The sequence below is a fragment of the Coffea arabica genome, chromosome 6e (assembly GCF_036785885.1).
Source record: "Coffea arabica cultivar ET-39 chromosome 6e, Coffea Arabica ET-39 HiFi, whole genome shotgun sequence".
NCBI classification, from domain to species: domain Eukaryota; kingdom Viridiplantae; phylum Streptophyta; class Magnoliopsida; order Gentianales; family Rubiaceae; genus Coffea; species Coffea arabica.
The window spans coordinates 59,836,625-59,908,713 of NC_092321.1; the positions used below are offsets into that span (position 1 = coordinate 59,836,625).

The window sequence follows — 72,089 nt, forward strand, 5'->3', positions numbered from 1 at the left end:
TTTGCAGCACAAGTGTAATACTCACGACCATGTTAACTTTATTTCATGGGTTAATTAGTGAAGGTTATATAATCTTGGGGTTTTTGTGATTAAGTTTAGAAGTTGGGGGACTAATTAATAATTTGGGCAAGTTTTTATATTGGAAGAATTTTGAGTTGGACCTCACTTTACTCATTCTAACCCTTTCCAATATGTCTCTCTAAAATCAAAGACTTGGAACAAATGAGGTGCTTGGGTATTGATTCATTTTCACTAATGCAAGTAGTTTTAGTACTCTCTAGTGAATAAAATAGTTCTAAATGCCTATGTTAATATGAAATTCAGCATGAGTTGAGATACTCATAAATCCTTTGTAATCAAATCATATGAACACTGAGACAATGATAGTAGCAATCAATAACAGTTACACTGAGAAGTGCCTTAATTATAGTAGCAATCATACTTAATGTCGTAACGCTTCTGAAGAACTTGAATTCTTCAACACAAGAGACAAAAAGAAGGAGGTACAAGCAGAAACACGTTGATTATATCAGCTAGACTGTGAAGTATCGCCTCCAATTACTCAAGCAGGCAGTATATATCCAGCAAATGTCTTATTCTGCACGTTGATGAAAAGGAACATGTTTCGAAGGATAAGGAAAGTGGCTACAAGGCTATGTCAAACTAACAATTTGACTAGTAACAGCAACACTATTAGAAAGGATCGATCTTACGAATTTGAAGGAAATATTTAGATATGCTGCTCGCTGTTTTAGATAACATAATAGTTTAAGAAAAAAATATTGGAGCTCAATTGTAGAAATTATTATGCTGCTGGCATTACTATTATATATGAAGCATATATCAAGGTGCTACCCTTCAGTTTATTGATACCAAACTGGTATTTCAGTTTGCCATGTTATCTGGTACTAGGTGGCATATTTGAGAGTTTGAAAGACAAATCCACTAGACAAAGATTTCATTGAAAGCACGAGTTCTACTTAGTCATCCATCTGCTCTATTTCTAAAGCAACAGAGCTACAGAGGGGTGCCGTTGACTCGTCAGAAGAGCTACTATCACTGCTTCTTTGCATGGATATGGGTGAATTTGGAGGGTAAAATGACGGTTTAGGAGGCAACTTTAGGCCACTAGTATCACCTTCAAGCATTTCTAAGACTTCTCTCATCGAAGGACGATCCCCAGGTGTCATCTGTATGCACCACAATGCAATTAAAATCAATTTTCTTGTAATTGTCTTTTCTTCTTCAGTTGCATGATCTCCGATTTCCATTTCCTCCACCCGATCGAATTTGTCATATATCCATGAAGGGAAGTATATTTGACTTGAATGCTCAGCATGTGCATCCACATTTCTCCTCCTTCCTGCCATCTCCATTAGTAACATTCCATAGCTGTAAACGTCTGTCTTGTGTGAGACTCTTCCAATCCTTTTATAAAACAACTCCGGGGCCATGTAACCTAAAGTTCCTCTCGCAGCAGTAAGAGTTGCAATACTCTTTTGCATCGGGTAAAGTTTTGCAAGTCCAAAGTCCGAAACTTTTGGAACAAAGTTCTCATCAAGTAAGACGTTATGCGGTTTAATATCAAAATGCAGAATTTGCATATCACACCCCTGATGCAAGTATTCAATCCCACGAGCAACCCCCTTTGCAATCTCGCAAACTTGCTTCCAACTTAATGGAGAACCATTCTGACAATTTGAGAAAATTAACTTGTCTAGAGAGCCATTTGGCATGTAATCATACACTAGAGCATGTTTTGAGGCAGTAACACAAAATCCCACTAACCGAACCACGTTCACATGGTGTATTCTTCCAATGGTCGCAACTTCATTGATGAACTCCTGCCCATTAGCTTTTGATTTGCTCAGCATCTTGACAGCAACTGCACCTCCACTGCGCAACTTGCCTTTGTAAACCAAGCCGTAGCCTCCTTCACCTAGTTTCTCCTCAAAATTTTTTGTCATTATCTTTATTTCTTTGTACGAGTACCTAATGGGCATGAGGCTGTTGTTTGCTTGCAGGAAATCTTCTATTGTATCATACCTCGATAAATGCCTCCGACGACACCGATAAAGGAGGAAAGCAAACAAGAGGATAATGCCAATGACATGTTTTGCTGCAATAAGCACAACTGAAATAGAAAGAACAGACCAAGTAGTGTTAGCAATGATTGACTTCTAGTGAATGTATATGTCTGTTTGGATGGGTAACTTTTTGAAAAACAAGTTTTTTTATATATAATATTACAGTAATAAATAAACAAAAATAACCTCAAAATTATCAAAAAAACAGAGTTTTCAACTGAAATGGAAGAACAAAACAATGATCGACTGACTTCTAGCATGTTCCAATAGATAGAGTTTTCAACTATAAATCAGATGCCTTACCCGAAACTATGCCACCAAAATCAAGGGAACCTGCTTATAAAAGAAAAGTTAAAGGATTATAATGGAAATATTGAAGTAGAAAGAATCTGATTGATTAACGAATGGTTTTTCTGTAAATCAAATAAATCAGATTACTCACGTAAATGTTGCCCTTCATCTGCAGATGGGCCGATGACATGTCGGTAGACGAAACTCTGGATTTTTGCCGATTTGCGAACTACATCGCCTAAGTACAAAAGTCAACGTCAACGTCCAATTGGATGCTTGAAAATCAACTTTTATTAATTGCAGTTATTTCACACTCATGTGCGTACAAGTTTCAAATTACCACGACAATAAAAAAAAAAATAGTTTCAATAAATTCAATAATTCATATATTTGTTGAGATCAGAACACAAATCCCACTATTCTAATTTGACTATGTTCCTATATATTTTTGTTTGCTAAAAAAGATTTGCGGCAACAAATAAAGACAAAATAGCAGTAGGTTTCTGGTATTCTGATTCCACAAAAAAGAAAAAGAAAAAGCCACATCATCATTATTATTGTACACATGAATTCTGTATTTTATTAGTTGCTATTGAATTTTCTCTAAGAAAGCATAACCAAACGTAATAAAATCTTTTCAGTTAATGCCAATGTAAAGAAATCAAGTATAAGCATTTATTAAATAACAAGGTATCTTACTCAAAGTACTGATATTTGGTGATGCAAATAAAAATTAAGAAATCTACCAAATTTCACATATACTCTCCTTTCATTTTTGGGGAAGATGAGTGCTACCGAAGAGTGGAGTAAGAATTGCATTATTAAAAGGAGAATTTGAGATAGGTTAAATCTACAATGGATGTACGGATGTACTCATCAATAAACGGATGTACTCATCAATAATATTTTAGCAGTACGGTTCTATAATTTAAAAAGAAAAGAAAGATGAAAAGCAGTACTACCATATTAAGCCCCAAATGTACCACTTCACATCTTAACTTAAAATCTTCCAATATAATTTCAAGCAGTAGTGTTGAATACTTTTTAAGAGATCGTCATAATCAATCATCAATCACGATGTTAATAAATCTTCAAATCAGTGTACTTACAAAGAAACGATTTCTTCCTGCTCCACCTGGACTCCAAGAATACGTCCCAACGGATCTCAAAGCCATTAGACAGAAGATTGTGGATGTCTTGAAACGAAATATCTCCTGCTGATACTTTAGGGAGACGCCGCAGGTCTACAGGAGCTGTCTTATAAATGGTGCACGACTCTTCAATATCAGATGCCACCACATTTTTACCCACCACAACATAGCTGTAATAATTGGACGGAGCTTTCATTTTTGAAAACTGATTTGCAGTGATATTACAGGAAGCAGTGTCTACAGAAAGAGGGGCATATTTCGATTTCACCGGATTTTTACAGCTCACAAAGACCAACCAACCAGTATCGGGAGCAATATCCAAAAAAAGGTTGTAGTCGTTGTTGTATGGATTTTGATAGCCTAATGGGTAGACTGGCAGAGTAGAACAGTTGTTCTTTTGCACCCCAGGATCAAATATACGAAGTGTCTGTTGCTCATAATCAATACTGCTTAGCTCCACAGAAAAGTTATACTGTTGTATCTCCGGATAGTAACCACTAATCATGGATAGAACAGTGCGATTATTTTCACAAGAGAATTCAATAACATCATGTTCAGGGCACTAAATTGAAACGGGCACTTTAAATTGATGTCGGTGCCCCCGCAAGTGTTTTTGGAATTGAAGGTAGGGTCACCATATCTCCGACAATATTCATCGAAAAAATCAACATATCTGATATCCAGCAGCCAGCAGTATATCAAGATTAGAGACAACAAAACTACCAAAATTTGAAGTTGAAGCATACTTCTTAAACACCGACCGAGTGAATTAAAAAAAAAAGAAGCCGGATATATATAGGAAACGGAGAAGGGGCTCTTTACTTGGCAAAGAGAATAGGACCTGAGGTCTCAAATAGGCATGTTACCAATGAGTTACATGATGTGACATAACTCCTCATTTTGAGTTGGATATAAATTTAAACAATAAATATATGATAAAATCATTTTTCCTTACAAAATAATATGTAGTGCACGATTATGGGATCAATAGCTATTGATAGTTGATCGATTATTTTTCTTTGATTATATATTCTAAAATTAGGATTATTAACTTTTTTTTATATTCTTCTTCTGCATCTAACTTCAGATTTTATCAATAGTCAAAAAAATTAAAATATGAATCTATTAAAGACTATATTTACCTAATTCTCATTATCCTTACCAATCGCTTTAACCAAATTTTGCAAAATTTCACAGCAAATGAAAACAAGCCTAAATTCTAATCAGTTCTAGTAATGTTGTACTTTCTTCCATTAGTTTTGGGAGTTGGGACGTTTTGTTTAATAAACCAGTAGAATTCCATGAACCGTACCTTTTTAATTCAACACTAGGCTCCAATGGAGGAAACTGCTAACCAAATGCGTTAGAAGCTAAATTCTGAACTTCTCTCACAGTGCAAGTCTAATTTGACCTCCATTTTTTTTTTTCTGTTTTGTTTGTTTGTTCTGAGGGAGTTCACTCTTGACTTGGCTCTAAGTCTTTGTTCATTTTTATTTTCCTGCCTATTACAAGTTTAATTTGAACTCCTTTCTCTTGTTGTTGTTTTGTATGAAAAAGATATTTTTCTTATTAGCCTGTATTGATATGATGGTAACATGAAAATGAAGAGACATTAATACATTTTCTTTCATTATTTGTTCATGAAAATACAAGAAAATATGTAGCAAATTAAATTCAAGAAAATAAATTGATCCGCCAACCTAGATGTGGCCATTCACTGTCCATCTCAAAGTTCCAAACTAGATTTTTTTTTTTTTCGTTTTTTCTTCCCTAGGGGAGTCTAGTCTAGACTTTTGATTATTTCTTTTAAGCAGTCCAACATAGATTTACAATTGAAGACTTTAACCCCGAAAAAAGAAAAAAAAACAAAAGAAAAATTAGTCAGTTAGTGAGTCTATTAATACATAACTTATATTGTAAATTTAGAGCCACATCATTATGGCGATGCATGATGAACTAAAAATAGTTATAAGAAATGATCTTTATTTTAATGAAAAACACAAACACTATTATGATATCTAGTGTATTCGATAAAAGAATAAAAAGATATCTGATGAGAAGCTAATTAATTAGTTCACTTGAAAATATGAAGATCAGGTTTAGAAAAGTGGTTCACTCGTTCTTTTCCTCTTTATAATTTTTGGGGCCCTGGAATTGAATAATTTGAGTATATTCCACATTTGAACGTTTTAACTTTCCAACGTTAATGTTTTGCAGAATAGTCGTTTTTTTCTTGTGAGAAAAAGAGAAAAAACCTCTAGACCTCTAGACCCGTTAATTACCCTTGTTTTTTAAATCTAAAAAATTTAAAAGAGAAAAAACCTCTAGACCTAGATGCCGTCTTTCACAATTCACGCGCTAAATGTCTAATTGGAAAATGGTTTCACCTTATACGAAGTGCAAAACCAAAAAGACTCTTGTTTAGGATTTTGCAAATTAGATAACAAGGGTAATTATTGTTGTGAATAATTGTGCATTTAAAAGAACTTGTTCCACTTTAAAAAATAAAAAAGACTTCCAATCATTTTATAATGCTTAGCTTCTTAATTAAAAACCCCCCAAACAATTATCAACCAATACGTATGATGGGTTCCTAAACCCAAGTTTTCTTGTTTCGTATCATAAAAGATTTCATTGTCGCGTTTTGATGCAGGTTATATATACTTTTTCCAACTTTATTCTTGTTACACACTACCTAAGTGGAAAACTTTCTAATGGTGTATTTGTAATAGTACCACTGTAAATTCTCATGTTGTATTTTTAGCATAACAAATGATGCACTTCAATTCTCCACATCTTATACCTGCAAAAAAATACGATATTCAGAGTCACCCTAAATCGCATCCCTAGTTAACAAAGAATATGTCTGCTAAATCGAGATCAAAAAAGAAAGTTATCAATTTTGGTCAGAAAACGTTAAAAGCAGAAAGCTTACACACCGCGCCGTGAACATCACTCCTTAATGGTCAGTCCACACGAAAAGCCAGTTCAAACGTATGGTTGGCAATTCTGCTCCACAAAAACATAGTATTAGTAGAAAAGAACTTGATATCTTATCTTGTTTTTATTCTTAATTCCTACAATTCTATTCTTCTCCTTTTTTTTCTTACTTTTTCCACACGGAGATGGCCAACCAAGTTGAATGTTGACATGGAATATTTTTTGATTTATTGATGGAAGGAAATTCTTATCAGACAATTTCTGTCAGATTTTGTAGTATTTGCATTTCCAAGCAATTTCATACTGGGCACTGGGCTCCATATCCATTGATATTTAGGATGAAGATGCATTTATTTTATTGTACAGGAAAATTCTACTAAGTGATGGAAAATTTAGCTGGGGTAATTCACTAAAATGTACTTGTAGCTAATACTCTTACCATTCTTTACCAGTAAAACCAACAAAAGGATTGATCACATGACTTTAGAAGAAGTCTTTAGATATATTAAACAAGTGCTAATAGAGTTACTAAGTTACAGATAACTTAGAGTAGTTAGCAATTACCACTTTGTAACTCGTTGTGGCTTCTAATTTATTAAAAAAAATAACAACTGCATAATTATGAAGAGCTTGACACGATAAAATTAACTAATTGGGTTATTGATTTAAAATGTAATTTAGTTCCACACTAGCCTACTGTATTTCTTGGCTACAGAGTTGCACAGTTGTTCTGTTGACTTCAGAGCATTTCGAAAATTTCTGTCCTTGAAGGACGGTCATTTGGGGTCATTTGGACGCACCACATTGCTTTCAAAACTAGTTTCCTCGCAATTCCGTTTTCTTGGTTGAACTTTCCTCTTTGTGTTGTTGATAACATTTATGATTGGTAATTTCACAGGAAGATTTTAAGTGAAGGAGGGAGGTTCCCTCATAAAGTGATCCTTTTATGATTATTGATGCCTGGGTCCATGATTGATGATTAGTTGACTTGGAAAAAAATTTTTTTTTTTTGATTGTTGACTTGGAAATCCATTTGTTGCCTGCATACTTTTCTTGTTGGGCTTCGTATAGGCTTTGTGTTGTTATTGCTGCGTAAGAAAATTAAAATAACATTTGCACAGTAAAATGAAACTTCCAACAGAAATTATTGCTCATATTTAGAAAATATTAGAAATAATTTTACAGAATATTGGAAGCTTCTGCCCACGATATATCACAATTTCCATTCTTAGTTTTCTCATCAGCATATCGCAAGCAACTCCTAGCTTGGTACTTCAACAATCATATGATGCTACAAGAAGCGAAGATGTTGGACTAGAACTTCTAATGATTCACCGTAAATATTAATAACACCATTCCAAAATTAACCCAAAAAAAAAAAAAAAAAAAAAGATAGATGGGTTTGCATGAACACCATTCCAAAATTAGACTGCCAAGTCAAACAGAAAAAGAAAAAGGAAAAGAATATGATCACAGGTTCATTTTTTTGAAGTCCAGTGATGATCACCCGGTATGTAGCAAATGTTACCGACAAAATTATCCGAGCTGAACAAAAAGTAAATTAAGGCAAGGGAGACTTTTTGAGTACAACATTTTACAAATGGTCCCAAACTAAGCCATTGAGAATTCAGAGGGAGCTAAACTACCTTCAAAAATGTCTCAGGAAATCCTGAGACAGGAAATGCAGGCAAAGGAAGACTAAAACTGCCAAAATCTGTATATCAATGACCACTGAGTAATTCATTAAGTGTGAAGATACTAAAATCCGCATGTCTGGTTTTGACTGCAGTCTTGTGACTTTGTACTTGGATGGTTTAGTTCATGAACAGCAGCATGTGGTCCTGAAGAGACGAAGACTTCACCAATTGGCATTTTATAGTCAATTACATACTTTAATTAGCTGCTGATCATGAACTAAAGAGAATTGGCCACGGAGGAGTGAATTTGTTTTAACACGGTTCATCAAAGCTGTGCCTATCTTGAAACCAACGGTGCAATTTCTTGTCCTCCTCTTTGTATTATTATAACATTTATGATTGATAATCAACTTCTAGAATACCAACAAGCATAATGCATTCTTTTTTCAAGTGAAATGATCCCTAGATAGGAAAGAGGTATCTCATGCTAAGGAAACTCCGTCAATTGAGTCATCAATCTAGTTTCATATGCTTGATAGCAAATGAAGCATATTAGTTTGGAGAGTCTAATTTCATGTTTTACTATATATGATGTCATTTGTTGTTAAAAACATTTAGTTTTTAGTTATCATCTATTAAACTTTCATTTTAAGTTTACGTGCTTTATTTGTTAAGATTTTTTTTATTATTATTATTTCTTGATTGTTTGTTCGCCCCTCCCCTCCCCCAAAAAGTCAAAATCCTGCATCCGTCATTGGGCTTTTTTTTCCCCCTATTAACTTATCAATGTGGCCTCTTGATCGAGAAAATTGTAGATTCCAAGTATTGGGTAGTAGAAAATTTTTGCTTTCGGCTAGATTAGTGGTAGATTTTCAATATAATATGTGCATATGAGTTACTTGATAACAATTTTTAATGGAAAGATCAAGTAACAAACACAATTCATTAATTGAATGATGATATAAGTATAAAATCAAAACTTTAAGAAGTTTAATTTACTGGTTAGTATGTTCTATAAATTAAAAAGAAATCATACTTTAATGAGTTTTAGAGAATTAGGTCCATATCATTATTGTCCTATATCACCATTGAATTTGGAAAATCTTGTCGTAAATTTTGAGGCCCTAGGTTGATGTTTTTAACTGAACCAAGAAGCAAGAATTCCTCGATATGTTGAAGTACAAATCCCTTACTTCACCCATGAGGGAGAAATGGTGGTTTGGGTTTGGTCGAATGAAATGTATTTCTATCTTTGCCCTTAAAAATATGGGCACGTAACAGGGGTGTACAGTTTTTGACTGGAGAAGTGAGAGGAAATGAGTTCTAGAACCAATTGGGTAGACATTTTTATATGTTAGGATCTAATGTGGCTGATTTTAAATATAATGGACCAAAAAATTTTTGTTGAAAATGTGAGGGACCAATTTGGTAATTTTTCCTAAATATTAAATTAACTGGTTTTGGCACATCATGATCAGTTGTCAAATAGTCAAATGGTTTCATTTTCTTCTATCAATTTTGGGGTTCACGAATTGAAGTCGTCTGTGGAATTTTTGACTAATAAATCCGTAGAATTCTACGAACCATACTTTTTTGAGATGGACTAGGTCTAATGCTAGAAACTGGTTAGCAAATGTATTAAAAACTAGATGCTGAACTCCAGAGTCTCAAATCCTGATTGGTTTCCTGGTATCAAGACCTTTGCAATTTGCATGACAAAATTTGTGGAATTATGAATTTACTTGCATACAGTCAGTCAACGGTCGTTTCACATGACTATTACAATTGGCTTAGCTGATTCCCAATTTCCCTTTAACCAACTAAATGTGGCTTTATCAAAAGCAATTTCGCGACAGATTCAGAACACATCTCACCAGCTGGAAGTAGACTTGACTGTTAACATTTACTTATGCAGACCATGATCCTACCTTTGAAGTTTACAGTGAAGAGTTCAGCCGTGGAAACAGGGGGATCACAGTGGCTATTTGTTTTTCTGCTTATATCCACTGAGCAACTAAGTATTGGCTTGGTGTTTTCCACTAACTTTCAGTTGCTTTTTAAACTATTGTCACGGTTAATTTGCATAATGATATCTTCTAAGTGATCCAAACTCGGTCCATTCACATGTGGGCTGGTGGCCACCACCTAAGTGGGTGGGGTGGGAGGCAAGGGTTCAGAGCTAGTCTCCCACCAAAAATGCCACATTTAAATGGTTTGTTTTTAAAAATATCCAGACGGGTGTGCTGTGCACCCGTCTGGTCTGGTGGTAGTTTAGTCCCCTCCGAATTACTCCTGGACCTCCTTAGCTCCGCCCCCTCCCCCTTAGTGTAGGATAAATTAGACTTATCGTTTTCGAAAAAAAAAATCCATTTACCTAAATTTACCCATATCCGCCCATGAATAGATGGGTATGAGTATCATAAATTTTTGCATATGAGTATAAATAGGTTACCCAATAATACCCATGTAATAAATGGATATTATTGGGTAACCCATCAAACTCAATTAACCCATTTAGAATTGTCTTCTCCCAAACCTTCTCTCTTCCCCCACCCTTTTTCTTTTTCAAATTTTTCATTTTATCAAGATGTTAACTACTTTTGTTTCATTATTATTATTATTATTATTATTTATTGGTTTTATCTTATCATTTTATTTTCTCTTAGTATGTTAACTTGCTCATTTTTCAACATTAGTAATTTATGACAAGTTTTAGCCTCTTTTCTTACTTTTTCAAAATGAAATTTTAAGTTTACACATGAAAAAATACTAGAGGTTCAAAATTTTTGAATTAAGTTTTTATATTAACTTTTATACTACTTAGTTCAAATTTTTATATTCTTATTGTTTAATTATTAAATAGTATGTAATTTTGCGACATAGAGTACGGATGGGAAAAAAATTTATAATTAGGCTTATTGAGCATTATAAATAAATATTTAAAACTAATGATGGGTGTAAAGGATGGTATAAATTGAGAACTTAGTTTGTAAAAATGAATTTAAATGAATTTACAAAAAGTTAAAATAAATGGATTATAAATGGGTAATTGGGTTACTCAATTCATTTTTTAACTTACCCATTTATACCCATCTAATTGCCCATCTGATTCACTTCTACCCATTACCCATTTTATCCAACCCAAACCCGTCCAAATCATCCATTTTGATACCTCTATGTATATCACACAATACCTGCATTACTGGGACATGCTGAGCAAATGTATATGCAGTGTTAACCCATAAAATAAAGAAGCTTACTTGCTACTATATATTGTAGTTGTATTGAAGAAATTAGATATTGCAGGCAAATTTCTTTTGGTCTTCGTGTTATTTATTTTAGAGATGAAAAGCAAACTTAAAACTGAGCACTTGACAACAGCTCCAATTATAGCATTTCTTTTTCTTGCAGTAGCAATTAGTGCAGTTTGCCACATTCATTCCAGAAAGGAAATAGACAAAGCAAACCAAATGAGAATCAGTATATTTTTAGCAGACTACTGATGGATTCAAACGAGCTATTCTTTATGAGTTCCTACCAAATGGTTCTTTATGAGGTTATACTAAATTACTAATTACACTTTTATTAATTATCCACTTTTTTTTTTTTATACTAATTATACACTTCTTTTCCCTGCGGATGTGGGTGGGACGGGGCAGGGGGAGGGAGTGACAGGGGATGGAGCGGGGAAATGTTTGGGCAATGGGTTATGCTGCAGCTCCTTCAAGAGCATTTCTTACTACATTTTTTTAAATTTCTTTTGAATAATCTCCTCTACATTACATCAATTTCTTTCTTTTCACTCCTTAAAGTGATGTTGAAAGTGGGACGGATGTTGATTTCAAATCCTATTAGTATAAAACTCTTTTGGTTGGAGACAAAGATGATGATTGATATGCAATATTTATAAGTTTGATGGTTTTTTTTTTAAATTTGTAGTATTACACTGTAGTGCATTTATATTGGGAAATTGGATTATATTTTCTTAATTTCTAGAAACTCTGATGGAAGTGTTTTTTTTTTTAAAAAAAAATCAAATAGATTGAGTAATTCCCACTTTTATTCGGAAGTCTCTAAACTTTTTTTTTTTAATCTATTTCTAGAATACTTGTATTTTTAATTTTCCATACCTGGCCGGTTGAACCAATTGGACTGAAGCCGAACACTTAGCCAGGTCACCCGCCGGTCCGAGTTTAAACAACAAATACCCCGCTGACTTAAATTTGCAAGTCTACTGGTGATTGGGTATTAGGTTTTGGGTCCCCAAATGCAAACCTATGGAAGCTTGTACAAAGGAAAATAGTTATACATAATCTAGTCTAAGCTACAATAACAGCCCTACCCCTTCCAGCACTTGTAGGGATCCTTTTTACGTGGAGAAAAAGATGACTGCTAGTAGCTCGATGCATTCTTAAGGACTCATTTCGCTTCCTTCTGTGTTTTTAGAGAGAGAGAGAGAGAGAGAGTTCTCAATTAAGAAACCTGAACAATTATCAATGAATACGTATGATGGGTTCCTAAACCCGGGTTTTCTGGTTCCGCATTCTTTCATCTATCTATTCCGGGGTTCAACTATAGGGGGTTATATGTAATTTTTCCAACTTTATTCTTGTTGCACGCCACCTAAGTGGAAAACTTTCTAATAGTGTATTGTAATAGTACCACTGTAAATTCTCATATTATATTTTTAGCATAACAAATGATGCACTTCAATTCTCCACATCTTATACTTGCAAAAAATTTGTTCAAAGTCACCCTAAATCGCATTCCCATTTACCATAGAGTATGTCTGCTAAATCGACATAGAAAATGAAAGCTTACACATCGCGTCATGAACATCACTCCTTAATGGTCAGTCCACACCAAAAGCCAGTTCAAATGTATGATTGTGCAATTTTCTGCAGTGTGACAGAAACATGCAGCTATGGCCTACTTAGCAATTCTCCTCCACAAAAACACACATGCAGAAGACAACTCAATATCTTATCTTGTTTTTATTCTTAGTTCCCACAATTCTGTTCTTTCACTTTTCTTCTTCGTTCTTTTCCACACGGAGATGGCAAACCAAGTTGAATGTAGACATGGAATCTTTTTTTATTTATTGATGGAACGAAATTCTTATCAGACAATTTCTATTAGATTTTGTTGTATTTGCATTTCCAAGCAATTTCATACTGGGCTCCATATCCATTGCATTTATTTTATTGTACAGGAAAATTCTATTGAGTGATCGAAAATGTAGCTAATACTTTAACCATTCTTCACCGGTAAAACCAACAGGCGGAATGATCAGATGACTTTAGATTTATTAAACAAGTGCTGATATAGTGAGTATTGGTGTACAAAGTTACAAGTTACAGATAACTTAGAGTAGTTAGCAATTACCACTTGTAACTCGTTGTGGCTTCTAACTTTCAAAGAAAAAATATATCAACTGCATAATTATGCAGAGGTTGACATGATAAAATTAACTAATTGTATCATTGATTTAAAATGTATTTTAGTTCCACAGTTGTATTATTTCAATTTTAATAAATTGTTGTTCAGTTTCTATTTGCTTATTTATTTCCGTTCTCATTTTAGCTATTTAGTTATCCCCATTTTTATAAAAATTCCCCCCAAAATTTGAACTTAAGAGGAAACGAATTTTTTCAGCCCCTATATATTCGACCCTACTTGTCATTGTATACAAAATCTATATATTTTTCGAGCAAATATTTATTATTTCACAGATTCGACACCTGTCAAATTGTGTCATTGATTTAAAATGTATTTTAGTTCCACACTAGTTTTGTGTATTTCTTGGCTACAGAGTTGCACAGATGTTCTGTTGACTCTTCAGAGCATTTCGAGAATTACTATCATTTGGGGTCATTTGGATGCACACTTTCATAACTAATTTCCTCGCATTTGCATTTTCTTCTTCAGTCATACGATCTCCAATTTCCTTGTCCTCTCCTTGGTTGAACTTTCCTCTCTGTGCTGTTGATAACATTTATGATTCATAATTATCACAGGAAGATTTTAAGTGAAGGAGAGAGGTTCCTTCATAAAGTGACCCTTTTATGATTATTGATGTCTGGGCCCGTGATTGATGATCAGTTGACTTGGAAAATTTTTTTCTTGAGTGTTGACTTGAAAATCCATTTTTAATCAACTTTTAGAATACCAACAAGCATACTTTTCTTGTTGGGCTCCACAGGTAGTTTCGATCGGTAAATGCATTTAAAAATGAAGCCCTTTCGGTGCTTAGTCTTTTTGTTGTTATTGCTGTGTAAGAAAATTAAAATAATATTATTAGTTTACGAAAATGCAATCCATATAGCTTCTAAATGTTTTACATTTTATCTTTTTGAAGCATCAATAGCTAACATTGACACAAGAAGTGAAGACATTGGACTAGAACTTCTAACGATTTGCCGTAAATATTAATAATAACGGTAACAACAATAAAAATAAAAGTAATACACTGCAAGTCAAAATTAAAAAAAAAAAAAGAGATACATGGGTTTGCATGAACTCCATTCCAAAATTAGACTGCCAAGTCAAAAAGAAAAAAAAAAGGAAAAGAATATGATCACAGGCCCATTTTTTTAAAGTTCAGTGATGATCACCAGGTGTGTGGCAAATGTTACCGACAAAATTATCCGAGCTGAACCCGGAGAATAAAAATTAAATTAAGCCAACTAAGGGAGACTTTTTGAGTACAACATTTTACAATTGGTCCCAAACTTGGGGGAGGGGGATGAGAATGAACCCAACTGTGCTACTGAGAATTCGGAGGGAGCTAAATAATCTTTGGAAACGTTTCCTGAGACAGGAACTGCAGGCAGGGGAGACTAACACTACCAAAATCTGCACTTGTAACACATTAACGACCACTGAGTAACGGATTAAGTATGCAGAAACTAAAATGTGCAGGTCTGTTTTTGAGTGAAGTCTTGTGACTTTGTACTTGGATGGTTTAGTTCATGATCAGCAGCATGTGGTCCTGAAGAGACGAAGACTCGTCGGGTGGACTTCACCAATTGGCATGTTATAGTCAATTACATTTATTGAATCTCTGCTGTTGCAGGAGGAGCCACATACTTTAATTAGCTGCTGATTTGGCACCAGAGCAAGAACTCACATTAACACGGTTCATCAAAGTTGTGCTTATCTTGAAGCCAACGGTGCAATTTCTTGAATCTATGACATGACCATGACTGTGATGTTAATGAGGGAATTGTTCTGGTAGTAAAATAAGTTGAAGAAATTATAGTAAGATGTGTCAAGGTTCGAAAGTCTCATGGTTGTGTGCTTAGTTAATCAACATATATTAATGTGCATCCATCATTTGATGATTAATTATAATTTTCTTCTTTAATCTGATACTTTAACCTAGGAACCTCGGTATCCAAACATTGAGCAAGCAGGAAAACTTGCCACTGAACTCATTAATGAGTTCATTAAACATAAACAGCAGACTTCTGAAACTAATTGATTCCGACAAGGGCAAATAAAACATTTTTGCACAAGTTGAATTGCCTGTCTTACGAATGGCCAATGTGCTAAGTTCAGGGCAAGTATACCTAGATTACAATTTACAAGTGGCTGAAATTAACATATTTACAGTGAATTTAGTCAATTTAGTCCATATTTATAGTGGCTTCGTAGAGTCCTCAGATCAACTTAATTAGTTAATTCACCGTTCGTGAATCATAAACACAAACTCCAAACTCTTGCATGTACAAATTGGGCATAATTTATCGGTGAGTTCTACCAACTTTCGTGGTGTCTTCCAAGATGGTACAATGTAATTCTGTATTGTGTCCATGTCCACTGTCTGTAAATGGTTTGAGAAATCAAGCATAATCTGTTACTATAGTCCCATGGTCCCTAAAAGACAAGTCCCAGCTCTGGGGCCAAATCTTCTTAATTTGCCCTTGGACTTTTGCTTCGAAGAAGCTGGTTAATAAAAATTGACTGTCATCAACTTTTATAAATCAATTCCAATTACCAAGACAAATCCTCCCCTAACCAGTCGTAGTTATAAATTAAAAGAAAAAAGGTCTAATCAATAGAAACTGTTGTGAATGTTTACTTCCAAATGCTAACTCGATAATAACTAGAAACTAATGTTGCACTAGTTACTTTGTGATGTATTATATTATTCTAGAGGAAATGAAGGAAGTGCAGAAAAATAAAACTCGTCAAAGTAGAATATGAGCTCAGGTCAGTCAATGATTGACTGTTGCAACTACCTCTCTCTTTTTTTCTCCTTACCCCACCATTACAAGTCATTCTCAAAGGGATTTGGGGTATGACCGTCCCTGCACGGTTAAGGGCCAAGATTGGCCCTCAAAATTTTGTGAGGCTGAGATTACACCATGTAACTTGATTTTCGCGCCAAGTGTGGGGCCTACCACTATCTGTTGTGAAAATACATCCTGTGAAAAAAAAGTTACACGATGTACAAAGAAAGTTACGCGCAGTTGATAATGACTAAAATTGGCAGGGACGGTTGCACCTGCAACCGTCTGTGCCCCGAGTCCTTCTCAAAGGGATTAGCGGCAAGAGCAGTCATCAGGCCGACCGCTCCTGAACTGTCCTCTCACAGGCAAAAACATGAGGAGAAAAATGATCCACATCAGGAAGGCTTAAGAAGGGGTAAAAACGACGCCGTTCGAAATAAAAAAATTTTGACTTCCAAACGGAATCAGACGGAGCAAACGGTAGAGTTGAAATTTTGAATTAGCCGCAGAAAACAAAATTGAGGGAAGAGTCTTGGCGTGCTCTGTCTGAAGGTAGGGAGCTGACAGAAAACTCTTATCTTAGTTTTCTTTTCTCAGAAAACTTTTTCTCAGTTTCCTTCCGAGAGTGTTACCGAGAAATTGAGAAGAGACTTTGGTGACTGGGTCAGCAAATGTTGTATCCATTTTAAATGCTTACAAGGCAGGTGGCAAGATAGAAGCAAACAAAGGAAATTCAGCATCTCATAAAACACCAGATTTTGTCATTCAACTTAATAGCAGAAACAGCTGCGCTCTTGGAGTTTGGTGAAACGTAGAGCGTATTAGCAGACCAAGGTAACGTGACTGAACCATGTAACTAAATGTGGTCAATCATTTGTCACCCAAATGCACATCTGTTAAATGAAGGATGAAATTAGATTCACTAAAGACATCATATAAAGATGATAGAAGAATAGTAAAGTTGTACCGTATCTGTGTATGTGTGTGTGTGAGCATTCACCTTTTCAGTGATGGACTATAATGGAATAATAGTTATCGGAAGACCCAGGAGTATGTATTCAAGTAAAACGGAATTAGGGAAAGATGAGAAATAAAGTCACATTTAACAAGTGAATGAATGTACATCCTGTCGTTGTAGTATAGTGGTAAGTATCCCCGCCTGTCACGCGGGAGACCCGGGTTCGATCCCCGGCAACGGCGCCAAAAATTGACAGGGTGTCGAGCCTGTGCAATAATAAATACATGCTCAAGTAAAATACAAATTCTGTATATAGCGGTAAGCAGGGTCGAATCCACAGGGACTGGGGATAATTTAATTTCTTCTCAAGTTCCAGATATGGGGGGTTTTTGAAAATGAGAGTAACTAAATTACTTGGAATAAATTAAAATGAAATAAAATAACTACAACTCAAATAACTAATTATCACAATAAAAATAATAATGGACGAACTCTAGCCAAGAGACAACTTCGGAGATGATTCACTTAATTCGATCACAGATGCAAGGATTATTCCAGTGACTATCTGATAAATTAGTTATAGTTGTCATACACGCGATAAACAACCAACTCTTCCTCAATTTGTCGATAGCTAAGGTACGACCGTTGACTATTTCTCTAATCAGGAAATAATCCTAGGTACGACCATAGAAGTTCAATTCCCTAATTGCATGAATAATTAGACGAGCCTAATTCTAACCAATCAACACGCTACGAGGGTCTCTTTAAGTTAGCCTGCCTATTTCCCTGACACAAACACAATCATGCCAGTTGCCACCAATTTAGAATAATTAAACAATTACGGATTTAACTACCCTAATTAGCTTCAGGTTATTGAATTAATCTAGAACCCGAGCCCTGGATAATCGAATAATAAAACAACCATATGAACATAAAGCAGAAGATAGACGAATACCAGTGAATAATGGAAATAAATAAAAACTAATTCGATCTCACAAATTTAGTAGAACCAAATCCTCCGTTGTTCCTCGACTAGAAAAACTTAGCCACGCCTCATGAGAAAATCTCCAAGTAATTTAACTGAGGTCCAGGCCATCAAAAGAGCCAAGAAAGAAAAGAAAACTAAAACTATGCTAAAGGCTCCGATAAGAACTAATGATAAAAACTATTCATCCCCGATCTCTGTACGTCTGCTCCTTTTTAAAGCCAAAGAGGACTAATGCCTCTCCTAGTGCGTGGATCCCGCCGAATTAAGAGTCAAAGTCCAAGAAGGGAACTCTGCCGAATTGCTTCTTGTTTTCCATCTCTGTACGTTACTTTCTTCTTAAGAGCCAACTGACTAATGCCCTTTTCCTTTCCTCCGTGGTCCCTGCCGAAGTCAAAGGTCCAAGCCTTGAAGTTCTCTCTGCCGAAGTCTCTGGTTGTAGTCTTCTTAGTCAACAAAAATAAAGGAATAGGAGTCCAGTTCTTTTCAGCACTGTGGCCTGGCCTGTGGCTCGTTTGAAGTCTCAATTATTTCCAAAAAAACCCTCAGGTTTGGTAGTTTTCTGTTCCCTCTCTGAAATTAAGTCCACAAACCAAATATAAGTAGATATCCGCAATTAACACAATATTTGACAGGGATAAAAGGGAAAATTACTAATAAAATTACTAACAATTAGCACCCTATCAATTCCCCCCACACCTGAATCATGCTTGCCCTCAAGCATGAGAACAACAATTGAGCACCGAAATTTAATAATGGCTATTGCTCCAACTACCGTATTGCCCAGGTACCCAGAAAAACATATATCAAGCATCACAGGTTAAAATCAAAGAAAAATCACCTCGGTTAGCCTCTTAACCTCCAACTCCTCCAATTTAAAGTAAACTAATCTAACAAAAAGGAATGGTTGCTCACATTTATCAGCAAATGGTCCAACTATTAACCAAAATCTCGACATTAAGATCACAAATCGGCAAGCTGACTTTTACCACTTATTAACACAACCTTCACTTTTTTTTTTTTTTGAATATTTTTTTTTCACACTTTTCTATTTTCTCTTTTCCCCTTTTTTTTTTAGAATAGCAAAAGACTTAATCTCTAGCCATTAGAGCCTTTTGACGCGAACTCCAACATTTGACAGATGGAGGAGCCCGGTTACTCAACTCCAATCGCTGCAGGACCACGCACTCGTAGTAGCTACTACCTTTTGACGCGAGAATCGACACTTTAGGTGAAAATCTCCGGTTACTCAGTAGTAACAACTAGTGGAGTACAGTCAACTCTTATTTACAATAACATAACACAATAACTAAAAATAACACAAAAATAACAGCAGCCAGCCTCAAATTTCCAAACATGAAGAACTAAAATTAATAATTGGACCAATTCACATGAAAAATGCCAGCAATCATTTCCTATGCCTAGAAAAGTTAACCAAAAATTAGAAAAGTCAAGCAAGTACTGATATTCACCAAAGAGATGTTCCTAAACTCAACCACATCAACTTGATACCCTTTTATTAATAAAACTTGGCAATAGCAGAATTAGAGACAACAATCCAGCATCAAAACTTGGTATTCATGGAAGTAAAAAGAAAATAAAAGAAAAACAGAACAAATGACAAGAAACAAGGGAAAAACATCTAAAAAGAAAAATTTTAAAAAATACTAGCTATACCGCAGCTCATCCCCCCACACCTAAATCCGACATTGTCCTCAATGGAGGTCATAAAGCCAAAAAAGCAAACAGGACAACGAATCTTCCCTGAATACATGGTGGAAGATCTCGGGCGGCTATGGAATAGGTGGGAATGGTGGAGTGAAAATGGTGCTATGATAGTGTGCAGCAGTGAAGGATTGCAGAGGGAAGGAGAGCTCTGGCGTATGTCTTGGTCCAAGCGACAGCGGCGGCGATGAGCGGGGTGGAGGTTGGGAGGTCCTAGACCTCGAAGAGGATCTGGGGCTCACCATGGTCACCACTGAACAACTAACCCAACAAAGGAAACAGAAATTCCAAAATCCAACAGAGTGCGACAAAGAACTAGAATTGCACTGAATAAATGAGTCAATAAAGCCAATAAAGCCAGTAATCACTTGACAATAATAATGTCGCCCAAGTTAACAATGAAACGTGCACTTTATCTAACCATCAAACCAGCAAATCCCCAGACAATGCAGCAGTTTCAATCAATGGCAGAGGGTGTCCAACAGTGTGCTTGAACGCAATCAATTCTAATGAATGTGCCGATCAAACAAACTAGGAACAGTAATAGTGTCTAAACAAATCAACGAATCTCAACAAATGAACTCAATTCTACCCAAAATCGCAACAAATGTCCCCTAAAATTCAGCAAGTTCAGTAATAGCAGGTTAGAATTTAAGCAATAACAACTTAGTCACAAGCTCTGAGCTTTCAATCAAGCAGCCAACCAAGGAGAATGAACAAATGCAGTCAAAATACCCCAACCCGTACCACTGGTGCCTCGTACAGATAATGAAGCAACAAAAAGGACCACCCCAATCAAGAAAATGGAAACTTCAGGCACCGAAGGACTAGGCGAAAGTCTCAACAAAGCAGCTATTACAAACAATAAGCAATGGTGGTCCGAATATTAGTCAACGCAGAAATAATGCAACTCAAAATCGCTGCAAGTGCTCCAATGAGCTTAGCAATTGAAATCACAAAACCGAATACTCCCTAAACAAGGTACTTAGAGTCAACCAATGGCAATACTAATTCAACAAACCAACCCAGAAAATTACTCAACTAAGGGTGCAATAAGGGTCTCAAGCAGCCAAAACCCCAAATAATGCCCAACAATTCGATCAATACCAGAAAATCACCCCAAACAATGTAACAGTTAAACTCCACGGGCAAGGGACGTCCAACCAATTTCACTCGAACAAACTAGGAGCAGTGTGAGTGACTAAACAAAGCAACAAATTTCAGCAATTGGACACAAATCCACCCAAAATCTCAACAACTGCCTCCAATTGGACAGTCAAGTATCCAACTCAAACGATCAAAACTTAGCAATTGGGCCAAGCAACAGGCAATGGCAACAACCAATGGTTAGAATTCGAGAACAGTTCAGGCACCAAAACTCAAGAATCAAATAGGCAGGCCAGTACAGAGGATTAAGAAATGGAAAGCAACACTGCAACCAGTACCACTGGTGCACAGATAGGAAAGAATTAAATTCAATGGCAGCAACTCAACCGCAAGAACTTAAACTGGAAAATTAATCAACCAGTACCACTGGTGAGTCACAGGGAAAAATTAATCAACCTGCCAAAAATTCAAATAATAGCAGAAAATATCCCCACTATGTCAGCAATTCAACGTAATATCACCCTTAAAATGAAACCCAGAAAAATGCCCAAATCATCCCCTGCTTTATCCGGCAAAACGCCCAAGACAGAGACGCATACTCCAGCAAATTCCGATCTAGAAAAATGCTAATCAGGGGAAGAAGTCAAAACCTCCACCTGTCAAAGAAATGTGACAGGTGGCCTGCGCTATGTAGACTGGCAGTGGAGCTTGGAGGTGCTGAGTGGAGCGGCGGTGGTGGTGCGGCGTGGGCTGGTCGAGCTGTGCGGAGGAAGGAGGCGGCGTGCTGGGCTGGTGTCGCACGATGCTGCCGCGCGGCTGGAAGAGGAGTGCGGCGGCGATGGCGACTGGGTAGTGGCGCTGTGGCGGCGGCGGACTGCTGCGGCGTGCTCGCAGGGTGGAGCTGCTGTGGTGGAGAGGTTGGTGGTGGTGGTCTTGCGAGGAAAAGAGAGCAAGTGGGCAGGCGGCGGAGGTCGCGGCAGCTGGGGCGAACTGGTGGTTGCGGGCGCGCGCAGGTGGAGCAGATCGGCAGGCCCGCGCTCGAGGGCGACGCAGCGTGAAGCTCTGGGCGGCGCGCAGCTGGTCAGCGAAGAGAGGCACGCGAGCTGGTGGAGGTGGAGCTGCTGGCTGCGCGCGAGGAGGTTGCGGCGTGCTGGTCAGCGGCGGGTGAAGAAGAAAAGAAACGAGGAAAGAGGGAAAGCAGCGGGAAAGAAGAGGAAGAAAAGAGAAAGAAAGAAAAGAAAGAAAGAAAGAAAGAAAAAAGAAAAAGAGAAAAAGAAAATAAAATGGTTTTGGGGGTTTTTTTTTTCAATGTTTTTTTCAAAAAAAAATTTTTCGAATTTAAATTTTGGAAATCTGAATTTTTGAAGAAAAAAAAAAGAAGAAGAGAAAAAAAAAATGTTTTTTTTTTCTTTTTTTGAAATGTTTTTTTTTTTTCAATGTGAATTTTTAAATTTTTTTTTTTGAATTCATTTTTGGGTCGTCAAACTCCGCGTGGGCACGCCAAGATTGTAAAACATCCACTGACCATGAGACTTTAATTTAGACGCTTAACGCGTGCCCTCCTCGCGTGGGCACGCCAAGATTACCTATTCTGGTCATAGTGAGAAAACATCAAGAGTGATTAGTACCCAAGTGAGAAACGACATATTTAAGAAATTGAACACAAAAATAACAAAATCAACAATTGGGTTGCCTCCCAAAAAGCGCCTTTCTTTATTGTCTTTGGCTAGACATGCTATGCTTGTTCACGGAGGATAAAATCTTGTAACTCGCTTCAATACTTCAGCTTCAATGTGATCCTGGTAACCCTCATAAATGGAGTAATCTTTGAGCACACGAGCTACGGTCTTTCATGGACTAGTTAATGGCGCCAAATAATCAAGCATTGATCGCAATTCTTCATCCACTTCTCCATCAAGAGCATTCGACGGTTCAAGATATTTGACCATAGCTACTCTTAACTCATTCCTGCCATGAGACTCAAGAACTTCCGGTATAACAAAATCAATCTCATCAACAGAAATTATAGAGTAAGAGTTAAGAAAATGCGGGTTAGGGAATGGAGGTGGTGTCACCACATTTGATGATTCTTCACTGGATTCTTTCACTTGAATGGGTTGCGGTTGGGGTTCCATTTCTTCCTTTTCGGCTTCTTTTTCAACTGCATCTGTAGATTTCTCATTTTGACACTCTTGCATCTCCTCATCACTAGTCAAGCAAATTGCACTCTCATTTTCTTCAAAATCAACAATGGTTTTCGAGGGCAATTCTTCAATTTGAGAAGCCACCAATCGATTTATTCTGGATGTCAATAGACATAGTTGATCTGCCAGATAACTCATTGCATCCTTCATCATCTCATTCCTCATTTGTGTCTCCTGTTGGAATTGGTATGTATTAGTAGCTATTGATTCAACTATTCCTTCAAAAGACATACCTGACATAGATGACGATTCTTGAGACTCATACTGCTGAAAATTCATTGGCCCCGTTGTATAATTATAATTGGAGTTATCCCACCATCCTTGATCATACCCGTTTGGATTAGGGTTATACCACGTTTGAGACCAGGGTGAAAAATCTCCATAATTATTGAGTGGGACACTCAGATTATCTTGATATTCGGGGCACATACCGGTTGAATGATCCTTGGCATAACAAATTTTACAGGTTGCAGCAGCCATTCTTTCTCTAATAGAGTTTACTGCCTCTGAATATGCAAACTTAGCAAAAAAACAAGCCTCATTGTCTTCCCTGGAAACAAAATCCAGTCTATCACCAAAATACGGAGTGTTAGAAGCCATAAACTGTATAAAAAAATAAGAGAAAAATAAAAAATAAAAAATAAAAACAAGATGAACTCAAAAAGAAACAAATTAATCTGGCACCAGTCCCCGGCAACGGCGCCAAAAATTGACAGGGTGTCGAGCCTGTGCAATAATAAATACCTGCTCAAGTAAAATACAAATTCTGTATATAGCGGTAAGCAGGGTCGAATCCACAGGGACTGGGGATAATTTAATTTCTTCTCAAGTTCCAGATATGGGGGGTTTTTGAAAATGAGAGTAACTAAATTACTTGGAATAAATTAAAATGAAATAAAATAATTACAACTCAAATAACTAATTATCACAATAAAAATAATAATGGACGAACTCTAGCCAAGAGACAACTTCGGAGATGGTTCACTTAATTCGATCACAGATGCAAGGATTATTCCAGTTACTATCTGATAAATTAGTTATAGTTGTCATACACGCGATAAACAACCAACTCTTCTTCAATTTGTCGATAGCCAAGGTACGACCGTTGACTATTTCTCTAATCAGGAAATAATCCTAGGTACGACCATAGAAGTTCAATTCCCTAATTGCATGAATAATTAGACGAGCCTAATTCTAACCAATCAACACGCTACGAGGGTCTCTTTAAGTTAGCCTGCCTATCTCCCTGACACAAATCCAATCATGCCAGTTGCCACCAGTTTAGAATAATTAAACAATTACGGATTTAACTGCCCTAATTAGCTTCAGGTTATTGAATTAATCTAGAACCCGGGCCCTGGATAATCGAATAATAAAACAACCATATGAACATAAAGTAGAAGATAGACGAATACCAGTGAATAATGGAAATAAATAAAAACTAGTTCGATCTCACAAATTTAGTAGAACCAAGTCCTCCGTTGTTCCTCGACTAGAAAAACTTAGCCACGCCTCATGAGAAAATCTCCAAGTAATTTAACTGAGGTCCAGGCCATCAAAAGAGCCAAAAAAGAAAAGAAAACTAAAACTATGCTAAAGGCTCCGATAAGAACTAATGATAAAAACTATTCATCCCCGATCTCTGTACGTCTGCTCCTTTTTAAAGCCAAAGAGGACTAATGCCTCTCCTAGTGCGTGGATCCCGCCGAATTAAGAGTCAAAGTCCAAGAAGGGAACTCTGCCGAATTGCTTCTTGTTTTCCATCTCTGTACGTTACTTTCTTCTTAAGAGCCAACTGACTAATGCCCTTTTCCTTTCCTCCGTGGTCCCTGCCGAAGTCAAAGGTCCAAGCCTTGAAGTTCTCTCTGCCGAAGTCTCTGGTTGTAGTCTTCTTAGTCAACAAAAATAAAGGAATAGGAGTCCAGTTCTTTTCAGCACTGTGGCCTGGCTTGTGGCTCGTTTGAAGTCTCAATTATTTCCAAAAAGACCCTCAGGTTTGGTAGTTTTCTGTTCCCTCTCTGAAATTAAGTCCACAAACCAAATATAAGTCGATATCCGCAATTAACACAATATTTGGCAGGGATAAAAGGGGAAATTACTAATAAAATTACTAACAATTAGCACCCTATCAATAGGCATTGTGTTATAATTGATATGAATCATTGTGCATCCAGTAGTTGGTCCATACTCATGACACAATCTTAGTTTGCCCCTCTCTCTTGACCATGCAATGTGTATAAAATGGAGGTGCAGAGTTGAATGAGGTGAAGCAGAGGAAAAGACTGATCTATGTGAATAATAAATGGGTGTACCCGGTGTTGTAAATAAATTACATGATGTAATAAATATATTACAATGAGTAGAAAATGCTTGCTTGGCCCTCAAAATATAGAAATAGTAGAAAATGCGAAGTTGGCTTAGGCAGTTGTCATTGACGAATGACATAAGGTCCAGTGAAACAAAGTACCTAGAACCTAAATATAATCATCTGAGTGGATGTACATACAGTTAAAATATACTTACATCATGTGACCAACACATTATAGTACGTATAACTTATTGTACACGGAGTTATATTTGTACATACATAATGTCGTTGTCTTAGAGTATAATAGGATTTGGTATACGAGTATTTGTACAACATTAATCATATCGATGAGCATAATAATAGGATTTGGTATACGAGTAATGTGTGTAACATAACACATTATCAATGGTAATATACATTTATGTTGTCATTTATGTACATACTATTCATGAACTGTTGCAAATTATCAAAAATTTTTAAATGTATTTACCCCTTTTTTTGTATATAATTAAAAATAAAAAAAGTTGGAATGTTTATTCTTCCTTTTTTTCACTCTAAGAGTTTAAAAAACACAAAAATTAAAGAGTTTTCTTAAATTTCTTTTTTCACACTTATTCATACTAGGAAAAAAAAAGAGATAGGAGAGAAAGAAACAAAAAAAGTTGGATTTTGCCAGGAAAGAAAATAAGGAAGAATCTAATATTATCATATTACTTTAACATCATCGGGATTAGGATTGGAATTGGGTGGTAGACTAAAAGGCAAAGTAATTTTAAAATAATAAAAACATTGAATTCTTTCTTATTTGTATTTTTAAAAAAAAAAAAAAGAATTGAGTTCTCTCCTTTTCTCTGCCCCCTATCTTTCTAATTTTTTTTCAATATTAACAAGATTGCCAAGACGAAAGAAATTAATGTTTTAACTTTTTTTTTCTTGAAACTAAAAAGAAGAAGAGGCACTCTAAATTTTTTATTATTTTTATTATACAAAGAGGAGGCAACTTTCTTCTAAAAATTTTAACTTCCTAAATTGGTTTAATAGCGGAATAAATTATCTGAAAAATAACTTTAGCGGGTAGATTGATATTGAGGCTATAGTTTTATGGGGGATAAAGTGATAATAATTTTAAGGGCTAAACATGTCTTTTCACTTCAATTAACAGACTCCATTAAGTTTGACCATTAGTTTTGAGGATAAAGTGACTAAAAAGTAACGTTAAGAGAAAAATTCATAGTAGCACCAAATATTAATGGGTAAAGTGATAATAACCCTCAACTACTAGATTTATTAAGCAGTTATTCAAGTAGTTAGTCTAGACTATAATAAAATTTTTCATAAGTAATAGAGTCTATTACTGCCTACCGCAGTTAAGGTTCTTTGCCAATTAAATTTGCAAAAAAAAGTTCATTATGGAGGGAGATTTACAATCAACAATAAATGGCTGAGAGCTATGAGCTGGTATTACGATGATATTATATTTCACTTGCCATAGCACTAGGAGTGTCAATAGTGCCGAATCAAACCACTGAGCTTAGCTCGGTGGTCAACAGGGAGGGACTCCTTGGGCTATAGGTGGGAAGTTCAAACCTCACCTGCAGCAAAAAAAAAAAAAAAAAATCCAAGGGAGTGCCATAGCACTCTCTTGGTCTAGTCAGATCTGCATACCTACTAGCCTCTGACACACAAGCCTCCTTAGGCTCCCCCTCCCTGTAGTGAGTTGATCTTAGGCAATCCAAGCCCAGCCATATCAAGCTTGGCGGGTTAAGAAATCTAAAAGTTTTCAAAGTGAGCCAGGTTTAGGCTATGAAAGGTTCAGCCATGTCTAGTCTCGGCCCACTTTGATATGTTCAACATTTTGTTGATGTATGCATTTCTTTAGCTAAATCCTATAGTAATTTGTGCATCTATAGGCTGTAAGGTAGCACATAAAGGACATATATCAATGTAAGATAGTCATATAAAATTCAACTTAATATAGCCGGAGGAGTGAGTGTAAGTGAGAGATTTCGAATTCGATACATTCCACTTACACTTAAAAAAAAAAATTTAATCAAGCCAATTGTAATAAAAAAATTTATTTAAAACTTTTCATTTAGTGATGTATTTTAATCTATTAGTAGATCAATTAGAGTAAATACTATATTTTCTCATTGCGTCATTGAAATTATGAGAGATTGCTTGTTAAATCCATAAAATTAATGAAATTTCAAATTTAACGATTGTAAAGCATAAGTGAACTTGGACCAGCTCAAATTCACCATGTTGATGAAAAGGAAAGACACGTTTCGAAGGAAAAATCCAAGGACAAAGACAAACGGCTACAAGGCTATGTTAAACTAACAATTTGACTAGTAATAGCAGCACCACTGCAAAAGATCGATCTCATGAATTTGCCAGAAATACTTAGATATACTGCTCGCTGTGTTAGATAACATAATAGTTTAAGAAAAAAAAATATGTACTGGAGCTGAATTGTAGAAATTATTAAGTTAAACTGAAGGACAAATCCACCACACAGCTTTCACTGAAAGTACTACTTAGTCATCCATCTGCTCTATTTCTAAAGCAACAGAGCTACAGAGGGGTGCCGTTGACTCATCAGAAGAACTACTATCGCTGCTTCTTTGCATGGATATGGGTGAATCTGGAGGGTAAAACGACGGTTTAGGAGGCAACCTTAGACCACTAGCATCACCTTCAAGCATTTCTAAGACTTCTCTCATTGAAGGACGATCCTCAGGTGTCATCTGTATGCACCACAAGGCAATCAAAATTAATTTTCGTGTAATTGTCTTTTCTTCTTCAGTTGCATGATCTCCAATTTCCATTTCCTCCACCTGATCGAATTTGTCATATATCCATGATGGGAAGTATATTTGACTTGAATGCTCAGCATGTGCATCCACATTTCTCCTCCTCCCAGCCATCTCCATTAGTAACATTCCATAGCTGTAAACGTCTGCCTTGTGTGAGACTCTTCCAATCCTTTTGTAGAACAACTCCGGGGCCATGTAACCTAATGTTCCTCTCACAGCAGTAAGAGTTGCAATACTCTTTTGCATTGGGTAAAGTTTTGCAAGTCCAAAGTCTGAAACTTTTGGAACAAAGTTCTCATCAAGTAAGACGTTATGCGGTTTAATATCAAAATGCAGAATTTGCATATCACACCCCTGATGCAAGTATTCAATGCCACGAGCAACCCCCTTTGCAATCTCACAAACTTGTTTCCAACTCAATAGAGAACTATTTTGAGAGTCTGAGAAAATTAACTTATCCAGAGAGCCATTTGGCATGTAATCATACACTAGAGCATGTTTTGAGGCAGTAACACAAAATCCCACTAACCGAACCACGTTCACATGGTGTATTCTTCCAATAGTTGCAACTTCATTGATGAACTCTTGACCATTAGCTTTTGACTTGTTCAACATTTTGACAGCAACAGCATCTCCACTGCGCAATTTGCCTTTGTAAACCATACCGTAGCCTCCTTCGCCTAGTTTTTCTTTAAAATTTTTCGTCATTGTCCTGATTTCTCTATATGAGTACCTAATGGGCATGAGTCTGCTGTTTGTTTGTAGGAAATCTTCTATTGTATCATACCTTGATAAATGCCTCCGATGCCACCTATAAAGCAGGAACGCAGACAAGATGGCAATGCCAAGGACACTTTTTGCCGCAATGAGTAGAACTGAAATCGAATAAGAGAACAAGAAAACTTAGCTATGATTGACTTCTAGTATATATATATATATATATATATATATATATGCCCAATGGATAGAGTTATCGACTATGAATCAGATGCCTTACCGAAAAATTTGACAGCAAAATCCACGCCAACTGCTTATGAAAGAAAAAAGGTTATAATGGAAATACGGAATTAGAAAGAATCCGACCGATTAAGAATGGTTTTTTTGCACACGAAAGAAACAAGTTTACTCACTTCCGAATGTGCCAACGCGGTCGAGGATTGCTACTACTAGGGGACCTACATCGCCCAAGGAGAAAAGTCAAAGTCAATGTCCAATTGGATACTTGAAAATGAACTTTTATTAATTACTATTAATTCACCCTCATCTGTGTACCAGTTTCAAATCACTACGAGAATAAATTCAAATGAGAATTCAATAATTCATGTGTTTGTTAGGATCATAAAACAAATAACATTTATAAAATCCAAGTATTCTAATTTGACTTGATTTCATATTTAAAAAATCAAATGAAAAATTATGTGAGAATATACACAGCGATAAAGACAACTAGTAAAGACGAAATATCAAGGTTTCTGGTACTCTCATTCCCCAAAAAAGAAAAATAAAAAAATTCACGTAATTAGTTTCCAAATTAAACAAATGATTTAGGTTTCTGGTACGGTTATGTACCGTTATTGTATTTCTTGCATATTTTGGTGTACATTTACATGAATTTTTCATTTTATTAGTTGCTATTGATTGTAAACACCAAATGTCATAAGATTTATAACAGCTTATCTAAACGCAATAACTGAACGCAATCATACCAAAAAAAAAAACCTGTCTTTAGTTAATGTCATGTGCAAACTAATCAAAGTAGTGATATTTGGTAATGCAATTCGTTACATGAATGATACATTGAATTTTGGCTCAGTCAAATTCAAGAAATTTACTTGAAGCTGGAAAACGAAAGGGACTTTTCCCAGAATTGACTCAGTCAAATTTCATATTCTACTCTCCTTTCTTTTTTTTTTCTCGAGAAAAATGAGTTACTAGCAAAAACTGGGGCAAGAATTTCGCAATTAAAAGGAGAATTTGAGATAATCTAAATCCACATTTTGAAAGTCTAGACCCACACCTCCAATGCATTAATCAATTCTACTTTAAACATTTACACTTATATGATGTATGAATTTGAAATAAATGGCTGTTAACAATATTTTGATTGTTAAATAAAAAAAAAGTACTTATATGATGTACTATATTTAGCCTCCAAAGATTGGAGTAAGAATTGCACTTCACATCTTAACTTAAAATCTTCCAATTAATATACATTAATTTCCCAAAAACATAGTTTCAAGCGGTAGTACTGAATACTTTTAAAGGATCACCATAATCAATCATCAATTACGATGTTAATAAATCTTCAAATCAGTGTACTTACAATAAATCTTCGTGCTGGTCTCCGAGCCTGATTCCAAACGGATCTCATAGCCATTGGACAGAAGATTGTGGATGTCTTGAAACGGAATATCTCCTGCTGTTACATTAGGGAGACACCGCAGGTCTACAGGAACCATCTTATAGACAGTGCACGACTCTTCAATATCAGATGCCACCACATTTTTGCCCACCACAACATAGCTGTAATAATTGGACGGAGCTTTCATTTTTGCAAAATGACTTGCAGTGATATTACAAGAAGCAGTGTCTACATAAAGAGGAGGATATTGCGATTTCACCAGATTTTTACAGCTCACAAAGACCAACCAACCAGTATCAGGTTCAATCTCCACAGACAAGTTGTATGGAATTTGATAGTAGTAGTCGCCTGGACTAAATGGGTTGGCTGGCAGAGTAGAACAGTCGTTCTTTTGCACCCCAGGATCAAATATACGAAGTATCTGTTGCTCATAATCAATACTGTTCGACTCCACGGAAAAGTTATACTGCTGTATCCCCGCATCGGAACCAACAGTCAGGGATAGAACAGTGCTATTATTTTCACAAGAGAATTCAACAACACGACGTTCAGGGCACACATCGGGATCATCACCTCTAAATTGAAACGGGCACTTTAAATTGATGTCGGTGCCCCGGCAAGTGGATGGGCTATGGTCACAGCTGGTGTCTGTCGAATTGAATAAATAAGGAACATGTACTTGACAATGGTCATATATAAAATAATAAAATGAGAACCCGGACACCAAGAAGTAAATCAAGAATAGGGACAACAAAACTACCAAAATCTGAAGTTGGAGCATACTTGTTAAACATTGGCTGACTGAATTTTTTTTATAAAAAAATAATAATAAGAAGAAGAAGAAGCCGGATATATGTAGCGAACGGAGAAGGGGCTCGGATATATGTAGGAAACGGAGAAGGGGCTCTTTAGGTTGGTAAAGACTAAAGAGAGTAGGATCTAGGGTCTCCAATCCAATAGGAATGTAAGCCAAAATTACTTTATTAATTTTCTCCTTTGGATACAGCCATTATTACGACAGAGTTATATTGCTATGGCTTAACTCCTACTCATTTTGGGTTCGGCGTGACTTTAAACAAAAAAAAAAAGGTAAAATCAATTTTCTTCTTTATAAGATAATATATAATTCCAATGCAATAAATAAGCATTATAGCTAATATACACTTGGCGAGATAAACACTAAAGTGAAGGCATTTGAAGACAATCAAGGGTTTGTTCTTGAGGGGGGAGGGATGGGCTGGGTAATACGAGAGGAGAGAGTGTAAGTAAGAGATCTAGAATTCGAGACCTCTCACTCATATTTAAAAAAAAAAGTTTGTTCTTTGATTAATTATTTCAATGGATTGTAATTCCTAATTTTTGTATAATATTCAATATTTTTGATATTTTGATTTCCTTGTGCATCTAGATTTTAAATTTTTTTTAGTAGTCAAAAAATGCAAAATATATAATCTACCAAAGAGTAGTTTTAACTAATTATGATTATTCCATATAAGCACTTTCTATATTCAGATTTTGCAAAATTTTATAACAAATGAGAATAAGTTCTAAGTTATTTTTTTTCTAGTAGAGAAAGAGTGTGATTTAAGGAGCGGAGAGAGGTAGAAGGATTTAAACTCAAAATCTCTAGTTAACTGATATTAATATCTCAAGATCACTCTACTCTATAAGTTTAATAAGGTTGAGAAGTTTTGTTTAATAATCCCATAAAGCATAATTTTGGAGCATTTGGGTCCAATGGAGGAAACTGCCAACCCATGCTAATTAGTTCGTTTGGAATATCAAGATCAGATTTACAGAAGGCGTCATTTTCTTCTTTAATTTTGGGGCCTCTAAATTGGAGCGGTCTGTGGAGATAGTTTCATTTTTCAATAATAGACTAGTAAAAAAATTCCACATACATCATTTTTTGAGTATCGGGGAAATTAATAGCTGAATGACTTAAATTTAAATCTCGACTTGAATATTGAGAGAATCAAATGTTCTTTATCATTTTGCGGTCTACTCTTCATCTTTATGTTGATATTGTTTTGTAGAGATTTTTTTCGTGGATAAAACAAGAACCCTAATAATGAGAAGGTTGGATATCATTTAGCACGATTTGCTTGACAAAACTTAAAGGAAAATTTCACAGAATTTTAGAAAAAAATTGACAGTTTTTGTACAAATGAATTAAACAATGCGCAATTGTCTCTTTGAAACCCCAAGTGCATTGAAAATATGCTGATCTAATAAAGCCAAATGAATATCCTTAATTATCATGTCTAAACTAGATAGAAGGTTCATTCTTCTTTGTCAGCTGCAATTGATAGTAACACGAAAATCAAGTCTAATAAATGAAAAAAAAAAAAAAAAAACTCTAGACCTAGATGTGGTCTTTCACGATTCACATTAACCATCCATTCTAGAAATTTTTTCCCTCATTCCTTGAGGGAGTCCAATCTAAGCTTTTGTTTTTTCTTTTTCGTTTTTAGACTTCAGTACCTACCAAAGTCGTTTTTGACGAATTTTTTCTTATTTTTTATAGGGATGAAATGGTTTTTTAGTTTTTCTTGAGCAATGAATTCTTTTTTAATTCTGTATTATTTATCCGTCTACTACTTTTGTTATTATTATTATTATTATTAGTCTGTGAGTATGTGTCTAAATATATAATGTTTTCCTAGGAACTGTCAACTACATAAAAACTCTTTTTCCTTTTGCCTCGTTCCCACCTAAATTTCTAAGATTAAAAGATTAAGAAACTTTAAAATTCATAAAATTATTTCACTTGGATGGACACACCCTGGGCTTTTGTTTAACATTTTGAAAATTACATTACCAGGGTAATTATGTTTTAGACTTGTAGTGATAACTTGATAACAATTTTTAATAAAAAGATGAAGTCATAACATAATTCATTAATTTAATGAAGATATAAGTACAAAATCAATACCTTAAGAAGTTTGGTTTACTGGTTAGCGTTTTCCATACATAGAAAAATCGTACTTTAATGAGTTATAAAGAGTTAGTCGTTTCCTTTGTATTGTTTATTGATTTCTTGCAATTCAAAATTATGTAAATATTATTATTGTCCCATGTTGGGCTTGAACCTGAAAAAAAAATCAAATCAAATCAATCTCGCTGAGTAAGATGAATCTCCAATAAAGACTAAGATAATTGTTTTGAATTAAGAACATCAAAATTTTTGAGGTAGGAGTAATAGCACATAACTTCCCCGAATCTACTTTTTAGTCAATATTAGAGCAGGCATAACGACACAGTTATCCGAAAGAAAAGCTTGAAGAAAAGCAGGCACAAAATTTCTGTAATCTGCTGCTTAACAATCTCAAGTTTTTGAATCAATTTTAAGCCAAGATCAGAGTAACCACAACAATGTAACTATAAGGAAGACTGAACCAATCCTTATTCTTGTTTTGAATGCACTAGAAGAACCTTAATATATTTGTGTCCGATTGAAAAGTTTTCTGGTGCCTTCACTACAAATCATTAGGGTGATGCCTGAGGAGAGGAAAACAATGTGAACATTAATGTATAATTTTTTTTTAAAAAAAAAGTAATGACGAATGATGTATATGATAAAAGAAAGTATGAAATATTTGTGAAAAGTGCTAATTAGCTCAACTATCAAGATCAGCTTTTGGAGAAGTTTTTCTTGGGGAAATTTTGGAAGGGGAACATGAAAATTTTAAATTCATGAGAAGGGAATAAGTTTTAGGAAATTTGTAAATGGGTTATTGATTACTATTCTTAGATTATGCAAAAAATTAGTGCTGCAGGAAAATCATGAATGTGTACATGTGTTATATGTTCACAATTTCAGTATACACACGTACATAAATATCTATTTAAATATACGCTATATATATATATAGAAAAGAGATGTACATATATATATATTCATTAAGCGTACACTTATTCATTAAGATGCAAATTACTGTTTAATAAAATGCACACAGTTATAAGGGTGAATTGGACATCTAATAATAAATTTATTTGCTTTTATAATTCACGAATACTAACCCCTATCTCAATTACAAATTCAGGAAAAATTACACTCTTATGACTTTTGCATCTTCCAATTCCCATTTTTCACATTTTTCTTTCTTTCCTTTTTTCCACTTAACTTTCTTCCGATCTAGACTGCTTTCCTTCCTTCAGGGAAACTGTCTTTTCTTTTTTCCCCTTTTTCTTTTGAGGTAGACTTCTAAAGTCGTTGGTCTTTGTACTAAAGTCATCGTTGTTTTGCTTGTTAGCCCCAGTTGATGGTACACGAAACTTTAAGAGCATTTTCCATATCGGATAGAAGTATGGATGCTGAGCAAGCTTTCATTGTCATCTACAGATATCACATAGTAAATATGTCAAATTAGCGTTTTGATACAGGCATTAATTAGTCAAGTCGTTCTTACTTCTATCAGTTTTGGGGTCCAACTATAAGGGGCAGAAACATGCAGCTAGGACCTACTTAGCAATTCTGCTCCACAAAACAGTAGTATCTTATCTTGTTTTTATTCTTAGTTCCTACAATTCTATTCTTCTCTTTTTTTTCTTTCTTTTTCCACACGGAGATGGCAAACCAAGTTGAATGTAGACATGGAATCTCTTTTGATTTATTGATGACCAGAAGGAAATTCTTATCAGACAAATTCAGTCAGATTTTGTTGTATTTGCATTTCCAAGCAATTTCATACTGGGCTCCATATCCATTGATACTTAGGACGAAGATGCATTTATTTTATTATACGTGAAAATTCTACTGAGTGATGGAAAACGTAGCTGGGGTAATTCTACTAATTGCGATTTATAATTTTCAAAAGAAAAAAAAAACCAACTGCGTAAAATCAACTAATGGTGTCATTGATTAAAAAAGTATTTTAGTTCCACACTTCCATTGGAATAAATATGCCAACACTACATTGGCTAATCCATGAATAGTAATCCCAATCTCAATTACAAATTCAGGAAAAGTTACACCCTTATGACTTTTGCATCTTCCAATTCCCATTTTTCACGTTTTTCCTTCTTTTTATTATTTTTCCTCTTTTAACTTTTAGAGGCTCGAAATTCTATTGACCCGGGAGGCTTTCACATTTCCACTATAGACCCGCAGGATCGAGATATATATTGTTTATTGGGATCCACTCACAAAATGATGGACATTTTATCGACTTGAATTCTGAGGGAACCATTTGTATGCTGATTAATTCTGCATTTGTTGTAGATTTGATCTCATGATTAATAAAATTATTTTATTTTATTATTTAAAAAATTCTGAGGAAAGCAAATCCCGATTTGAATACTGAGTCCTTCATTGTTCTTATTATTTTCCAATTTACTCCTTCTGTTGTTAATGTTGCAGAATAGTCTTTTTCCTTGTGAGCCCCAATTGATGGCAACATGAAAATCAAGTTGAGTACATCCAAAACATTTTAAAAGAGAAACAATCTCAACACTTTTTTTTTTTTTTTGATAATAGACAAAATCTCAAGACTTAGATGGTCTTTCACAATTCGCACGCTAAATGTCTTATTGAAAAATGGGTCCGCCTTATCTGAAGTAAATAAGAATAATATTGGCATAGTAAAGAAGAATTTCTCTATAGCAATTAACGAACTCTGAATACACACTCTTCCCCGAATTCTTACAGGCCCAATCGTACTGATAACGTATTATAAAACTAATACTAATCTACAATTGGTTGGTTGGCAGTGCTTTGTACTGATTGAATATCAAACTATAAACTAATAGAATAATATAAAGAAATTGTAAACTAATAGAACAATATAGAGAAATTGTAACAGTAAACAAGAAATAAGAACTATTCTTCCATTTACTCAAAATGAACTTGAATTCTCTGTCACTTTGATAGAAAGGGGGGATTAATCCTTATTAATAGGGAAATTTAAAGTATATTAACTAATTTTTTTAAGATAGTGATAAGATCTTCTCGTAACACGTGCAAATTTTATTACCTTAAAAGTCGTGATAGATTTATCGAAAATTGTGCAAGTTTTAGTACCTCAAAAATTGTGCAAGTTTCGTGTTAGTTTTATTACCTCGAAAATTATGAAAAATTTGTCATCATTTAAGAGATGAGATAAATGTAAGAAACAAAAATAATATTTAATTATTTCATAAAAATAAAAATAAAAGTTATCAATTTTCTCCAGTGGGCCAGAAACATGTAGTTAGGGCTTACTTAGCAATTCTGCTTAGGGGTGTGCATTCGGTGCAAATTCGGTAATTCGGTGCACTGAATTCGGTGAATTCGGTTATTCTACCTGTAAAAATTTAAACCGTTTTCAATTCCGAATTGGGCATAACCGAATTCATTCCGCAACCGATTTCAAATTCGAAAACGGTAATGAATTCGGTTAAACCGAATTCATCTATGATTTATAAAGTATTACTGATTTGATCCCTAAATTTATTCATAATTGAACACATTACTTATGTTCTAATCATTTTGTGGTTTAATTGGCATTTATTTGATCACTTATACCTAGAATCCTTAGTCTATGATTTAAGAAACACATAAAAAGTGATTAATTTAAACTAGAATAAACCTTACACTATACAATGATTGATGATAATTTATGAATTTATAATTTACAATGATTAATTATAAGCAATATTAGTTAGTAGTTACAATGAATTTATAATTTACACTGATTAATAATAAGTAATATTAGTTACAAACTTACAAATTACAATGATTAGTGATAATATATTAGTTACAAACTTATAATTTATTTCAAAACAAAATAAAAACTTATTTACTTACACATGTTATTGTGAAAGTCAATACACTAATACATTGATTTGCAATTCACATACATTCACTTACAGTCTTACACTGCTTAGTTGTCTTGTCTATACTTAAAGCCTTAAGATTAGTAAATAGATAATATGAATTTTAACTTATTTGATAACTTATGCCTAAAATCATTAGTCTATGATTTAAGGAACACATAAAAAGTGATTAATTTAAACTAGAATAAACCTTAGACTGTACAATGATTAGTGATAATTTATGAATTTATAATTTACAATGATTAATAATAAGTAATATTAGTTACAAACTTACAAATTACAATGAGTGGTGATAAGTTATATTACTTACAAACTTATAAATTATTTCAAATCAAAATAAAACTTATTTACTTACATAAATTATTGTGAAAGTCAATACACTAGTACATTGATTTGCAATTCATATGCATTCACTTACACTGCTAACTACTTAGTTGTCTTATCTATACTTAAAGTCTTAAGAATTAAGATTAGTGAATAGATAATATGAATTTTTATGTTAAATATGTAGAGTACACTAATACTTGCAAGTTAGAGATTACGCATTCAAATATTCAATAATTCAAACATGAATGATGTATCAAATTACCAATATCTAAATTTAATTACTAATTATGTTAATTGTTTAATATTTAGTATTATACATATATGTGTTAATTATTATCTAATTCTAGTCATGTTACTCATGTATAAAATAATAAGTATTATAGTTATCTTATATTGTTATGTATTACTATATATTGGTATTATTATAGTCATATAACAATTAACAAATACTAAAATAATATATTGTACATTATTATATATTATTATTATTATAAGTACATGATATGATGATAAATTGATAATACAATATACTAATTATTATTAATAGCATTTATCTATATAATATAATAAAGTATTAGTAGTATATACTAATACTAAATAGCATTTATCTATATATTATATAATTTTATATACAAATTTGGTAATTCGAATGCGGTAATGCGGTACCCGATTTCAATTACCGAATTTGAATGCGAAATCGGTTATTACCTAATTCATAATCTCATTACCTATTTCATACCATATTAGAATTCGGTGAATTTGGTACGTACCGAATCTGTACCAAATTACCAAATATCCGATTTCAAATTACCGAATTGAATTTGAAATCGGTTATGAATTCGGTAAGAACCGAATTTGCTCACCCCTAATTCTGCTCCACAAAAACATGGTACTAGGCCAAGAGATCTCAATATCTTATGCTGTTTTTATTCCTAGTTTTTACAATTTTATTCTTCTCTTTTTTCTTTTCTTTCTTTTTCCGCACCGAGACTGTCAATATCTTATCCTATTAATGACCACTGAGTAATTGATTAAGTGTGCAGATACTAAAATCCGCAGTTCTGTTTTTGAGTGAAGTCTTGTGACTTTGTACTTGGACGGTTTAGTTCATGATCAGCAGCATGTGGTCCTGAAGAGAGGAAGACTCTCTCTTTTTTTTTTTTTTTTTTTTTTTCCTTTTACTTTTGAGGTGGACCTACGTAGACTTCTAAAGTCGTTGGTCTTTGTACTAAAGTCGTCGTTGTTTTGCTTGTTAGCCCCAGTTGATGGTACACGAAACTTTAAGAGCATTTTCCATATCGGATAGGTGTTGATAGAAGTATGGATGCTGAGCAAGCTTTCATTGTCATCTACAGATATCACATAGTAAATATGTCAAATTAGCGTTTTGATACAGGCATTAATTCGTCAAGTCGTTCTTACTTCTATCAGTTTTGGGGTCCAACTATAAGGGGCAGAAACATGCAGCTAGGACCTACTTAGCAATTCTGCTCCACAAAACAGTAGTATTCTAAGGGTGCATTTATTCTTCTCTTTTTTTTCTTTCTTTTTCCACACAGAGATGGCCAACCAAGTTTAATGTAGACATGGAATCTCTTTTGATTTATTAATGAAACAAATTCAGTCAGATTTTGTTGTATTTGCATTTCCAAGCAATTTCATACTGGGCTCCATATCCATTGATACTTAGGACGACGATGCATTTATTTTATTATACATGAAAATTCTACTGAGTGATGGAAAATGTAGCTGGGGTAATTCACAAAAATGTACTTGTAGCTAATACTCTAACCACTCTTTACCAGTAAAACTAGTGCTAATATAATGAGTATTGTATCATTTTGTTACAGCATAACTAACTCTTTCCTCTAATTCTTTAGACCTTTTTCTTCTTTTTCCATAACAAAGTCACAAGTTACAGATAACTTAGAGTAGTTAGCAATTACCACTTTGTAACTAATTACGATTTATGACTTTTGCATCTTCCAATTCCCATTTTTCACGTTTTTCTTTCTTTTTAATTTTTTTCCCTCTTTTAACTTTTAGAGGCTCGAAATTCTATTGACCCGTAGGATCGAGATATATATTGTTTATTGGGATCCACTCATAAAATGATGGACATTGATACCGGGTTATCGACTTGAATTCTGAGGGAACCATTTGTATGCTGATTAATTCTGCACTTGTTGCAGATTTGATCTCATGATTAATAAAATTATTCTATTTTATTATTTAAAAAATTCTGAGGGAAGCAAATCCCGATTTGAATACTGAGTCCTTCATTGTTCTTATTATTTTCCAATTTACTCCTCCTGTTGTTAATGTTGCAGAATAGTCCTTTTCCTTGTGAGCCCCAGTTGATGGCAACATGAAAATCAAGTCGAGTAAGGGTCTGTTTGGTTGGAAGTAAAATGTTTTCCTTGGAAAAATATTTTCCGTGGAAGTAATTTTTCTTGAAAATTATTTCCCTTTCGTCATTTTCAGGTGTTTGGTTAGCTTATTGAAAATATTTTCTTACTTCATTTTTCTGGTGTTTGTTTAACTTTTGAAATATTTTCACTTTTATCTCTATCTTTACTTTCTACACATTATAACTACATACTTCTTCCCATGCAAAATAAGAAAATTTATCTCATTGTTTAACTTTAAAAAATCTTGGAGAAATGTATATATGAATAAAAAATATCTCCTTAAGCAATAAACAAATTGCTGGTCATTTAGTGTCAAATATCAATCACATGCAACGCTTATTGTAACATATATCTTACACTCTCACTGCTGAAAATTTCTCTAGAAAAGAAGGTTCCTATTATACATAATTAATTACTAGCATAGGATGAGCAGGATGAGGTTTTTTTTTTATTTTGAATATACTAGGGGGAGGGTTGGGTTGGGTGGTACGGGGGAGGGAGTGTAAGGAAGAGATCTTGGGTTCGAGTCCTCCTGTTTACACTAAAAAAAGAAAAAAAGAACATACTACAAGATGTTTTCCATAAGATGAGTGAAAATATTTTATATAGGAAAATGTTTTCAGTAACTTTTGTGCAACCAAACACGGGAAATTAGGAAAATATTTTCCTGGAAAACATTTTCACCCGAAACAAACGGACCCTAAATCCAAAAAATTTTAAAAGAGAAAAAATCTCAACACTCGTTTTTTTTGTTATTATAGAAAAAATCTCAAGACTTAGATGGTCTTTCACAATTCGCACGCCAAATGTCTTATTGAAGAATGGGTGCGCCTTATCTGAAGTAAAGAAGAATAATATTGGCATAGTAAAGAAGAATTTCTCTATAGCAATTAACGAACTCTGAATACATACTCTTCCCCAAATTCTTACAGGCCCAATCTAGACTGCTTTCCTTCCTTTCAGGGAAACTCTTTATCCTTTTTTGCCTTTTTATCTTTTGAGGTAGTCCTATGTAGACTTTTTATCTTCCGGTCTTTGTACTAAATTCATTAATTGTTAAAAAAAATTTTAATGTAAGTGGAAGGTTTCGAACCTGAAACTTCTCATTTCGAGAACTCACACTTAAACTTCCTCTCTCTGTACCGTCCAATGCATCTCTTCCCCTAAATTCGTTGTTGTTCTGCTTGTTAGCCTCAATTGATGGTAAGACCAAACTTTACAAGAGCAATTTGCTACCTAAAAACTCTTTTTTTTTTTCTTTTACCTCATTCCCTCTTAATTGCTCATAAGTAAAGACTCGTACTGATAACGTATTATAAAACTAATACTAATCTACAATTGGTTGGTTGGTAGTGCTTTGTACTGATTGAATATCGAACTATAAACTAATAGAACAATATAAAGAAATTATAGACTAATAGAACAATATAGAGAAGTTGTAACAGTAAACAAGAAATAAGAACTATTCTTCCATTTACTCAAAATGAACTTGAATTCTCTGCCACTTTGATAGAAAGGGGGAATTAATCCTTATTAATAGGGGAATTTAAAGTATATTAACTAATTTTTTTCAAGATAGTGATAAGATCTTCTCGTAACACGTGCAAATTTTATTACCTTAAAAGTCGTGATAGATTTATCGAAAATTGTGCAAGTTTTAGTAACTCAAAAGTCATTGTGTTAGTTTTATTACCTCGAAAATTGTAAAAATTTTGTCATCATTTAAGAGATGAGATAAATGTAAGAAACAAAAATAATATTTAATTATTTCATAAAAATAAAAATAAAAGTTATCAATTTTCTCCAGTGGGCCAGAAACATGTAGTTAGGGCTTACTTAGCAATTCTGTTCCACAAAAACATGGTACTGGGCCAAGAGATCTCAATATCTTGTGCTGTTTTTATTCCTAGTTTTTACAATTCTATTCTTCTCTTTTTTTTTTCTCTTTCTTTTTCCACACAGAGACGGCCAACCAAGTTGAATGTAGACATTGAATCTTTCTTGATTTATTGACAGAAGGAAATTCTTATAAGACAATTTCAGTTGGACTTCGTAGTATTTCATTTCCAAGCAATTTCATACTGGGCTCCATAGCCATTGATATTTAAGATGAAGATGCATTTATTATATGGGAAAATTCTACAGATGGAAAACGTAGTTGGGGTAATTCACAACAATATACTTGTGTCTAATACTCTGACAACTGTTTACCAGTAAAACCAACAGTCAATTGATCAGGGGACTTTACAGGAAGATTTTAGATGTATTAAACTAGTGCTAACATAGTGAGTATTGGTGTACAAGAAGTTACATGTTACAGATAACTTTGTTAGCAATTACCACTTGTAACTAATTGTGGCTTATAATTTTCAAAAGAAGAAGAAGAAAAAAAGAATCAACTGCATAATTATGTAGAGCTTGACATGCTAAAATCAACTAATTGTGTCATTGATTAAAACAGTATTTTAGTTCCACACTTCCATTGGAATAAAAATGCCAACAATATATTGGCTAATTCTGATATATTACTTGGCTACAGAGTTGCACAGTTGTTCTGTTGATTCTTCAGTCTTCAGAACATTTCAAAGCTAATTTCATCGCAATTCCATTTTCTTCTTCAGTCATATGCTCAAGTGAAGGAGATAGGTTCCTTCATAAAGTGATCCTTTTATGATTATTGATCTCTGGGTCCAGGATTGATCATTAAATTGACCTAGAATTTTTTTTTTTTTTGGGAGTGTTGACTTGAAATCCTCTTTCAATCAACTTGTAGAATATCAACAAGTATACTTTTCTTGTTGGGCTCCATTGATGGTAGTATTGATTGGTAAATGCATTTAAACGATGAAGAAAGACACTTAGAAAAGAAAGAAGCATTTATTCATGGCTTCTGTATGTTTATTGATATTGGCCATACTAATTTGACGAGTGAACTGGTGAGTTAAGAAGAGGATGCAGAGATTCCTGTTTAAGTTTTTGACAAATTCCTTCTTCAAAATTAATAATAATTCAACACTACTACAAATCCTCTTTATGGTTCATGGGACTTTTGCTTCGCCCAACATATTAGAAAACACCTCGTCCAATACCTTTGTCTTTTAAAACACTGCACAGTAACAAGAGTTGCAACACTTTTTTGCGTCGAGTTAAAAAAGTAAGCTAAGCCAAGAGATAACAGAACTGCCAATATCTGCACCAGGAACGTAATGACTAGTGAGCCAATAAGTTAAAAAAAAAAAGGCATAGGAGAAGAGGACTCCGAATTGTGTTTTTGAACAAGATTCTTGATTTATTTCATGATCAGCAAAAAAAAAAAAAAAAGAAGAAAATACCACCAATGCCTACAGGCCTATAGCTGCATTTATGAGTCAGATAAGAAGTCATCAAGATTGGCACAAGCCAGTGGTACTCACGGCTTAGAAGTATTCTATTTTTTTATTTATTGTCAAGCAAAAAATTGTCAAGATCCACTAGTGAAATTAATGGACGCTACAACTTTATTTGGAGCACTTTCATTAATTAAAAATCAACTGCTAGATTTATTAAGTAGTTATTCAAGTAGTTAGTCTAGACTGTAAAAAAATTATTCATAAGTGATAGAGTCTATTATTGACTGCAACGGTTAAGGTACTTAGCCAATTAAATTTGCAATCAACAATAAATGATTGAAAGCTATTAGCTGATCAATTATTTTTTATTTGACATAGCATTAGGACTGTCAATAAAGTCGAATTGATTTGTCCCACCCAAATTAGGGCTCAGCTTAATAAGAGATCAAGTAGGGTTCAATTTTTGGGTCTAATACTGATGCTGAATTTTAAAGGGAGTTGTTGATCTTAGGCAATCCAACTATCCAAGTCCAGCCATATCATAGCGGGGCGGGTTAAGCAATCTAAAAGTTTTCAAAGTGAGCCAAATTTAGGCTATGAAAGGCTTAGCCATATCTAGTCTCGGCCCACTTTGATGTGTTCAATATTTTGTTGATGTATACATTTCTTTATCTAAATCCTATAGTAATTTGTATATCTGTAGGCTGTAAGGTAACACTGAAAGAACATAAAAATATCAATATAAATGTAGATTATTTTTGCTGAAATGCACAATTTTATAATCTAATTTGCAAGTCATATAAAATTCAACTTAATATAGCCGGAGAAGGGAGTGTAAGTAAGAAGTTTCGAGTTCGAGACCTCCCACTTACAATTAACAAAAAAAAAAACCTAATCTTGTCAATTATAATAAAAAATTTTAATTAAAGCTTTTCATTTAATGATTATTTTACATCTATTAGTAGAACAATTAGAGTAACTACAATATTTTCTCATTGCATCATTGAAATTATGAGAGATTGCTTGTCAAATGCATAAAATTAATGTAAAGATTGTACAGCATAAGTGAAGTTGGGCTATCCCAAATTCATCAAGTTGATGAAAAGGAAAGACACGTTCCGAAGGAAAATTTCAAGGACAAATAAAAAGGGCTACAAGGCTATGTTAAACTAACAATTTGACCAGTAATAGCAACACCACCGCAAAAAGATCAATCTCATGAATTCGTAGGAAATATTTAGATATATTGCTTATTGTTTAGATAACATAATAGTTTAAGAAAAAAATATGTACTTGAATTAATATAATGAATAAAAATTGGAGTTATATAAAAACTAAGCTATAATATAGATATTTTAATTTTAATAATGATTTAGTGGATAAAAAATAAAAATTTTAGTAAGAAATTTTGAAATATCTAAACAATTTGAAGCTAAACTGTAATTTTTGAAAAGTACAATGACACAAAAATATTATTGAACGATAATGAGGTAACGTTGAAACTTAAAAGAAAGAATGAGGGTTGGATGGCAAAAAAAGGCAAAAATTAGTAGTACCGGCGGCTAGCTTCATTGTCAAAAATTGTCGGCCGCAACTTTTAAGAGAAATACAAGACCGGAGCGGTTTGGGAAGAACCATTCTGGTTCGACGGTTCACTGGTCCAACTGGACAGTTTAACTGTTTTTTAGAATGATTTTTTAAGCTTCTAAGTTTTAACTTAACCCAACTTGAAAAACAATCCAATTGATGGTTCAATGGATTCGACCGGATAGTTCGAGCTTGATTTTAAAACATTGGTTGTAGTGTATTGAGAGCCACAGGACCACTGGTGATCTATGTCTTGGTTAGGAGTAAATTTTGAGTGGTGATGATCTTCGGAAAGAGCTCTCAAATAGTAAGATTTTTGTCAAAAAATATATTAAATGAATTAAAAAAACATATTTAGTGAATGCAACTTTTGATGACTAATTGCCTAGAAAACCAAAGAACGCATTTTGTTAATACAACATTTAAAGAAATATTGCATTCAATGAATATTTTTTTACTCTTCCGGAAGAGGTTTGAACACTTTTACCATTTGAAAATTTCTTTTAAACATTCACACTCTTCGACTCTTCTGATTAGTGGGGAGTGAATGTTAATGTGGCGTTGTCCCATATCGGCTTTTGTATAAGGGAATCTTTCCTTTAGTTGCCTATAAATATAGTGGGCCTGTGATGGGGTTAAGTACACCAAAACCAAGAGAGCATTAGTGGGCTATTTGGATCTTTGGGTCATTAAGCCTTTTGTTTAGTCAAATATTTTTGGGCTCTCTTGTGTTTTTAGTATTAGGTGTTTTGGGCCTAGAAACACTTTCCTAAGGCATCTTTTGTACTCTCTTCTTTATAGTAAAATATTGCTCCTCCTCCGCCCGTGGACGTAGGTCAATTTGACTGAACCACGTAAATTCTTGTGTTCCTGTTTTTACTTATTTCTGTTTTGTTATTTGTCTTTTGGGGTTGCCACAAATCCTTTCGTCAATTTCCTGGGGCCAGACCTAACAAACTGGTATCAGAGCTTCTTCGAAGGCTTTGGATTTTGTGACAACAATGACAATAACAAAGACTATCGTCGAGAAATTCGACGAATGTCAACTTCAGGATGTGGCAACTCAAGATGGAGACCATTTTAGTTCAAGACGGAGTTGATCTAGCGATATACAGAATTGAGAAAAAGTCAGAAAATGTGACAGAAGCAAATTTTGCTGAGATGGATAAAAAGACAAGATCCAGTATTATCTTAAATCTCTCTGATGAGGTTTTGCGGGAGGTAGCCACTGAGACTTCGGCAAAGGCCATGTGGGACAAATTTAAGGTCTTGTACATGAAGAATACAGTTGAGAATCGGCTTTATTTAAAGCAAAGTTTGTATATGTTTCGCATGACTGAAGGTACATCTATACTCTCACATCTTGATAAATTTGATTCCATTATTATGGATTTGGAGAATATATATTCGAAAATTAGTGATGAGGATTAGGCCTTGTTACTTTTGTGTTCCCTTCGCCAATCTTTTAAACATTTTCGCAATACTATGATTTATGGAAAAGAAACAATTTCGTATCGGGAAATTAAATGTGCATTAAAATCTAAGGAGCAGATAGACAGGAATATTACTGGGGATTTTAGTGGAGGTCAGGCAGAAGGTCTGGTTGTTAGGGACAGAACTGAGAGAAGAAAATTTGACAATAGTAGATCTAAATCCAGACATAAAAATGTGGAGTGCAATTATTGTCATAAAATGGGGCACATTAAGGCAGATTGTTTCAAATTGAAAAATAGATTGAAACAAAAGGGGAAACCTAGTGAGAAAAATATTGAGACTGCTGAACCTAGTGTTGCAGCTGATGAGAATGAAGGAAGTATTTTCTTTGCGACTGATGACAGGACAAGGTCTAAAAATGAATGGATTTTAGATTCGGGGTGCTCTTATCACATGTGTCCCAATAGGAATTTATTTTCCGCTTATGAATCTTACAATGGTGGAATTGTTTTGATGGGCAATAATGCCGCTTGCAATGTTGTTGGTAAGGGTACAATTTGAATTAAAATTCATGATGGTATTGTGAGGACGCTCACTAATGTTAGACATGTCCCTGATTTGAAAAAGAATCTCATCTCTTTGGACACCCTAGAGGCTCTTGGATGCAAATACACAGGTGAAAATGGCGTTATGAAGGTTTCTAAAGGTGCTCTCGTTGTAATGAAAGCTTGCAGGGTTGGTAGTTTATATGTTTTGCAGGGATCTACTGTCACAGGTTCGGTTGCAGTTTCGTCGTCATCATCTTTGTCTGATTCTGACATCACCAAATTGTGGCATATGCGTTTGGGACATATGAGCGAGAAAGACTTGGGCATATAAGCAAAAGGGAACTTCTTTGTGGTCAGAATACTGGGTCACTGGAATTCTGTGAACATTGTATCTTTGGAAAACAAAAAAGAGTTTGCTTCAGTTCTCCAGCAATCCATAAGACGAAAGGTACTCTTGATTATATTCATTCAGATTTATGGGGTCCATCTCGTGTTCCGTCTAAGGGTGGTGCTAGGTATATGTTGACTTTCATTGCTGATTATTCAAGGAAAGTTTGGATTTATTTTCTTAAACATAAGAATGATGTTTACCTCACTTTCAAGCAATGGAAAGTTTTGATTGAGAAACAGACAGGTAAACAAACAAGCGGCTTAGAACAGATAATGACATGAAATTTTGTGAAAGAAAATTTGATGAATTTTGAAAGAATGAAGGAATTGTTCGGCATCACACTGTCAGGATGACGCTTCAACAAAATGGTGTGGCTGAACGTATGAACAGAACACTTTTGGAGGGAGCGAGGTGCATGATCTCTAACACAGGGTTGGCAAAGGATTTTTGGATTGAGGCAATTTCTATGGCCTGTTATATTGTCAACCGTGCTCCTTCTGCTGCTCTTAATTTCAAAACTCCTGAGGAAGTTTGGTTAGATACTCCTGTTGATTATTTTGATTTTAAAATTTTTGGGTATCCAGCACACATGCATGTAAATGATGAAAAATTGGAATCTCGAGCTAAAAAGTGTATTTTCCTTGGGTATGCTTCTGGGGTGAAAGGATACAGATTATGGTATCCTGATCCTAAATCTCCAAAATTTATAATCAGTAGAGATGTTATTTTTGATGAATTCTCTATGTTATCTTCCAAGAAGGAGTCTTCTAGTTCTTGTCAAAACAGATGATAGTATGCAGAAGCAGGTGGAGCTTGAGATTGGTAGTTCTGGTCCTTTTATTCAGCAAGTGCCAGTAGATGCATCTGAATCTACTGATGAAAATAATTCAAAAGAGGAAGAATATTCCATTGCCAGAGATAGACCAAGGAGGGATATTCGACCACCACAAAGATATGCAAATTTGGTTGCATATGCTTTGTCGATCGCAGAAGAAACTAATGTAGTTGATGAGCCTACTACTTATTCAGATGCGATTTCTTGTGATGATTCTGCTAAGTGGTTGGTTGCGATGAATGAAGAAATTGAGTCTCTCCATCAAAATGGAACTTGGGTTTCTGTGATGCCGCCTCCAGGTAAGAAAATCGTTGGATGCAAATGGGTCTTCAAGAAGAAAGAAGGTATTCCAGGAGTTGAAAATGTAAGGTACAAAGCACGTTTGGTTGCAAAGGGTTATAGTCAGGTACAAGGTGTTGATTTTAATGAAATATTTTCACCTGTTGTTAAGCATAGCTCTATTCGTGTTTTGCTTATTTTAGTTGCCATGTATGATTTGGAGTTGGAGCAGTTTGATGTTAAGACAGTTTTCTTACATGGTGAACTTGAAGAAAAAATTTATATGAAGCAATCTCAGGGATTTGAAATTGAAGGAAAGGAAGACCATATTTGTTTGTTAAAGAAATCCTTATATGGATTGAAGCAGTTTCCAAGACAGTGGTATAAGAGGTTTGACACTTTTATGTTGAGTCATGGTTATTTAAGGAGCATGTATGATAGTTGCGTTTACTTCCGAAAGTTAGATAATGGTTCTTTTATTTATTTGCTACTTTATGTTGATGACATGCTTATTACTGCCAAGAGTTTGTCAGAAATTCACACTTTAAAGTTGCAGTTAAGCAGTGAATTTGACATGAAATATTTGGGAGCAGCTAAGAAAATTCTTGGCATGGAAATCAAAAGAGACCGAGGAGCTGAAAATTATTTTTGACTCAAGAAAATTATCTTAAGAAGGTCTTGGAGAAGTTTGGCATGAAAAATGCTAAACCTGTGACTACTCCTCTTACTAGTCATGTTCGACTATCTGCTGCTCAGTCACCACAATCAGTTGAAGAGGAAAAGTATATGACACATGTTCCTTATTCCAACGCAGTTGGTAGCATTATGTATGCAATGGTTTGTACTCGTCCAGATATTGCACAAGTAGTCAGTGTGGTTAGCAGGTATATGTCGTGTCCTGGAAAAGCATATTGGCAGGCTGTGAAGTGGATTCTCAGATACTTGTGAGGGACTTCAAATTGTAGTTTGGAGTTTGGAAGAAATAATGACACTTTGGTTGGTTTTGTAGACTCTGACTATGCTGGGGATCTTGACAGGAGAAGATCACTTTCAGGTTACGTATTTTGCATTGGCGGTTATGCAGTTAGTTGGAAAGCTACTTTACAACCCGTTGTAACTTTATCTAATACGGAGGCAGAATATATGGCCATGACTGAGGCAATCAAAGAAGTCTTGTGGTTGAAGAGTCTGTTTGGCAAATTTAGTCTGCATCAAGGTGTTACTACTATTTACTGTGATAGTCAAAGTGCTATTTATTTGACTAAAGACCAGATGTATCATGAGAGGACGAAGCACATTGATGTGAAATTTCATTTCATTGGAGATACTATTGCTGAGGGAAAAGTCCTTGTTCAGAAAATCAGTACCAAGGAGAATCCTGCTGACATGTTCACGAAACCTCTTCCAGTTTACAAGTTCAAACAATGCTTGAATTGGGTTGGTATTCGTTGTTGGTGATTTAGGCCCATTGGGACTTATTTGGAGAAGGTGGAGCAGTTTTACTATTATTGATATTAGGGACACGCCAAGGTGGAGATTTGTTAATGTGGCGTTGTCCCACATCGGCTTTTGTATAAGGGAATCTTTCTCTTAGTTGCCTATAAATATAGTGGGCCTGTGATGGAGTTAAATACACCAAAACCAAGAGAGCATTAGTGGGCTATTTGGACCTTTGGGTCATTAAGCCTTTTGTTTAGTTAAATATTTTTGGGCTCTCTTGTGTTTTTAGTATTAGGTGTTTTGGGCCTAGAAACACTTTCCTAAGGCATCTTTTGTACTCTTTTCTTCATAATAAAATATTGCTCCTCCTCCGCCTGTGGACGTAAGTCAATTTGACCAAATCACGTAAATTCTTGTGTTTCTGTTTTTACTTATTTCTGCTTTGTTATTTGTCTTTTGGGGTTGCCACAAATCCTTTCGTCAATTTCCTAGGGCCAGACCTAACAGTGAATTCTCGAATGATATTGGCTTTTAGAAAGAGTTCCTAAATTGTGAGTATTATTAAAAGAACATATGTGGTGAATAGGCTCCTTAAAAAATGTATTCAGTTAATACAACTTCTGAGGAATAAATATCTTGAAAAATTAAAGACACATTATGTGAATCAAATTGAGGAGACATTAAATTCAATCAAAAATCACTCTTTTGGGAGAGGTATCATAACTATCACCTTTTGGAAATTTCATTTGAAAATTGACATTCTTTAGGAATTTACGGGGTTAGTGGGGCTTGGCAAAATTCCAAGTCTAGATATAGAATTTTAAAAATTGTTTGTTTTTCCTCCACTAACTTGTCAATGCTCCCCTATTGATCGAGAAAATTGTCGATCACAGGCATTGGATAGTAGAAAATTTTTAATTTTACCCTGATTTTTTTTTTTGTAGAAATTCAATGTCAATAGAGTTAATACTCCAAACGGACCACTTGAAATGGCCCCAAAAGTTACAGCAACTTTTCTAAACCTGATCTTAATAATTAATATTCCAGATTCAACTGTGACATAGGACAGTAGCAATTGGTGCATCTCAATACGAGGGCCCCAAAAGTTACGACATTTTCTAGATTCAACTGTAACTTAGGACAATAATGATATAGACCTAATTCTATATAACTCATCAAAGTACGATTAGCTTCTGGGGTTTGTCTAATGATCAGGAAGGGTTTTTAGAGTCCTCCTAAAGATTTAAGGTTTAAATCTTGTATCAAGCAGTTGAGAGTAAAAAAGGTATGAGAAGGGACGGGAGAATTAAAAAAAAAGCACAATTATATTGATTTTGTACTTAAGGTTCGGGATGCTGTTGCTTGAAATGGTTGGATGACGGATGAACATTGATGCCAATGTGCAAAATGTTAGCCAAGTGAACTATCCCGAACGGGTTTTACGGACGGTTGGTTCAAGGGGAAGACTTGAGGATCCAAGTTGAGGAAGATGGAGAGGATGTCATTGCCAAAAAAATTGGCAATTGTGGGACTTTGGTGCATTCAGTGGAACCCTGTGGATCTTCCTTCAATAACCGTCGTTCTTCAGATGCTTGAAGGAAATGGAGAAAGTCCGAGTCTTCCCTCAAGTCCTTTTACCTCAACAGATCCCATGAATCCAAGCATGCATATAAGACATTTGGCTTCAGGATTGGCAGTGATCTCTGAGTTAGAATAAGATGCTAAAGGTTAATTTCAACTGAAAGTCTTGCGTATTAATAGCTCCCAATGTTCTGCAAATACAAGAAACAAAAAGAAGAAATTGATGAATAAAGTAGAGGTAAATGAAGAGTAGAACAGTAGTCCTTTTGCACTCCAGGATCAAATATACCAAGTGTTCGTTTCCTGTAGTCAATGCTGTCTAGATCTGCATAAAAGTGCTGTTCCTCCCTATCAACAACCGTTGTTAAGGGAAGTACTGTGCGATTATGGTCACAAGAGAACACCAAAGCATAAGGGCACAAATCTGTATGACCATCTTTGAACTGAAACGGGCACTTTAAACTGACATCAGTGCCTCTGCAAGAAGATGGGCTATGGTCACAGCCGGTGTGTTTGGAATCGAAGGTATGATAATCATTTGCGTAACAATTAATGGCTATCGACAATAGTATCAAATCTGAATCCGGTACCAAAAAGTAAATCAAGATTAGGGACAGCAAAACTACCAAACTCTGAACTTGCAACATGCTATTAATGATTGACTAAAAATAGTCGGATATTCAGAGGAGAAGCCTGGTAACGTTTTAGAGCAAATGAATGCACTTTAACCAGTAAATTTTAACCTCTTTTCCCGGTAAAGGTTTATGGGAATCCAATCTAAAATTGACTACTGGAGTTGTTTATTAAGAAAAACTTTACCATTAACCTCAATTGACTTTTGACTAGCCACCCAATTTAGACTTTTCATTCTTTCATTTTTTTTTTCATTCTTTGTTAAGGGAGTCCAATCTAAACTTCTGTTGTGTGGAAGGCATTGCAATCTAGACTTTAGCACTTACTTGGTAGTTATTATCATTAATACTTTTGATGACAATTAAAATTTGCAGTTTATGAAAATTAAAAATCCCTCCCCTGCTGGTTCCAGGAGGGAGGAGGGGGTTTGCGGGAGAATGGGGGAGGGGAGAGGAGGAAGAGGGAGGGAGGGAGGGATGAAGGGATGGAGGAGGAAGAAAGTGGGAGGAGAAGAGAGAGAGAGAGGGGGAATTGGCGCCGCCGGGGAGAGTTGGGTGTGGCAGTGGGGAGGGAGAAAGGGAGGGAGAGGGAGGGAAAAAGAAAAGGAAAGGAAGAAGAAAACAAAAAGAAAAAGAAAAAAGAAAGTTTGTTTTTTCAACTCTCAAATACACAAAAATTAAAATTTTCCAGTGTAGAACAGTAAGTTACAATAGAATTTTATATAAACATCCAAATACACCATTCAAATACACCCTAACATCCTCATATGTCTATCAGGTTTTTCTTATCAAGAGTATAACTAGTTAAGAGTTTGTGGCATTTATAACCGTTTCTAAATAGTGTAAAACCATCTTACCAAATAATTATCATTATAGGTTATTTGTATAATTTTGTAACAAAGATGCAAAACTTCAGTGTTCATTTTGGAAATACATGCCAGTGGTATTAGAATTACGTGTTGTTACTTGGTTTGTACATTTTAAATTTCATCTTATTGACAAAAATAAGAATAAAATACAAAAAATTAAAAATTAAAACAAAGTAGAAGATGCATAAAGTGTGTTTGGATAGTGTATTATTTAAAATATTATTTGAAAAAATTACTATAATATTTTTTATGATGTTGATATATGTAAGATAAAAACTTGGATGAAAATATTAAAAAAAAGTAGTTGGAAAACGTGTTTATGAGCAAACAAAATAATATTTGAAAAAAAAAGAGAAATAATTTCCATAGCTATAAGAATGGGAAAGTTTTTAAAAAATCTAAAAAATAAGAATGAGAAAGTTAAGTAGCACCATTTTCTAAAGCAACAGAGTCACAATAGAAGAATTATTACTGCATCCAGAACCCAAAAAAAAAAAAATTAAAGAAAGGATGAAATCTAAGGTAGGTTACCAAGTCAAAGCTACCAAAATCTGAACTTGCAACATGCTGGCAATGTTAAAACCTAATGTTGAACTCCTTTCGGAGTAAAGAACTAAGTCAACATACTCTTCTTTTTTTTTTTCTTTTTTGAGGGAACTAAGTCAACATGCTGGTAATCTAAACTTGACTACTTGTGTCATTTTTCTTATCTCCAGTCTATTCTTTTTTGTTGAAATACACACCATTGTCAATTGAAACAATTCAGATCGCAGGTCCAACTTTGGACTTTTTTTACATGTAAGGCACTCTAATCTAGAATTTAGCACTGAAGTCGTTGCTATTATTATTATTATTATTATTATTGACAAAATCAAGTTGTTATACTTTGTTATTTCTTTGGGTCAACTCCTTTTGTTGTTATTTTTGTATTAAAAAAAAAAAGAAAATTGTCCCCTTATTACCTCCATTTGTTTTGTTAGGTAAGGTATTCGTTTTATTGATATAGCAAAAACAGAGCTTATTATGAGAAGCAGCAAAAAGCCAAACCAGCAACACCGTCCAAAGTACACTAATTACAAACAACACCCAAGGTCACCAACTAAACAAGCAGAACACTCACGGTAAGAAAATAAGATCAAAATTCCATGCTATACTTTGTTAGTTTAATCTTCTTCCAAGAAGCTACCAGTGCTCTAACCTCAGTGCTGATGGGCTGCAACATGATAGGAGTAGCTTTTTCTTCCTTAGTGAAAAGTCTCTTGTTTCTCTCTCCCATATATGATAGACACAAGATGCAAGAGACGACCTAACTATTTAATCAATAAAATTTTTCCTAGCCAAGATAATTTAATATTCAAAGCATATGCTCCTCTGTATGCCAAATTCAAATTCTGCACATTTCTCTCCAAATATTTGCAGCATAAGTGTAATATTTAAGACCATGTAACTTTATTTCATGGGTTAAGTAGTGAAGGTTATAGAACCTTGGGGGTATATGTGATTAAGTTTAGAAGTTGGGGGACTAATTAATAATTTGGCAAATTTTTATATTGAAGAATATGAGTTGGACCTCATTTTACTCTCTCTTACCCTTCGTACTATTTCTCTCTAAAATCTCTCTTTAGTCCTTCTCTTGATCAAGGTGAAAGCTTAGCAGATCAAAGAGTTAGAATAAATGAGGTGCTTGGGGTCTTTCTTTTTTTTTTTTTTAGTGTAAGTGGGCAGTCTCAAATTCGAGATCTCTTATTTACACTTCCTCTCCAATACTACTTAATCCATCCTTCCTCCCAAGTAGTTAAGGTTTCACTTCTGACTTCTTTAACAGTCTTTTGCCTATTTGTTATTTTGTTGGCTAATTTAGTGGGACTATGTCATGATTTTAGAAATTTTGCGAGGAAATGATCAGTTGATGAAATACAATGATTTCATGGTTTGGTTCCTGTCTATGCTTGTTTTATATTTGGAATCTTAATCAAAAGTGAAATGGGAAAATGAGTGAAAATCTTGAAGTTTGGATGCATTCTTATAAGTCGTGTAAGGTGGTGGCTTTGAGTACGTGAGTCCCATGGTTTGCAGCATGGTGATGGGCTGGATCCCATGCCAAGCTGGTTTGGCCCAGTCCCCATTTCTTCGTTTCCCTGTTTCGGCTTCGAAAATATTTCTTTTGCTCTTATTGGTCCCAGACTGAGTTGTAATTGACATATTGATAATTTACTCTATTATTAAGAGTTAGAAATTAAATTAGGCTTTAGCTGTTATAGGCATGAAAGATGTGTATCACAGGAATTACCTAAGTTAAGTTAGGTATTGATTCATTTTCACTAAGGTAAGTAGTTTTAGCACTCTCTAATGAATAAAATAGTTTTAAATGCCTGTGTTAATATGAAATTCCTCACAGAGTAGAGATACTTATAATTCTTTTGACATGTGAACTAATATGATAAGAATGTATATGAATATTTATGGAATTTAGATGCAACATTTGTTTCGCACTTTGAACTCATGATTTCTTGTTTACTGTCATTAGAACTAATTAGTTCTGTATTTCTGTCTGTCTGATCTATCTAGCGGGAAATGCTGGCCTCGCTGCAGGGTAACAAAATGTCACGATCAAAAGGTACTTCGTGAGGGCAACAAGTGCTTAATGTCATTTGTTCCTGAGCTGAGACATTTGTTTTAAGAGTACTACTACGCCCTTCATTTTCAAGCCTAATATGTCACCTCTCTCCCTAAAGCCAAAACTTTTTAAAATGTTGTATTCGTGCAACACATATCAAGAAAGTTTATCGGAACAACTGAAGTTTAGATCCTTTTAGAATGGTTTATCATTACGACACAAGTAGCTTCCTATCCCCAGCAATTCGAGTTTCCTCTCCAAAGCTTAGGCACAATGACTGACTTTTTGTAATCAAATCATATGAACACTGAAACAATGATAGTAGCAATCAATAACAGTTAACATATCCATAATTCAAGAGAAGGTGCCAATGGTTGTTACTTAGGCCCTGTTTGATAATCTCATTCAGCACTGAAACTTAATGGATTTAGATCTTAACATGTTCAGACGCGTTTGTTGAAAAACTGAAGTTTAGATCTTTTCAGAACGGTTTATCATTATGACACAAAGTAGCTCCCTATGGCCAGCAATTCCATTTTCCTCTCCACTCCCCTTGAAAGCAATGACTGACTTTTGTAATCAAATCATATGAACTCAGAGACAATGACAGTAGCAATCAATAACAGTTAACCTATCCATAATTCAAGAGAAGGTGCCAATGGTTGTGCTTAATGTCGTGATGCTTCTTACGTACTTGAATTCTTCAACACGACAAAACCTTGATAGGGTGTTAATTATTAGTAATTTTATTGTTAATTTCCCCTTTTATCCTTGCCAAATATTGTTTTAATTGTTGAAATGTACTTATATTTGGTATTTGGCCCTAATTACAGGAAGTGGAGCAAACAAGTGCTAAAAAGGAGACTTTATTGAGAAAAACACTCCACACATGGGAAGTTCTAAAAGGAAATACAAGCCGGGCTCCACAGGATGCTACAAAAAGGGATTTCCTATCTTTATGCTGAAAAGGGTGGACTTGTACTTGGAGTCTTACGGGTAAAGAGGAAACTAAAAACAAGGACTTTGGCAAAGCTCCAATTCTTTGGCCCTTGGACTCTCAATTCAGTGGGGACCACTAGAGATAGCATTAGACTTTCTTTGGCTTTAAAAAGGGAGAAACGTACATGAGGTTATCTTATCAATAGTTTTAGCTTAGCTTTTAGCATAGTTTAGTTTTATTCTTTCTTGGTTTCTCTTATGGCCTGGACCTCAATTAAATTACGTGGAGATTTTCTCATGAGGCGTGACTAAGTTTCTCATCTAGTCGAGGAACAACGGAAGACTTGGTTCTACTAAATTTGTGAGATCGAATTAGTTTTTAGTTATTTCCTATTATTTTCTGGTATTCGTCTATCTTCTGCTTTATGTTCATATGGTTGTTTTATTATTCGATTATCCAGGGCTCGGATTCTAGATTAATTCAATAACCTGAAGCCAATTAAGGTAGTTAAATCCGTAATTGTTTAATTATTCTAAACTGATGGCAACTGGCATGATTGGGTTTGTGTCAGGGAGATAGGCAGGCTAACTTAAAGAGACCCTCGTAGCGTGTTGATTGATTAGAATTAGGCTCTTCTAATTATTCATGCAATTAGGGAATTGAACTTCTATGGTCGTACCTAGGGTTATTTCCTGATTAGAGAAATAGTCAACGGTCGTACCTTGGCTATCGACAAATTGAGGAAGAGTTGGTTGTTTATCGCGTGTATGACAACTATAACTAATTTATCAGATAGTAACTGGAATAATCCTTGCATCTGTGATCGAATTAAGTAAACCATCTCCGAAGTTGTCTCTTGGCTAGAGTTCGTCCATTATTATTTTTATTGTGATAATTAGTTATTTGAGTTGTAGTTATTTTATTTTATTTTAATTTATTCCAAGTAATTTAGTTACTATCATTTTCAAAAAACCCCCATATCTGGAACTTGAGAAGAAATTAAATTATCCCCAGTCCCTGTGGATTCGACCCTGCTTACCGCTATATACAGAATTTGTATTTTATTTAAGCAGGTATTTATTATTGCACAGGTTCGACGCCTGTCAATTTTTGGCGCCGTTGCCGGGGACTGGTGCCAGATTAATTTGTTTCTTTTTGAATTCATTTTTTTTATTTTTTTTTATTTTTTTTATTTTTCTCTTATTTTTTTTTATATAGTTTATGACTTCTAACACTCCGTATTTTGGTGATGGACTGGATTTTGTTTCCAGGGAAGACAATGAGGCTTGTTTTTTTGATAAGTTTGCATATTCAGAGGCAGTAAACTCTATTAGAGAAAGAATGGCTGCTGCAACCTGTAAAATTTGTTATGCCAAGGATCATTCAACCGGTATGTGTCCCAAATATCAAGATAATCTGAGTGTCCCACTCAATAATTATGGAGATTTTTCACCCTGGTTTCAAACGTGGTATAACCCTAATCCAAATGGGTATGATCAAGGATGGTGGGATAACTCCAATTATAATTATACAACGGGGCCAATGAATTTTCAGCAGTATGAGTCTCAAGAATCGTCATCTATGTCGGGTATGTCTCTTGAAGGAATAGTTGAATCAATAGCTACTAATACATACCAATTCCAACAGACACAAATGAGGAATGAGATGATGAAGGATGCAATGAGTTATCTGGCAGATCAACTATGTCTATTGACATCCAGAATAAATCTATTGGCTTCTCAAATGGAAGAATTGCCCTCGAAAACCATTGTTGATCTAGAAGAAAATGAGAGTGCAATTTGCTTGACTAGTGATGAGGAGATGCAAGAGTGTCAAAATGAGAGATCTACAGATGCAGTTGAAAAAGAAGCCGAAAAGGAAGAAATGGAACCCTAACCGCAACCCATTCAAGTGAAAGAATCCAGTGAAGAATCATCGAATGTGGTGACACCACCTCCATTCCCTAACCCGCATTTTCTTAACTCTTACTCTATAATTTCTGTTGATGAGATTGATTTTGTTATACCGGAAGTTCTTGAGTCTCATGGCAGGAATGAGTTAAGAGTAGCTATGGTCAAATATCTTGAACCGTCGAATGCTCTTGATGGAGGAGTGGATGAAGAATTGCGATCAATGCTTGATTATTTGGCGCCATTAACTAGTCCATGGAAGACCGTAGCTCGTGTGCTCAAAGATTACTCCATCTATGAGGGTTACCAGGATCATATTGAAGATGAAGCATTGAAGCGAGTTACAAGATTTTATCCTCCGTGAACAAGCATAGCATGTCTAGCCAAAGACAATAAAGAAAGGCGCTTTTTGGGAGGCAACCCAAATATTGATTTTATTATTTTTCGTTGTTCATTTCTTTCGTTTTTCGTTTCTCAGTTGAGTAGTAATCGGTCTTCATATTTTTCTCCACTGTGGCAGGAAGTGCAATCTTGGCGTGCCCACGTGGTGTTTGTGACTCTTGAGGTCAGTGGACGTTTACCAATTTTGGCGTGCCCACGCGGTGTTTGACGACCCAAAAACTAAAAAAAAAAAAAATAAATAAAATTCAGCAATTTCCAATTTGGACGATTTACATTAGGATAGTTTGTGAAAGGAAAAAAAAATTCCTTTTCCTTTTTTTTTTCTTTTCTTCTTTTCTTTCTTTCTTTCTTTCTTTTCTTTTCTTCTTCTTCTCCGCCGCTCCCTCTGTTTTCCCATTTCTTCCTTTCACTCGCACGCCGCTCACCCAGCTCCCCCTCTGCTCTCTCTCCACTTCGTGAACCAGCCGCACTTCAGCTCACCTCCACCAGCTCTCCTCCAGCTTCGTCGGCAACCAGAGCCACAACCGTGCGCATAACCACGCGCGTGGCCAGAGCCACCGCCAGCGGCCGCCGCAGGTCTTCCTCCTCACACGCTGCGACTCCTCTCCCATCGCGCGCAGCTCCACCAGCTCGCGCGCCTCTCTTCGCTTACCAGCTGCGCCGCATGTCGCCGCCGTTGCTGTCTGCCACGCCATCACGAGCCGCGGCCACCGCCAGCCCTTCAGCTCGCGCACCGCCACAGCCCACGGCAAAATTCTCCCTCGCGCGACCTTGTCCCGGTCAGCCCTCCACCTGCGCGACCTCTACCAGCCCGCTGCAGCTCCTCCTGAGCTCGTGCGCCACCAAGCCGCACGCCACCACTCTCCCACCAAGCCGCATCTCCCTCTCGAGCGCCACCCATCTCCTCCTTCGTTGACCAGCTGCGCACGGCCGCCTGCCCACGCAGCCGTGCCACCAGCTCCCTCCACCGGCTCTTCACTCTCCCTCAATCTCTCTCGCTTGCAACAGCCACCCAGCGCACCCCTGGACAGCCACGCGCAGCCGAGCGCGCCTCCATAGCTGTCGTACGGTGCCGCCCATCCACGCCATCCTCTTACTTCAGGGATCATCGGTTTTTATTCCTCTCCACTCCTCTTTGTTTTTTTGGGCGTTACTTTGGAAATTTTTGTTTGCTGAACTCACTTGTGGTTCCTCTGCTGCATTTTTGCCTAATTAATTCCGTAATTGTCTTCTGTGGGTCTGTGTTGAGCTCTGGTTGGCTCCAGTCAGTCATTTGTCGGCTTACCTGTGACACACTGGCTTTTATTACGCTGATTGTTGCCATAAATTAAGTTGGTTGCTAAGTTGATTGTTTGGGGTTTCTTAGTGAATTGAGTTTGCCGTTTGATTTAATTCTTCTCTGTGCGTACACCAGTGGCACTGGTTGTGGTAGTTTGCCTAACATTTATTCATTCTCTTTGGTTGGCTGCTTGATTGAAAGCTTAGAGCTTGTGACTAAGTTGTTATTGCCTAAATTCTGACCTGTTATTACTGGACTTGCTGAATTCTTGGGGGCATTTGTTGGGATTTTGGGTGGATATGTGCCTATTTGCTGAAATTTGTTGCTTTGTTTAATCAGTCGCATTGCTCCTAGTTTGCTTGAGTGAAATTGGTTGGACGTCCTTTGCCTGTGGAGTTTAACTGTTACATTGTTTGGAGTGATTTTCTGGTACTGATTGAATTGTTGGGCTTAAATTGCTCAGGGCTTTAAATTGCTAATTTGGTGAGCCATTTATTAGGCACTACCCTTTTGAATTGGGAGATACCTGTGCTTATTGGGTTGATTGTTGATTTCACTAGAGGATATTGATTTCTACTGATCTGCATTTACTTGTTCCTCTATATGTTGGTAATTTTGTTTCTGTTGATTGGGTTACCTGTTCGCGACAATGGTGAGATCAAAGTTCTCTTCTAGGTCCGGAACCTCTCGACCTTAGCCTACCCCAACCCAACTCAACCATTTCCCGCCTCACCCACTGCTGTGGCCCCGTCATGATCCCCGTGATTTCAGGGAAGTACTGTTGCTCTTTTGCTTACTATTACTGTTTATTTATCACATTGAGGGCAATGTGTGATTTAGGTGTGGGGAGGTCAGTTTGGGGCTGTTTATTTTATTTTCTTTTTTTTTTCCCCTAGTGGTCAGTTCTTATTTGAATACCAAGTTTGATGTTGGATTTTTGTCTCTAATTCTGATATTGCCAAGTTTTAGTAATAGATTGGTATCAAGTTAATGGGGTTAAGTTCAGGAACATCTCTTTGGTGAATATCAGTAATTGCTTAACTCTTCCAATTTTTGGTTAACTTTTCTAAGCATAGGGAATGGTGGTTGGCATTTTTCATGTGAATTGGTCCAGTTATTAATTTTAGTTCTCCATGTTTAGAAATTTGAGACTGGCTGCTGTTATTTTTGTGTTATTTTTAGTTATTGTGCTATATGGTGATAAATAAGAGCTGACTGTACTCCGCTAGTGTTACTACTGAGTAACCGGGGATCTTCACCTAAAGTGTCGATTCTCGCGTCAAAAGGTAGTAGTTACTATGAGTGCGTGGTCCCATAGCAATTGGAGCTGAGTAACCGGGCTCTTCCATCTGGCAAATGTTGGAGTTCGTGTCAAAAGGCTCTAAGGGCTATAGACTAAGTCTTTTGTTACTCAAAAAAAAAAATATATATATATATATATAAAAACAAAACAAAAAGAAAAAAAAAGAAGTAAAGTAAAGAGTGTGTTAGTATGTGAATAAATCAGCTTGCCGGTTTGTGATCTTAATGTCGAGATTTTGGTTAATAGTTGGACCATTTGCTGATAAATGTGAGCAACCATTCCTTTTTCTTAGATTAGTTTGCTTTAAATTGGAGGAGTTGGTAGTTGGGCAGCTAACCGGGGTGATTTTTCTTGAATCTTAACTTGTGATGCTTGATATATGTTTTTCTGGGTATCTTGGCAATACGGTAGTTGGAGCAATAGCCATTGTCGAATTTTTGGTGTTCAATTGCTGTTCTTATGTTTGAGGGCAAGCATGATTTAGTTGTGGGGGGAATTGATAGGGTGTTAATTGTTAGTAATTTTATTGTTAATTTCCCCTTTTATCCTTGCCAAATATTGTTTTAATTGTTGAAATGTACTTATATTTGGTATTTGGCCCTAATTACAAGAAGTGGAGCAAACAAGTGCTAAAAAAGAGACTTTATTGAGAAAAACACTCCACACATGGGAAGTTCTAAAAGGAAATACAAGCCGGGCTCCACAGGATGCTACAAAAAGGGATTTCCTATCTTTATGCTGAAAAGGGTGGACTTGTACTAGGAGTCTTACGGGTAAAGAGGAAACTAAAAACAAGGACTTTGGCAAAGCTCCAATTCTTTGGCCCTTGGACTCTCAATTCAGTGGGGACTACTAGAGATAGCATTAGACTTTCTTTGGCTTTAAAAAGGGAGAAACGTACATGAGGTTATCTTATCAATAGTTTTAGCTTAGCTTTTAGCATAGTTTAGTTTTATTCTTTCTTGGTTTCTCTTATGGCCTGGACCTCAATTAAATTATATGGAGATTTTCTCATGAGGCGTGGCTAAGTTTCTCATCTAGTCAAGGAACAACGGAGGACTTGGTTCTACTAAATTTGTGAGATCGAATTAGTTTTTAGTTATTTCCTATTATTTTCTGGTATTCGTCTATCTTCTGCTTTATGTTCATATGGTTGTTTTATTATTCGATTATCCAGGGCCCGGATTCTAGATTAATTCAATAACCTGAAGCCAATTAGGGTAGTTAAATCCGTAATTGTTTAATTATTCTAAACTGATGGCAACTGGCATGATTGTGTTTGTGTCAGGGAGATAGGCAGGCTAACTTAAAGAGACCCTCGTAGCGTGTTGATTGGTTAGAATTAGGCTCTTCTAATTATTCATGCAATTAGGGAATTGAACTTCTATGGTCGTACCTAGGGTTATTTCCTGATTAGAGAAATAGTCAACGGTCGTACCTTGGCTATCGACAAATTGAGGAAGAGTTGGTTGTTTATCGCGTGTATGACAACTATAACTAATTTATCAGATAGTAACTGGAATAATCCTTACATCTGTGATCGAATTAAGTGAACCATCTCTGAAGTTGTCTCTTGGCTAGAGTTCGTCCATTATTATTTTTATTGTGATAATTAGTTATTTGAGTTTTAGTTATTTTATTTTATTTTAATTTATTCCAAGTAATTTAGTTACTATCATTTTCAAAAACCCCCCATATCTGGAAATTGAGAAGAAATTAAATTATCCCCAGTCCCTGTGGATTCGACCCTGCTTACCGCTATATACAGAATTTGTATTTTATTTAAGCAGGTATTTATTATTGCACAGGTTCGACGCCTGTCAATTTTTGAACCTCAACTTAAATAACTGAACCATCAAGAAGGAGGTACAAGAAGAAATACTAGTTCTCTTCTTCATGATTATTTGAAAAGTATATCAGCTAGACCGTGAAGCATTCGCCTCCACTTACTCAAGCAGGCAGTATCCAGGAAATGTCTTATTCTCCACGTTGATGAAAAGGAACGACATGTTTCAAAGGAAAAATCCAAGGATAAGGAAAAATGGCTACAAGGCTATAAACTAACAATTTGACTAGTAGCAGCAACACTATTGGAAAGAATTGATCTTACGAATTTGGAGGAAATATTTAGATATGCTGCTCGCTTTTTTAGATAACATAATAGTTTAAGAAAAAAATATGTGTTGGAGCTCAATTGTAGAAATTATTATGTTAAACTCAAAGATTGATGCTGGTATTACTATTACATATGAAGCATATATCAAGGTGCTACCCTTCAGTTTATTGATGCCAAACTGATATTTCAGTTTGCCATGTTATCTGGTACTAGGTGGCATATTTGAGAGTTTGAAAGACAAATCCACTAGACAAAGATTTCACTGAATGCACGAATTCTACTTAGTCATCCATCTGCTCTATTTCTAAAGCAACAGAGCTACATAGGGGTGCCGTTGACTCGTTAGAAGAACTACTATCACTGCTTCTTTGCATGGATATGGGTGAATCTGGAGGGTAAAACGACGGTTTAGGAGGCAACTTTAGGCCACTAGCATCACCTTCAAGCATTTGTAAGACTTCTCTCATTGAAGGACGATCCTCAGGTGTCATTTGTATGCACCACAAGGCAATCAAAATCATTTTTCTTGTAATTGTCTTTTCTTCTTCAGTTGCATGATCTCTGATTTCCATTTCCTCCACCTGATTGAATTTGTCATATATCCATGAAGGGAAGTATATTTGACTTGAATGCTCAGCATGCACATCCACATTTCTCCTCCTTCCTGCCACCTCCATTAGTAACATTCCATAGCTGTAAACGTCTGTCTTATGTGAGACTCTTCCAATCTTTTTATAGAACAACTCCGGGGCCATGTAACCTAAAGTTCCTCTCGCAGCAGTAAGAGTTGCAATACTCTTTTGCATCGGGTAGAGTTTTGCAAGTCCAAAGTCCGAAACTTTTGGAACAAAGTTCTCATCGAGTAAGATGTTATGTGGTTTAATATCAAAATGCAGAATTTGCATATCACACCCCTGATGCAAGTATTCAATGCCACGAGCAACCCCCTTTGCAATCTCGCAAACTTGCTTCCAACTCAATGGAGAACCATTTTGACAGTTTGAGAAAATTAACTTATCCAGAGAGCCATTTGGCATGTAATCATACACTAGAGCATGTTTTGAGGCAGTGATACAAAATCCCACTAACCGAACCACGTTCACATGGTGTATTCTTCCAATGGTCACAACTTCATTGATGAACTCTTGCCCATTAGCTTTTGATTTGTTCAGCATCTTGACAGCAACTGCACCTCCACTGCGCAATTTGCCTTTGTAAACCAAGCCATAGCCTCCTTCACCTAGTTTCTCCTCAAAATTTTTTGTCATTGTCTTTATTTCTTTGTACGAGTACCTAATGGGCATGAGGCTGTTGTTTGCTTGTAGGAAATCTTCTATTGTATCATACCTCGATAAATGCCTCCGACGACACCGATAAAGGAGGAAAGCAAACAAGAGGATAATGCCAATGACTTTTATTGCTGCATATAGTAAAACTGAAATAGAAGAACAAAACAATAAGAACAAAACAATGATTGACTGCCTGTTAGTGTATGTCCAATAGACAGAGTTTTCAACTATAAATCAGATGCCTTACCCGAAACTATGCCACTAATATCAAAGTAATCTGCTTATAAAAGAAAAGTTAAAGGATTATAATGGAAATATTGAAATAGAAAGAATCTGATTGATTAAAGAATGGTTTTTCTGTAAATCAAAGAAATCATATTACTCACATTCATATCCATATGGGCCGAAGACATGTCGGTAGACGAATTCGGAGATTTCTGTCAATATGAGAGCCACATCGCCTAAGTACAAAAGTCAACGTCAATGTCCAATATACGGTAAATGAGGTAACGGTACTCTTCTTGTCAACATAGAATATTTCTGAACTTCACATCACTCGTTCAAAACAAAACGGATTAGTAAAATAAACATTTCGTGGGGCGCCGGCGATTTCTAACTTCTTCTTCTTTTTTTTTTGGAAAATGTGTTTTGGGTAGGGAAGGAGGGTTGTGAAATCTCAGCCACTGAAGACGGTCTTTAGAGTGACGTAAGGAGAATGATTTTTTTTTTTTTTTGATAATAACGTAAGGAGAATGATGAATGAAGAACATTGGTAGAGAAAATAAAAACTAAACGTAATAATTAAAATGACTACAAGGAGAGGCTTGCTCTACCATGCTTCCATTAATTGATTTTCTGTGTTAAAACAAAAATAAATAAATAAAATTTTAAGGGGAGTACAATAAGCACTCATCACCAAATTTAAATTATATCTAATTTATTAAGTGAATGCGAACAATAATAATAATTATTTTTTTATATTCATACATTTTTCCTAATTATCTTCACTTTTTTGAGAAAAAATTTGACACCTAACCTACATCTTAACGAGTCCCAATACAAACATAGTTAATTTCCAATATACTTTTTAAAAGATCGTCACAATCAATCATCAATCACGATGTTAATAAATCTTTATGTCAGTGTACTTACAAAAAAAGGATCTCCTCCTCCTCCCGGTTTCGAAGCGTGCATACCACCTGAGCTCAAGGCCATTAGACAGAAGATTGTGGATGTCTTGAAACGAAATATCTCCTGCTGTTACTTTAGGGAGACACCGCAGGTCTGCAGCAGCTGTCTTATAGATGGTGCACGACTCTTCAATATCAGATGCCACCACATTTTCACCCACCACAACATAACTGTAATGATTTGCAGTGATATTACAGGAACCAGTGTCTACATAAAGAGGATATTTCGATTTCACGGGATTTTTACAGCAGACCAAGACCAATGAACCAGCATCGGGATCAATCTCCATGCCGTAATTTGTACCAGGTTGATAATAGTAGTATGGACTGAATGGGTAGAGTGGCAGAGTAGAACAATTGTTCTTTTGCACCCCAGGATCAAATATACGAAGTGTCTGTTGCTCATAATCAATACTGTTCAACTCCACGGAAAAGTTATACTGTTTCTCCCGATGGATACCATCAACAACGGGTAGAACAGTGCGATTATCTTCACAAGAGAATTCAATAGCCTCAGGGCACAAATCTGGATCATCACCACTAAATTGAAACGGGCACTTTAAATTGATGTCGGTGCCCCCACAAGTGGATGGGCTATAGTCGCAGCTTGCGTGTCGATCACCATATCTCTCACAATAGGTATTCAAAAAAATATCAGATGTGATCCCAAGCAGGAAGAAAATCGAGATTAGAGACAAACTGCCAAAATCTGAAGATAGAGCATACTTGTTACACACTGACTGAGTGAATTTGAGAAGGGCTCTTTAATTGGTAAAGAGAATAGGACCAGAGGTCTCAAAATTAATTTATTGAATATCTCTTTCAAAACTGGGCCTTATTACCAATGAGTTACATGATGTGACATAACTCCTCATTTTGAGTTGGATATAAATTTAAACAATAAATATATGATTAAATCATTTTTCTTTACAAAATAATATGTAGTGCACGATTGTGGGATCAATAGCTATTGATAGTTGATCGATTATTTTTCTTTGATTATATATTCTAAAATTAGGATTATTAACTTTTTTGATATTCTTCTTCTGCATCTAACTTCAGATTTTATCAATAGTAAAAAAAAATTAAAATATGAATCTATTAAAGACTATATTTACCTAATTCTCATTATCCTTACCAATCGCTTTAACCAAATTTTGCAAAATTTCACAGCAACTGAAAACAAGCCTAAATTCTAATTTGCCAGCTTTGATATTGTTGGTTTTTTGGGGACATAAACTAAGAAACAACACCTTAGTGTTGCAAAAAAAGCTTATAAGAGACTTCCATTGAAGGTGGAAAATGAGCTTATATTCTACATTCATCAACTCACTATTTATAGTAATTACATGAAACAAACTAACAAAATATTCAACTAATAATTATCCTAAAAATCTCAACAAAATATAATCTTCTACTACTAGCAAATCTTATCTAAAATATTTGTTAACAAACCAACATGATCTTTGGTTAACAAATATCCTTATTTTCTAATAACTAAATTATTTTGATATCAAACATAATCTAGCAAAATATGTAGAAAAAGTTGCATATTCCAACACTCCTCCTTGCCACTTTTGCTGCAGATTTTGAATTGTCTTCTCAAATCTTTGAATCTTGTTTTGGACAAGACTTTTGTAAGAAATTCTGCAATTGATGATTCACCTTGCAATGAACTTCTTCCTTTGGATTTTTATGCAAGCTAAATATTAGTCTTGCAATAAGTCACTTTTCTGTCTTCTCATGCCAAACTCCACATAAAAGATGATTTTTTTTTTAATGTTTCCAAATAACCTTCTCATAGGTTTAAAGTGGAACATTCTTTGACGATATTTGAACCTATACAGAAAATATGAAATTCTGCATGGTTCTTCATTTTGTCATGACCATCAAAATCTGTAGACTCAAAAATAGAAATGTTATAATCTTGATAAATATCAGGAGTCAATTTGATACTTCCTGACTTATCAATGATCTCCTTCTGAATTTTTTCAGGATCTGAATTCTTGATTTCATCATCATGTTCCACTTTAGAATTGTCAAAATCCGACCAATTCATAGTGAAACTTCTCCTTTTTATTTTAATTGAGAATAATTTATTCTCAATCAAATCATTAGCCATTATCTTTGTGAAAACGGCATCAAAAACTGATATGTGAATGCTGGCCTTGGATCTCTGTCTGACTGCAACTCTGTGGTCTCTAATTTGTGCGTCCATCAGCTCTTCAAATGCTGATAAAACAAAATTCGTCTCCACCATATCCCGTAGATCATTGACTACCAAATAAGTCCAAAATTTTATGGCCCAAATTTGGTAAGTTTCACCACTAAAAGTTGAAATATTTGACAAAAATTTCTTTCCTGTCATGGCTTTGAACTTATAAAGGATCCTCACTAATACACTCACTCTAAAAAAAATTGGCCCTTAAGATTTATGCTCTTGATACCACTTTGTTGGTTTTTTGGGGACATAAACTAAGAAACAACACCTTAGTGTTGCAAAAAAAACTTATAAGAGACTTCCATTGAAGGTGGAAAATGAGCTTATATTCTACATTCATCAACTCACTATTTATAGTAATTACATGAAACAAACTAGCAAAATATTCAACTAATAATTATCCTAAAAATCTCAACAAAATATAATCTTCTACTACTAGCAAATCTTATCTAAACTATTTGTTAACAAACCAACATGATCTTTGGTTAACAAATATCCTTAGTTTCTAATAACTAAATTATTTTGATATCAAACATAATCTAGCAAAATATGTAGAAAAAGTTGCATATTCCAACAGATATCTCAATATCTAGTTATAGTAATGTTGTAGTTTCTTCCATTAGTTTTGGGAGTTGGGACGTTTGGTTTAATAAACCAGTAGAATTCCATGAACCATACCTTTTTCAGCACTAGGCTCCAATGGAGGACTCTGCTAACCAAATGCGTCAGAAGCTAAATTCTGAACTTCTCTCACAGTGCAAGTCTAATTTGACCTCCATTTTTTTTTTCTGAGGGAGTTCATTCTTGACTTGGCTCTAAGTCTTTGTTCATTTTTATTTTCTTGCCTATTACAAGTCTAATTTGAACTCCTTTCTCTCGTTGTTGTTTTGTATGAAAAAGATATTTTTCTTATTAGCCTGTATTGATATGATGGTAACATGAAAATGAAGAGACATTAATACATTTTCTTTCATTATTTGTTCATGAAAATACAAGAAAATATGTAGCAAATTAAATTCAAGAAAATAAATTGATCTGCCAACCTGGATGTGGCCTTTCACTATCCATATCAAAGTTCCAAACTAGATTTTTTTTTCATTTATTCTTCCCTAAGGGAGTCTAGTCTAGACTTTTGAATATTTCTTTTAAGCAGTCCAACATAAATTTATAAATGAAAACTTTAACCCCGAAAAGAGAAAAAGAAAACAAAAAGAAAATTAGTCAGGTAACGAGTCTACTAATACATAAGTTATATTGTAAATTCAGAGCCACATCATTATGGTGATGCATGATGAACAAAAAATAGTTATAAGAAATGATCTTTATTTTAATGAAAAACACCGACAATATTATGATAGCTAGTGTATTCGATAAAAGAATAAAAAGATATCTAATGAGAAGCTAATTAGTTCACTTGAAAATATCAAGATCAGGTTTAGAAAAGTGGTTCGCTCGTTCTTTTCCTCTTTATAATTTTTGGGGCCATGGAATTGAATGGAGTATTGAATAATTTGGGTATATTCCACATTTGAACGTTTAAACTTTCAAACAACATCAGACCCATTAAATTTTTTGCAAAAAAGTCTTTTTTTTTTCTTGTAAGTCCCAATTGATGGTAACATGAAAATCAAGTCAAGTAAATTCAAAAATTTAAAAGAGAAAAAATCTCTAGACCTAGATGCCGTCTTCCACTATTCACAGGCTAAATGTCTAATTGTGAATTTTAAAAGAACTTGTTGACAGGTGCCGAACCTGTGCAATAATAATAATAAAAACCTAAATACCACCAAAAGCAGTCAAAAATTAATCCTAGGTACTGGAGCAGGGACTCTAGGTGTGCAATGGATTACTTGATTCACCCTGTTCCCGAAGAGTTTGCTGAATCCGATATACCTGAATTAATTAATTGACGAAATTTACTAAATAGTAGACAGTGGCAAGTAGGGTCGTCTCCTCAGGGACTGGGGATATTTGTCTCTTTTAAAGTCCAGTTGGTAAGAGGGGGATTTCGCCGATATGCAACTAAAAACAATTAAACAATCCAACTAAAAATAAATAATTAACTAGCACAAATATAATAGGAATTAAATCAAGAATAAATAAATTCTAGCCAAGGATACAACTACTCAGACACAGTCCATTTATCCGATCATTGATGCAAGAAAGGTTCACTTAATTTATTAATAGACTAGTTATAGCCATTGAGGAGCTCTAATGACCAATTTTTCTTTAATTTATTGATAACCAAGGTACGACCATTGATTATCTCTAACCAGAAAGTACTCCTAGGTACGACCGTAGGAATTAATTTTTCGATTGCATTAATCACTAGAAAAACCCAGCCCTAATCAATAACACGCTACGAAGGTTATTTAAATTAGATTGCACGTTCCCCTAATGTGTAAACACACCAGTTGCCACTAATATTAATCAATCAAACAATTACGGATTTAATTGACTAAATTGGCACGAGATTAATAAATCACATTGAATATCGGGCCCTTGAGATCCAAGTAATAAAATAATCCCATGAAAGTACAAGCAGGCAACGTGCAAATATTAATAAATTAAGGAGCGCGTGAAAACTAATTAGATCTCACAGGTTTTCGGGACTGCGCCGTCGAGTTGACCCTTGACTAGATGGAAGACTTAGCCACGCCGCATAATTAAATCACCACACGAATTAATAAATTGCAAAGGCATTGCGGTTTCTATTAGGAAACGAGGAATAAAAAGTGTCTTTCCTGTTGGGGAATATTGTCGAACACCTGGCGTGTGTCAGAGGCCAGTCAGAGAGAAAAGAAAGAAAACTAGAAACTGAACTAAAAGCTGAAACTAAAGCCGTCTAAAAAAGATCTCCTTTTGCTTCTGTACGTCTTCCCTTAAAAAGCCAAAAGAAAGAAGCCTAAAAGCTATTTCCTGTGGTCCCCACACATGTGGACAAAGCCTCCAAATTACTTCTTTGTCCAAGTCTCTCTACGTTGCTTTCTTTGAAAGGCCAAAATGACTAGATGCCTTTCACTAGCTTGTGGTCCCCACCAATTCAAGAGTCCAAGATCCTTAGAAGTCTCCATTTTCCCATAAAAGTCCCTCATTTTTGGTAATTTTCTGCTTTGTTCCTGAAATTAAGTCCCAATACCAAATATAAGTAAATATTAATAATTAAAACAATATTTGGCAAGAATAAAAGGGGAAATTAACAACTAAATTACTAACAATTAACACCCTATCAATTCCCCCCACACCTAAATCATGCTTGCCCTCAAGCATGAGAACAACAATTGAACACCAAAATTTGACCATAGCTGTTACTCCAACTGCCGTATTGCCAAGACACCAAGAAAATCATATATCAAGCGACACAGGTCAAGATCCAAGAAAAATCATTCCGGTTAGCATCTAAACTACCGACTCCTCCAATTTAAAGCAAACTAATTTAAGAAAAAGGAATGGTTGCTCACATTTATCAGCAAACGGTCCAATTATTAACCAAAATCTCGACATTAAGATCACAAATAGGCAAGCTGACTTTCTTTTT

At 35.1% G+C, this 72,089-nt stretch overlaps 3 protein-coding genes and 1 non-coding gene across 4 annotated transcripts; 1 reads left to right on the forward strand and 3 right to left on the reverse strand.

The window, feature by feature from the left end:
- Positions 1-793: 793 nt before the first annotated feature.
- On the reverse strand, positions 794-4,188 carry LOC140009692 (rust resistance kinase Lr10-like). The gene is made up of 4 exons (XM_072055894.1): positions 3,488-4,188; positions 2,530-2,616; positions 2,391-2,420; positions 794-2,134 (listed from the first exon to the last, which is right to left on the reverse strand). The coding sequence occupies exons 1-4, from the start codon at positions 4,032-4,034 to the stop codon at positions 981-983; spliced, it is 1,818 nt and encodes a 605-aa protein (XP_071911995.1). The 5' UTR covers positions 4,035-4,188; the 3' UTR covers positions 794-980.
- A 13,280-nt stretch (positions 4,189-17,468) lies between these two features.
- Positions 17,469-17,540, forward strand: TRNAD-GUC (transfer RNA aspartic acid (anticodon GUC)). The gene has a single exon. It is a non-coding gene; the product is annotated as a tRNA-Asp (tRNA).
- A 10,465-nt stretch (positions 17,541-28,005) lies between these two features.
- LOC113695430 (LEAF RUST 10 DISEASE-RESISTANCE LOCUS RECEPTOR-LIKE PROTEIN KINASE-like 2.1) lies at positions 28,006-31,601 on the reverse strand. The gene is made up of 4 exons (XM_072055896.1): positions 30,767-31,601; positions 29,574-29,618; positions 29,441-29,470; positions 28,006-29,318 (listed from the first exon to the last, which is right to left on the reverse strand). The coding sequence occupies exons 1-4, from the start codon at positions 31,584-31,586 to the stop codon at positions 28,165-28,167; spliced, it is 2,049 nt and encodes a 682-aa protein (XP_071911997.1). The 5' UTR covers positions 31,587-31,601; the 3' UTR covers positions 28,006-28,164.
- Positions 31,602-63,929: 32,328 nt separating this feature from the next.
- On the reverse strand, positions 63,930-68,590 carry LOC113696919 (uncharacterized). The gene is made up of 5 exons (XM_027216302.2): positions 68,176-68,590; positions 66,293-67,039; positions 65,527-65,601; positions 65,388-65,417; positions 63,930-65,286 (listed from the first exon to the last, which is right to left on the reverse strand). The coding sequence occupies exons 1-5, from the start codon at positions 68,588-68,590 to the stop codon at positions 64,133-64,135; spliced, it is 2,421 nt and encodes an 806-aa protein (XP_027072103.2). The 3' UTR covers positions 63,930-64,132.
- Positions 68,591-72,089: the final 3,499 nt, after the last annotated feature.

Bases quoted from the DNA above. Each gene is read 5' to 3' on its own strand.
- LOC113695430 (XM_072055896.1), bottom strand. From the start codon at position 31,586: ATGCTCCAACTTCAGATTTTGGTAGTTTTGTTGTCCCTATTCTTGATT. The intron at 29,619-30,766 runs GTAAGTACACTG...TGGGCGATGTAG, and splicing joins GACCAGCACGAAGATTTATT to GTCCCCTAGTAGTAGCAATC. The intron at 29,319-29,440 runs GTAAGGCATCTG...ATTCGATTTCAG, and splicing joins TTTTGCTGTCAAATTTTTCG to TTCTACTCATTGCGGCAAAA.
- LOC140009692 (XM_072055894.1), bottom strand. From the start codon at position 4,034: ATGATTAGTGGTTACTATCCGGAGATACAACAGTATAACTTTTCTGTG. The intron at 2,421-2,529 runs GTGAGTAATCTG...TTTTATAAGCAG, and splicing joins AGATGAAGGGCAACATTTAC to GTTCCCTTGATTTTGGTGGC. The intron at 2,135-2,390 runs GTAAGGCATCTG...TTTCTATTTCAG, and splicing joins TTTTGGTGGCATAGTTTCGG to TTGTGCTTATTGCAGCAAAA.
- LOC113696919 (XM_027216302.2), bottom strand. From the start codon at position 68,590: ATGGTGGAGACGAATTTTGTTTTATCAGCATTTGAAGAGCTGATGGAC. The intron at 65,602-66,292 runs GTAAGTACACTG...TTTTGTACTTAG, and splicing joins GAGGAGGAGATCCTTTTTTT to GCGATGTGGCTCTCATATTG. The intron at 65,287-65,387 runs GTAAGGCATCTG...CTTCTATTTCAG, and splicing joins TATTAGTGGCATAGTTTCGG to TTTTACTATATGCAGCAATA.